Source organism: Anas acuta, chromosome 1, assembly GCF_963932015.1.
Source record: "Anas acuta chromosome 1, bAnaAcu1.1, whole genome shotgun sequence".
NCBI lineage: Eukaryota > Metazoa > Chordata > Aves > Anseriformes > Anatidae > Anas > Anas acuta.
This window is the reverse complement of record NC_088979.1, coordinates 100,945,106-101,017,194: the sequence shown is the minus strand read 5'-3', so window position 1 is coordinate 101,017,194 and position 72,089 is coordinate 100,945,106. Positions and strand designations below refer to the sequence as shown.

The 72,089-nt window shown below is 35.5% G+C and overlaps 2 long non-coding RNA genes across 2 annotated transcripts; one reads left to right on the top strand and one right to left on the bottom strand.

Annotated features, from left to right (window-relative positions):
- Positions 1-28,713: 28,713 nt before the first annotated feature.
- Positions 28,714-36,194, bottom strand: LOC137850200 (uncharacterized). The gene is made up of 3 exons (XR_011092349.1): positions 36,082-36,194; positions 30,658-30,739; positions 28,714-29,719 (listed from the first exon to the last, which is right to left on the bottom strand). It is a non-coding gene; the product is annotated as an uncharacterized lncRNA (long non-coding RNA).
- A 738-nt stretch (positions 36,195-36,932) lies between these two features.
- LOC137850199 (uncharacterized) lies at positions 36,933-55,649 on the top strand. The gene is made up of 4 exons (XR_011092348.1): positions 36,933-37,405; positions 52,199-52,284; positions 53,633-53,696; positions 54,130-55,649. It is a non-coding gene; the product is annotated as an uncharacterized lncRNA (long non-coding RNA).
- Positions 55,650-72,089: the final 16,440 nt, after the last annotated feature.

Below are 72,089 nucleotides of genomic sequence, written 5' to 3'. Positions count from 1 at the left end.
AATAAATAAAATCAGCCAAGAAATCACCACCTCTGCAGTTCCCCTTGGGTCTTTTCTTCATTTCAGTATGATGTCATTTATCATAATCTTTTTTGGCAGATCAGCACTTCCCCTTCACAGCAGACCAGGATTTGCATATAACTGATTCCTTCCTGCTCTGTGTTGCCTACAACCTCTACTTAATGTTAAGCAGCTATTCTTCTGCCAAAAGACTTTTCTTCCTTCCTGAAGTCTTATCAGCCATGAATATCCTGGTCATGTGGTATGTGCTTTCTACCTAAATGGCTCCTGAATCTGTAGGAATCTCCGTACATATTTCTGAAGAAGATTGCTAGTTGGCACGTTTACCTAGGTTAGTTCATTGCTTAACTACATCAAGAGAAACTTTCTTCACTCAATTTTCCTACTAGAAATACAGCTCATACTTGTCGTCAACAGCAACTATATATTCTATATCAACTTGCAGAAGAAATATAAACATTCTGCCCTAAAGGGAATGAAATGATGCGTTGGAAGAAAAAGGAAGGTATACATGTAGTGTAAACAGCTAGATGAGTTTCAGGAGCTCTTGGGAAATAGTGACCTTAAGAACTGGTATTGCGCCTGGAGTCAGTGGATGAAAGCATACCATAAACATGCTGAGAAGGGACTGCTAACATCCTGACTAGGGGCAAAAACTTCCTCCAACTGTGAGAGTCAGTGCATGGCAATGGATGGCAACATCCCAGCCCAAAATTTGAAAACCAACAACTGAGAGTCGCTTTATGACTGCTAATGGCAGTCCACAGTCAGAATAAATACTTCAAGAGAGAGCTCTTAGCTCACACTTTACAAAGTAGCAATGAATATGTTTGAGTTAATTGCTGTGTTACAGCCTAAGAATAAGACAGATGCCTTGCCTCTGGAATTCCTTTCTTAGCACACACAAGCTAGGAACTACCAAACCACATTACCTAGAAGAATGAAAGGTGTCTTCACAGAATCACAGAATTGTAGGGGTTGGAAGAGACCTCAAGAGATCATTGGGTCTTTCTCCCCTGCCAAAGCAGGTTACCCAGGTAGGCGTCCAGATGGGCCTTGAATACCCAAGATGGGCCCTTGAATACCCTTGAAGGAAATTCAACGACCTCTCTGGGCAGCCTGTTCCAGTGCTCCATCACCCTCACCGTGAAGAAGTTCACATGTTGGTGTGGAACTTCCTGTGCTCCATTTTTTGGCCATCACCTTTTTGCTGTCCCCACAAACAACTGTAAAGAGGTTGGCCAAATCCCTCTGTCTCCCACATTTAAGATATTTAAGAACATTGATTCCCCCCTCAATCTTCTCAAAGTTGGAGAGACCCAGGTCTCTCAGTCTTTCCTCATAGAGAAGATGCTCCAGGTCCCGTATCATCTGTTTAACATTTATCTTAATATATTTTACCTTTCATAATATCTAAATATCATATTATCAATCATAATATCTAAATGGTTACAGAGAACTATTTTTTTTGTGAGTCAGGAGTTCAACAGTAACATGTTTTCTGAAGAATTCTGTTTAAGAAGCCCAATTTTTGTAATTGTCTTATTCGAAAATGAATAGCTTCTTTAAGTGTAACCTAAATAACCTTATCTACTAGATATTTTACAGATATTTTCTAAAGGATGACACAATAATTAAACTCTAAAACAACTGTTACCAAGCTGTTTTTGAAGAACACCGGACGTGTGAGACAAAAACACAACTTCAGTGTGAAACTTTACATAGCAAACAGTATCTCTGATTTTTAATAAAGTGTTCATTTGCTTGGAAGTTTATTCTTATAGATTTAAAAAATAATAAAAAAATAAAATAAAATAACAGGTTAATTTATTTAGTTATTTCAAGAGAAATGACAATTTTAGCTATATTTTATTTGTTATAATCTACATATAAAGAGAGAAATTTTCTTATGCTCTGTCCACTGAAACTCAACACATCAGTAATTTGGGTGCTGTTTTACTCCAGAGGAGTTATTAAAAGTTAATAATAATAAAAAATCCAATACTAAGCTATAAGGACTGATTCTTCCATCATAATCCAGCAAAGACATGGATAACTTTAATGGGAATGGGACTTTTTGTTACACCAAAAATCCTGCTTGCCTGGTCAGGTACAGGTTGCTAATATTCCAACAATTCAGTAATTTGTTACTGAATTACATGGAGCGGAGGGCGAATACGGAGGTGTAGCAATTCATTCACACAGAACAGGATTATGGAGAGGGGTGAGTGTGTGTCGTTGATTTTATATACCTATATTTAAAATCTGATGTCTTTTTGTTATAGAATCATAGAATCATAGAATGGTTTGGGTTGGAAGACACCTTAAAGACCATCCAGTTCCAATCCCCCTGCTGTGAGCAGGGACACCTCCCACTAGACCACATTGTTCAAAGCCCCATCCAATCTTGCCTTGAACACTTCCAGGGATGAGGCATCCACAGCTTTTCTTGGCAACCTGTTCCAGTGCCTCACCAGCCTGAGTGAAGAATTTCTTCCTAATGCCTAATCTAAACCTACCCTTCTTTAATTTGAAACCATTACTTGTCCTTTCACTACACTCCCTAATAAACAGCCTCTCCCATCTTTCTTGTAGTCCCCCTCTAAGTACTGGAAGGCTGCAATGAGATCTTCCTGGAGCCTTCTCCAGGCTGAACATTTCCAGCTCTCTCAGCCTGTCTTCATAAGAGAGGTACTCCAACCCTCTGATCATTTTCATGGCTCTCCTCCGGACTCAGTCTCCAACAGGTCCATGTCTTTCCTGGGCTTGCAGCCCCAGAGCTGAACACAGTATTCCAGGTGGGGTCTCATGACAGCAGAGCAGAAGAGAAGAATCTCCTCCTATGGCCATGCTTCTTTTTATGCAGTCCAAGATATGATTGGCTTTCTGGGCTGCAAATGCACATTACTAGTTAATGTTCAATTTTTCGTCCATCAACAGCACCAGGCTCTTCTTCTCAGGGCTGCTCTCAATCCACTCATCACCCAGTCTGTAACTGTTTGGGATTGCCCCAGCCCAGATGCAGAACCTTGTACTTGGTCTTGTTGAATTTCATTAGGTTTGCATGGAATCAGCTCTCAAGGCTGTCAAGACCACTCCAGATGGCATCCCTTCCCTCCAGTGTGTCAACTTCACCACTCAGTTTAGTGTCTTCATAGAATCATGAAGGTTGGAAAAGACCTCCAAGATCATCTGATTTAACCATCCACCTACCACCAATATCACCCACTAAACCATGTCTCTAAGCGCCACGTCTGACCCTTCCTTAAACAACCCCAGATATGGTGACTCCACCACCTCCCTGGGCAACCTGTTCCAATGCCTAACCACTCTTTCTAGAAGAAATGTACTCTAATTTCTAACCTAAACCTCCCATGGTGAAACTTGAGGCTATTCCCTCTAATCCTGTTGATGGTTACCTGTGAGAAGAGGCCGACCCCAAGCTTCCCATCACTTCCTTTCAGGTAGTTGTAGAGAGCAATAAGGTCTTCCCTGAGCCTCCTCTTCTCCAGACTAAACAACCCCAGTTTCCTCAGCCACTCCTCATAGGACTTGTGCTCCAAGCCCTTCACCAGCTTAGTAGCCCTTCTCTGGACATGCTCAATGGCCTCGATGTCCCTCTTGTAGTGAGAGGCCCAAAACTGAACACAGTACTTGAGATAAGGTTTCACCAGAGCTGAGTACAGGGGGACAATCACCTCCCCGGTCCTCATACAAGTCAGTATTCCTCATACAAGTCAGGATGCCGTTGTCCTTCTTGGTCACCTGGGCACACTGTTGGCTTGTGTTCAGGCATGTATCAACCAACACCTCTAAATCCTTTTCCTCTGCACAGCTTTTGAGCCACTCTGCCCCAAGCCTGTACCATCGCATAGGGTTGTGGTGACCAAAGTGCAGGACTAGGCACTTAACCATGCTGAAACTCATCCCATTGGCCTCTGCCCATAAATCCAACTTGTCCCCCTCTGCAGGGCCTTACTACACTCCAAGAGATCGACCTTCCCCCCCCCCCCTCCCCCAACTTTGTGTTGTCTGCCAGTTCACTGAGGGTGCATTCAATTCTCTCATCCAAATCATCAATAAAGTTATTAAAGATGGGCTCCAACACCAACTCCTCAGGAATACCACTAGTGACCAGTCACCAACTGGATTTCACTCATTCACCACCGCTCTCTGGGCCTGGCTGTCAAGCCAGTTTTTAACCCAGCAAAGAGTGTACCTGTCCAAGGCATGGGCTGTCAGCTTCTCCAGGAGAATATCATGAGAAACTGTTTCAAAGGCTTTGCTGAAGTCTAGGTAGACTATTTCAACAGCCTTTCCCTCATCCACCAGGCAGGTTATCTGGTCATAGAAGGAGATGAGGTGGTCAGGCAGGACCTGCCTTTAGGTTTAGATATATAGCTTAGTGATATGGTTTAGTGGAGGACTTGTTAGTGTTAGGTCAGAGGTTGGACTCGATGATCTTGGAGGTCTCTTCCAACCTAGATGATTTTGTGATTCTGTGAACCCATGCTGTCTGGGTCTGATCCTCTGATTGTCTTTCACATGCTTTGTGATTGCACTCAAGATGATCTGTTCCATAAACTTCGCTGGCACCGGGGTCAGTCTGACCGTAGTTTCCCACATCTTTCTTTAAGCCCCTTCTTGTAGACTGGTGTTATATTAGCAAGTCTCCAGCCATCTGGGACATCTATGGTTGACCATAACTGCTGATAGATGATGGAAAGCGGCTTGACAGTCACGTCTGCCAGCTCCCTCAGCACCCTTGGGTAGATCCCATCTGGCCCCATGTCAAATTTTGTCAACAAGTTCTTAATTTTATAGCATTAATAAATTGAAAACAGTTTGAAAATATCAGCTCAAATTCTGTATTGCTACACTAGAAAATCGCCTAGAGCTTAAAAAGAAAGGATTTTAAAGATTGTATCGGTACCAAAGATATTAAAACATACTTCCTGCAACATGGTAAGTAGATGTTCTCTCTTAAAAGCAAGACAGTTCTGGTTCTTACTGACCTGCTCTCAACATATTCACATGAATTTCAAAAAATTAAGTTTATTCTAAGTGCAGCTGGTTGAGCTGTATTAAACATTAGGGGAACAATCTAAGGGAAATGGCATAGTATAGTGACATGAAAATTAAAGACAAATCAGATGATCAGATAAGCCCAAGAGGCAATGAAATAGGCCTGGTTAATAAGCATCTGCCCAAATTGTGGTAAAGTTGGGGAAGAGAGATGCAGATGTATGTCAACAGCTACAGTAATCAGATAAAGAAACTGGTGAACAGGCTTGACATAACTGCTAAGAGTTTCTCCAAGGGTAGAATCTCTAACATGTTCTTTTCAGTTGAAAACTGTGAGATTGTAGTGAAGGCATCAACATCTCTACCCTGCTGAGAGCACAACTGTGTAAGCCTTCACATACATGTAGCAATACATAAATAAATAAATAAAACAAAATGATGTAGCAATAAATAAATAAATAAATAAAACAAAAAACTTATCCTGGTTCTTGACTAAATTCCCTTTACTGTACATTTACTTTAATGGCTACCATTGGTCTACAAGGAAGTTGTCACAGTCCTTGACATATGCTCTTGAAAGACAAAATGATTTAAAGTCAAATAAAGAGCAAAACAGCTTCTCTCAACTATCAAAATGACTTTAGGTCACTGTAGTAAATAAAAATGTGTCTTCAAGTAATATCCAGACTTGAGATTAATAAACATTTCAGCTACATGATCTATAAGACTTCAGTTGTTTTTTGATCTACTAGATCTGGTGTCCTTTCTGATACCTTCTTTTAAACAGCTTTCTCTTCACTTTACTAAATGTAATTTTTCAAAGGTAAATACAAGTTGTTGAAATCTTATTTAGGCATCTTGGGCAAATATCCAACAGCATTTCTATACGGTGAGCTTAAATTATATATAAATAGAATGAACATTTCCTAATTATTGCAATTTATACTTTGCTACTATAGTTTTCTTTAAATATGGTGTTCTCTATAAATAAGTATCCGCCCTACAGGAAGACATATTTCTACTCTTTTTATTCCTCTCACTTCTCTTAGTCTAAAGAATATACAATAACCTGTGAAAAGTGGTATAAAAACACTTCAGGAAAAAAAAGAAAAAAAAAAAAAAAAGCAAAGAGTAAAAACTATATTCTGACCTTTTTTTTTTTTTTAATGTAAATGCAGTAATATTGTAGGCTTATTAAACTATGTGACTTGCAAAGGTCAAAGGCTCTGTGAAATTATTCTAGCTGAGACCAACGAGATTTAAACTGACTGCAAATTGAGCTCTGTATACATCATGTTATTTTTGAATAAATTAATCTGGTTTAAACAATAGAATCAAATCCCAGTTTACACAAATAATAATACCAAATCCAAATTCTTATATTAAGTGGATCAAACCCAGAAAAATATGTCATCTTATTTAATCTAATCTAGTTTGCTGTTTTAATGTAACAGAAACTCCACACCTCTTTAAACACATCTAAAAGAGATTATGAAAAAAGGAGATTTAAAACATTACATTAATAGTCTTGAACAGATGGAAGAAACTACTATTTGTTCTCATGAGCTGATGAGGGACCAAAAAAAAAAAAAGTACTGCCAAGAAATGTATTTTTAACTCTATTTCTAACTTTCCAGAACTCATTTAAACTGTGCAGATTGATAAACATACAGACAGGTTTCTTTGTAAGTGGTATTCATCTCAGAATACCATAGAAAAAAATGTAAATTTTGAAGAACTCAGTTCCTCTTTCTTCTCTCCAGTCAAACTATTTTTATGTATCAGCATGAGAGAAAATGATACTTATACAATGCTTTTTACAACGATTTTTCTGAAGTAAAAAAATGATACACATTTTATTATCAATCCCACCTAAACTAACCTACAAAATTACATGGAGCCCACATCTCACCACAGTCCTGATTTTGCAGACTTTGATGGACTGCAAAGATAAGAATGAGGATAAACTGCAGGATTTTGCAGGAAACTGTAACATGTTGTTTGGGAAGAACAGTATGAAGATGAGAGCACAGTGCACATTCTGCATCAACGTATGCGCCAGGAGACATACCCCAGACTAAACTCCCTTTTCTTCATACTTTTTCCATCCGTGTATTTGTGATCAATTCACCACTATGGACCTTTTCCTGAAAGACAGCATCATCAGAGGCACATTTGTCTCCTGTTTGACACTTTCATGCATGAGACCTGTGTATATCTAATTTATTTTTTTCTGTTTCAATTTCAGTCTCCAATCTCTTGTCCTAAGCAGAGTCAGCTATAAGATTAGACACCAGGGCTTTCTCTAGTCAGGTCTAGAAAGCATCAAAGGGTAGAGATGCATATCTATGCAAGCTTTTCCTCAAAGCCTCTCTCTGTCTTTTTCCCCTACTTCTGCCTCTCGTTATCCTACTATGCATCCTTGAAGCTGTTTCTAACATCAGTGATCCATCCTGTTGGTACAGACAGGCAGCCTTCCTCCAAAGTTCTCCAGACTGAACATGCTTCATTCCCTCAGCTATCTTCGTTCCCCAACCTCCCTCCAGCTGATCAATGTTTTTCTGTTATTTTGAACCCAAGCTGGACCCAATATCTAGATATGGTTAAATGAGCATCCATTTCATCATTCTACTGGCTGTGCTCCTTTTGCTACATCCCAAGACACTGCTGGCAGTCTCTGCCACTAGAGTAGGCTGCTGGCTCTTCCTTGGCTTGCTGTCAGCCCAAGCTCCCCACCCTGTCAGAAGAGCTGCTCCCAAATCTGCACTGTTGCCAGCGCCACTACCTGCATAAGGGAATGAGTTAAAAACTGTCTTTGATGAATTTTATGAGATGACAGCCAATTCCTCCAGCCTGCCTAGAACCCCCTGAATGGCAGGTCTACCCTCCAGAACATTGACTGGTCGTCTCAATTCATTGTCATCTGCATATCTGATGAGCATACACATCATTGTTGGTTTGGTTTACAGTAAGAGCTTTTTATTTTTCTGGCAGCATTATTTAAAACATGCATGTACATATGTGAAGCTGGAGAATTACTACATTTCTACTTGTATGGGCTAGTGTGGATCAGGTACATAAACACCATGGGCCTGCCCTTTGCATTGTTGCATGTGGGGTCAATCACAAGCAAAGGCTACAGAGGAATAAGGTACAAAAGCAGTGTGAAACACTAAACAGGAGTTCAAGCTTGGCCAGGTGAAATTTGAACTGTCTCAGAATGAAAAAGACAAGGATGACTCCTAAAGACCACTAACTAAGATTTAGACACTTTGGGTCCATCAAGCCTTGAATCTGCATAATGCGAACTCTTCTTCTTTCAGACCCATAGATAGAGTGGAAATTTTCTTCTGTACTTGGCAAATAAGGCAATTTGGTCTCATTGTATTGTAGCTGCAATGTAGCCTGAGCAACTGACTTGCAATTTGGACTCTTTTACTGCAACAAATGGATTTATTTTTTTTTTTTAATTTGAAGAGTACTTCAAATTAAAGTACAAGAATAAGTTTCTTGACCATCACCACCTACTGCACTTTGGTTCACTTTGCAGAGCAGCCTTCAAGAGTGCCAATGGGATTCTTTTTAGAAGAAATACAGATGAAAATGAGCACACTACCTGTTTATGGATATTCATGCCATAAGACCACATCAGAGCTTGCACGAAGTTGAAACTCTTCAAAATTCAGCACCATTTCTTCTTGAGAAAATTGTTCCTGTAGGCCCTGAGGACTAACTTGTATATACATACTTCCTTCTTTCAAAGCTTGGTATTTAGCATTGCAAGTGGCAAAGAACTTAAAAATCAAGGGCTTGGAAGAGACTGGGATCTTTTTGGAGCAAGAAAATTCATTGGTATCACAGTAACAAAAGTTCATGGTCTTACGAATATAGCTTTTTATTTTTGTAGTGAAAAAATAATTGTTAAATAATTATTTCAGTGCTCAAATTTTTCTCTTCTGTAGGTGGAAGCAATCAAAGGTAGTAAAGTGTTATTAATATTCTGCTGGTACGAATGCTAGAAAACCTAGTAATTTGAAATATTACACTGTTAACAAATGTTGAAAGGTATACTGCAGAATGAAATGTAAAGCCCATAGATCGTGTTTTACATCTACTGTTTTAAGATGCTCCATTTCTCTCCCTAAACCCTCGCCACTCTAGGAGACACAGAATTGACCTGTTATGAACTTTTTCATATTGTCATCCCTCTGCTCTGGGGGAAGATAGATGTTTTCCTTAAGTCAACTGCAGAACTTCAGAGAAGAATAAATTATTTTAATTGTTAGTGTTTGGAAAGACACAAATCTCAGATAACTGTTGTTGTTGTACCTGTATAAAACATAACTTAAAAGTGAAGATTAAGGAATCATATTTATTTAGCTTCAAGTCGTGACACGGAGGGAGGAACATGATAACTCTACACAAAGATTTTAAGTGCAGTAATATGAGAGAAAGGAAGAGCTAGTCACACTGGACTTTAGTTATAAAATAAAAAATAATAAAAAAAAAGACTAATAAACTGAGTTAGAAGGATAAATTTGCTCTGGTTATTACAAGAACTTCCTAGCAATAAGGACAATCAGAGAACAGAAAGACTTGAGAAATAGTTTTTGCACAACCTTTACATTACATTTACATTAATTTACAACATTAAAGGCAAGACTTAAAAAGTTGTCTGTAAAATATTGCGAGTTTACAGATACTAAAGTGGAGGACCAGTAACATCCTTTCAAATTAAATATTTCACAATAGTATGGAAAAAATGAGTTGGATTCTTTAAAGCATCCAGAGGTGGAGAATCACAGAGAATCACAGAATTTCTAGTTTGGAAGAGACATCAAGATCATCGAGTGCAACCTCTGACATAATACTAACAGTCCTCCACTAAACCATATCCCTAAGCTCTACATCTAAACGTCTTTTAAAGACCTCCAGGGATGGTGACTCCACCACTTCCCTGGGCAGCCTGTTCCAATGCCTAACAACCCTTTCGGTAAAGAAGTTCTTCCTAAGATCCAACCTAAAACTCCCCTGGTGCAACTTTAGCCCATTCCCCCTTGTCCTGTCACCAGGCACGTGGGAGAACAGGCCAACCCCCACCTCACTACAGCCTCCTTTAAGGTATCTGTAGAGAGCAATAAGGTCACCCCTGAGCCCCCTTTTCTCCAGGCTGAACAAGCCCAGCTCCCTCAGCCGCTCCTTGTAGGACTTGTTCTCCAGACCCCTCACCAGCTTCGTCGCCCTTCTCTGGACCCGCTCAAGCACCTTGATGTCCTTCTTGTAGCGAGGGGCCCAAAACTGAACACAGTACTCGAGGTGCGGCCTCACCAGAGCCGAGTACAGGGGGACAATCACTTCCCTAGCCCTGCTGGTCACACTGCTTCTTATACAAGCCAGGATGCCGTTGGCCTTCTTGGCCACCTGAGCACACTGCCAGCTCTTATTCAGCCAGCTATCAACCAATACTTCCACGTCCTTCTCCGCCAGGCAGCTTTCCAACCATTCCTCTCCCAGTCTGTAGTTCTGCTTGGGGTTATTGCACTCCAGGTGCAGGACCCGGCACTTGGCCTTGTTGATCTTCATGTAGTTGACCTCAGCCCATTGGAGAAGAACCCATTGACCTCCTCCCTTTGGAGAAGCACCAAAACAAACTAACAAACTACTACTATCTGAGGTAGTTTTCCTTTGAAGCAAAATTTGCTTAGAGGATAGATTTTGCTAAACAACTACATAATAAGAAACCTTACAGAGTTTTTTTGTTGTTGTTGTTTGTTTTGTTTTTAATCACTAGAAATACAGAAAGGACATTCAAGAGTTGTTCAAATTTGTGCTATAGAAATTTTAGCAAAATTACTCATGTTTTCAATCGAATGAATGAATTATGAAATGGATGTATTTTTTGTCCCCCAAGCAATTCTACATAACAGATAACTGTTCTGAGAGAATAACAGCAAGTAGAAAAGCTAAACGGGGGATTTTGCATTAATGTAAGATTAAGAGTGCAAAATTAGCAACTGGAGATATAGACATAGAGGTTTTGTCTCATAAGTCAAGACAGACACAGACAGCACTACAGAAAGCTGACTCACACTTTGCTGAAGCTGTGACTGCCAAAAAGTTACTGTTTATTTTTAATTGTAACAGTGATGCTGGAAAGATTATTTCCTGAGTAAACCTGCAGATTGCACATATAGGCTAGATTTTCCAGCTCTGTTGTTTGTCTTTGATAGGTCTTAAAGCAAGCCAAAGAAGTGATAGAAAGGTATGTATTTCACTATCAGTATTTCTGTCCTTTTCACAGTATGTACAGCTATTATATGAGTAAAGCAGATAGCTTAAAGATAATAAAAATAATAATAAAAAAAAGGTTTTTTTTTTTTTTTTTTTTTTTTTTTTTAATTACTAAAAGTATCGTATTTATCTAGTAAAATGATCATGATCTCTCTCACACTATATTCATTAGTTAGAAGCAACATGTTTTGCTGAGTAAATCTAAATTTATCCTTCCTGAAAATTTACTGTGTATTATGCGGTATTGATATTTAGAAGTTGTTACATTTGGGCTTGTATTCTACTTCTTCATGTATGTTTTACAATACTCCTGTAAGTAGTTCTGCACTGCTAGAAGACATGTGCTTTCTGACCTGTCATTTTGAACACATTTCTTGCTTGAATTCAGCTGCTGTTTAATCCAACCAATAAAGTATGTTCTATTTCTAATGTATTTGTATTCTACCATTTATTCTAAAAGATACTTAGGTAATCAGATACTTAATATGATATTCACAAAAAATCCAACCTCCTCCCCACCCCCACATGCAGAGAACTTTTAGTTGTGTTTTTTCTTTGCTTAATTTTAATAATAAATAAATTTTAATTAATTAATTGAAATTGTTTTTAATTAAATTTTAATTTAATTAATTTAAAAAGCTAGGGAATTAAAGTAAGACTTGAGTATGATTTAGTAAGACTAAAATCAAGTATGAGGGAAGAATAGCAATGACCAATATATCTGAAGTATTATTTCAGACATGTAGATTCTACCTTAAATACTTCAGATAACCTAATTTATGTTGTTTACATGCCAGGGACACCTACATCCTCTAATTAACATTTTCATCCTGTCCAGAATCACTGAGATAAACTCAATTGTTTACCTCACCATTTCTGAGAGACCAGATCAACCATAATATCTTCAGTACTTATTTTCTCAAAGAGATGATGGTTGCATTTTCTCTAACTACAGTTATATATGGAGTTTCTCTTTTCCATTTTATTCTGTACCTTAGTAGATAAAAACACTCCTACTAAATGCAGGTTATTTCTCCCTTCTTATCTTCATTTAAATTCAAATATTTAAATTCAAACAAAGACCTGTAACCTTGTTGAAGTGCTCTAATTGTCATATTTTTAGTTTTTTAGGGAAAACACTTGCACAAGGAAGAAACCCTTTTCTCCTAATCAAGTTTATTGTGAAGTAAGTTATTCAAGATCATTCATTGGATTTAAATAACGCATGACACCCCTAATAGCAATTCTTGCTTAGAGTTAGGTTTTGTATCCCAAAGAAGCAAGGCAATCATGCAAACAGTCAGAGGGAATGTTCATATTTTTAAAGCAAACATACCTGCTGACTCAGTCTTACTGAATATCAGTTACATCACCAGTTTTGATGCATTTTATTCATTCTTGCTATTTAAGTGAGTTTCTTATAGGAACAAAGTATAAAAAGTAATTAGAAAATCACAGGAGAGACAAGAAAGTTAAAGGAAAAAAACAAAACAAAACAAAACAAAAAACACAAAACAAAACAAAAAACAACCAACAAACCAACCAAAAAAAAAAAAAAACCCACAAAAAAAAACCACGTTTACAAAGTCTCCAAAGAAGCAGGATGAATGCTTATTTCAGTTGTTTCCTAGGTTAAATAATAGATCTTTCACCTATAGTTGAGACTGTAAAATTTTAAAGTAGTATGTCTTCATGATACAAAAAGTACAGCTAATATGAGTAAGTGAAATGTGACTTATCTTGTTTTATTTTTAGCTCCTAATCTACATGTTTATTAGGAATTTTTAATGAAAGATTTAAAGAACAACTTAAATATTAAACATACTTGTTTAGAATGAAAGCATTCTAAGCAATTAATCAATGGAAAAGTTTATTATGCTGTGTCAAACTAAAAGAAAACTACAGAATGTTTCCTCTTAAAAGGTAGTTACTTACAAACATTTTAAAATACGCTTTCTTTATCCCAAGCACACAATAATATATGCTACTTGTAATTGTACAAGTATAGTAAAAAAACATATAACACAACAGCATAATATTACACACTTAAAACTATTTACTTTTCACTTATAACATACACTACACACAATAAATTATAATAATAATAAAATCACATAGAGAATTTATTTAGTACCTAAGCTTGTATCCGCACCTGTCTATCTCCAACATTTTTCTCCTCACAGCAGGACTGCTATTTCAATAACAAGAGTACACAGGTGTTGCTTTATTAACGGTCCCAAGGTATTTAAAAGAAGAGTTTGACCCACCTATAACAAATAACTATTAGGAAGAGTTATTTAACTTCTGTAGAAGAGTTTTTCCTGTATTTATTTTCACAAAACTTTGAAGGCCAGTATTTGTGTTTTTAAATTAAAACAATTCATTGTGAAGTCTAAAGGATGGCTAGAAAGTCAGAAAGTCACATTGCAGTCATATAAGTATCTCTTCCTCAAGGGTTAAAAGTTACATAGTCTTTAAACAATGTTATCTAACCCATACATTCAGACTACTTGACTGTTACTTTAATGAAAAAAAAGCAAACATTTACAATTCAGAAATTCTGTTTTTATTTTACACTTTCTGTGCAGGTAAATACACTAATGAGAGTAAGCTATAGTCTGATTTCAAGATTAATTTATTCATGATGTCATTAAATTCAGTTGTACTAGTACTTATCCAGGGTTCACTGAAAACAAAACGTAAAATGTGACTTCCTCTACTTTGTTTAACTAGGAGTACTGGAGGACAAATAAATAAATAAATAAATAACATAATCATTTCAAAAACAGCTTCCACAATTAATACTTAACACTGACATATATTTGCTTTGGATGGAACAACAAGTTCAGTATATGCAGTTGGCTATTCGAAAGAAGACTGTACAAGTACTATATGTTGATTTTTGTCATGTTTATAAACAAAAATAGCACATAAACCCACCTTAAATGAAATATATACTTTTTTACCACTATTGTCTCCTTCCCTCTCCTCCTCCTCCTCTCCCCGCTCTTGAAGGCTTCATTATCCCTTATGCTGGCTTTTACTTTTAAATCTTGGTTAATTAGCCCTTCCTATATTTGCCATACATCAGCAATCACATAGGGCAAAATTTCAAATATTTGTTCCTAGGGAGACTGAACCCTGCATACTACCCATTGTCACAATTATATATATATTATATTCTATATTATATCACAATGCCATGGAGAAAGACACAAATATATGTGTACATTTTATTTTGTACCCTCATGCTGGGAATAGATATTTTAGGTCCTCCCCTATCATTGTTGTGCTTAACCTTATAGGAAATGTAATCAATGTTTATTTGATTTCTCACAGAAATTTCATCCCAGGACACACTGCTGTCTCAGCACCAAGTCCAGAGCATGGGGAGAGGCATATAATCAGTCTTTAAAAAAAAAAAAAAAAGACAAAAAAAAAAACAAAACCAAAAACAAACAAACAAACAAACAAACAAAAAACAGCGTGAACATCATACCCAGAGGTTTGGTGTAAGTGTGAGTTCATTGTGAAATTGTGGCATGCAGGAACTGTACTGTCAGTCCAGATCCACATATGCCAAAGTGCTGGAAGTTGGTATCCTTTTGCCCTGGCTCACAACTGGACTGTAGAGTTCTAGATCAGTTTATGTGTTCTGCACACTGTGTGGGAATGTGCCATAAAATAGAAACCATACAATAGAAATCACCTCGTCCCTGCCTTGCTTATTTATTTATTTACTTATTTATTTGTCAGTTAGTGGTTTAATTGTCTAGTTCTGAATCTAGTTCTTGGAATCATAGAATATCTTGAGTTGGAAGGGATTCACAAGGATCAAGTCCAACTCCTGGCAACACACACAGATTTCTCGTCTCTAAATTTCCTTGTGGCAGCTACAGATACATTATTTTAATTATTTTTTTCCCCAGTACTTTGCTGGTGATAATATTCTGCCAAACCTGTTTCTAAAAATGTCTACTATTTTGTATAATCATCTGTAGTCTTTCATAACCTTAGCTGGCATATTGTGGCGTCCGGTATGATGATGTTCTTTACAAGTATTCTTAGAAGTCATGTATTTGCTTATGCACTCCAGCTGTTTTGCATTCACTGCCTATGGTGCTTCTTTACACTTCAGCTGATTTCATTAATATTCTCTGCTATAATTGTTAATTTTGTCACAAAGTGCTTTCATTCTTTGATTGGATTTACTCGTCTTCAGAATTTTACTTAGTTAATGGTATCAATCCCTTTGAGTCTTAGTTTCATGGTTTAATTCCTGAAGTACTTTATGACTTCTGATTGAGGAATGAAGATGAGTGGAGTTTGATTCTTTTTTTTTTCTTTTTCTTTTTTCCTTTTAAATATATATCCATATTATACTATTAGAAGCTTTCTTTAAAATGGAGGAGGACTAATCTCAAATTTGAAAATGAAATCGCTTTGTATACATGGATACAAAAATACAGCTTGATAGCATACTATTTTCTAGCATGTACTCTTGCTGTGAACCTTCTAGCTGAACTTCATTGAGCATTTTATACAAAAATTTGTTTATTACAAGCAGCAACAAAAAATGCTTCTCAAAAGTTCATACCGCTTGACAATACTAGAACTTTGATTAAAACGAAACTTCGTATTACATGATATGGCTGACAGCAGACAATTTATTAGGGGTGAAAATTCACTTTTTTAATGACATAGGACTAAGATAAGTATCACATAAGCTGTGAACAAACTTTGCATAGGAGGTACCTGAGCCACCTCAGTTGCTTGCACATGGACCTACAATGATTCCTTACTGCCTGCTTGAGCTGAACCCCATATGAATTCCTTTAATGTATTAGTTTGACCTTTAATCATGCTATTTTGCAAGCATTTTTGCATAATTGTCCCATCTGCATGTATAAATTGGGTGATTGGTGTTTTGCCATGTTACCAACCATCTGATAAGCAACTGACTATTTCACATCTGGGCTTCTAATAGTGCAGCCTCTCAAGCTAAGAGGTCACAATTTCTTTTTATTTATTTTACTAGATTTTATGATATTTTGGTTTTGAAATATGAGACAAATTAAAATGTGAAGGCAGATAAAACCATGATCTGCACTGTTTATTCTCAGTTCTTCCCCCAGCACTGTTGTTCTTGTAGGCAATACAGTATTTATTTTCTGGATGTTCAACAATTTATTTTTCTGTTTTTATCCTCCTTCCCTCCCTTCCTCCCTTTTCTTTTCTTTTCTTTTCTTTTCTTTTCTTTTCTTTTCTTTTCTTTTCTTTTCTTTTCTTTTCTTTTCTTTTCTTTTCTTTTCTTTTCTTTTCTTTTCTTTTCTTTTCTTTTCTTTTCTTTTCTTTTCTTTTCTTTTCTTTTCTTTTCTTTTCTTTTCTTTTCTTTTTTCTTTCCTTTCCTTTCCTTTCCTTTCCTTTCCTTTCCTTTCCTTTCCTTTCCTTTCCTTTCCTTTCCTTTCCTTTCCTTTCCTTTCCTTTCCTTTCCTTTCCTTTCCTTTCCTTTCCTTTCCTTTCCTTTCCTTTCCTTTCCTTTCCTTTCCTTTCCTTTCCTTTCCTTTCCTTTCCTTTCCTTTCCTTTCCTTTCCTTTCCTTTCCTTTCCTTTCCTTTCCTTTCCTTTCCTTTCCTTTCCTTTCTTTTTTTTTTTTTTCTGACTGAAAAGTCATAAAATCAATGTTTTTGGAGTAAGTAAGTGTTAGTTATGAATGCACATCTTCTTAAAAAGTCATAGGTCCAAGAACTTCAAATTAAGATGCTTCAGGACCCCAGGTTGGATCTGCCTGACAAATATGTATCAATCTATGTTCTTTCTTTAAAGACCATGCCCCAAAACAATTTGAATCTCAAAATCTAGTGTTATCTGAGCAGAAACTAAAGGACTAGTCTTCATAAAATAAAGAAAATGACTAATTAAAATGGATAGAAAAAAAAGGAAGATAAACTTCCCTATGCTCTCTCTTTTTCCTCAACCTTCTACTGTTAGCAACATTATGATTTTCCAAGTTAAAAAAACTTTCAAAGATAATGAAAGTCTTTTTCTCTTTCTGCCTAAAGCCTAGTTGTGCGTCTGTTCTTTTTTACACTGAGAAATTTCATCTATTTGAAGACGTCTTACTTGCAGGGGGCATGCCAGAATAGCTCTTACGCAAGCTTAATTGCACCTAGGGAAGCAGTTCTGTGTCTGAAGGTTGCAGCTGACTCAAAGGGCAGCAACTAGAAAATGAACAGCAAGTAACACTTCTACCTTTTATCCAAGCAGTATATCTCCTTAGAAAATGTGGAAGTCACAAGTTTGTTACACAAAAAGTAATGCTCAATGTAATGATGTTGGGAAGCTTTATTTAGGAAAAAACAAACAAACAAACAAACAAACAAACAAACAAAAACACTTGACTACTTTGGACCTGTGCAAAAACTTCTACTTGACTAGACTCTTCACGAATCCTGGATGCCATAACACCATGTAACTCAGGCTGGCTCAAGCTGGATCAATTTGAGGAACTTTGAAATGCTGAACAATAGGCACTTTAGGGTCTTTCCAGTTCAACATGGAAAATTCTAGTCAAATTAACAAGGTATCTTGATATAACAACCCCTGAACTCTGTATTATTTCCGTAATTTAAAACTGAATGAGAAGGAGATGTTAGGAAAATTTTGAACTTGAATGATATGTATACTCAAAGGGATATAGCAGAACAGAACTTTAATTTCAATGGTTAATTTCAGTTATGTTTGAGCTTTAGATGTCTGATTCCACAAAATATTACATTCTTTTAGAATAAGTGTTGTTGTTTTTTATGTCTTGGTAGTTAAGAGAATGTGCATATACAGGTTTGTGCTAAAATAATGTAAGCCCTTTTGTTGATGATACAACTTTTCTTGGAACCTTCAGATTTTAGGAAAGATGCATAATTGCCTATTATATTTAGATATTATGGATTACATTTAGTCCTATTTAACATACTTTCAGTATATTGTCATTCATTATCAGGTTTATTATGCTGTTTTGATAAGATCTAGTGATGCACTATGAATTGCTTTCCAGAATTATATTTCTTTATAGTTTCTTGACATATGATTATTCAGGATACTTGAAATAAAATATTTGTACAAAAATATTTAACTTCTGAGCAAATATGCTAACTATGTCAGAGTAGAAGGTAATCCTGTTTGTGGTAGCAACATTCCAAACTGAGAGCAAAGGATGCATGAATTTCTTTCAAAAATGTATGGAAGCATATTTAACATACATGTTAATCCATTTTTTTTATAAGGATCTTAATTTTTTGCTGTTCAGAAAAATGAAATGTGATCATTAGAGATACTCAGATGTTTTTCTTAATCACTGTCTGTCTGCAGTGATTAACTGTCAGGCTGAGCGAGCAAGGCTGGGAATGTGGCAGAGTTCTGCTGAGCAAGCAGAAATTTTTGTCATTTTAAAATCACATATTCCAGAACTCACAGAGCATACTGTGCTTGCTTTTTCCTTCTCTGTTTGGTACTATAACCAGCTTATTTGAAATTGGAAAGTATAAGACTGCAAACCCATAAGGATTATAGAGTATACATAATTAGCTCTTCATTCTACACAGATGCCAGAGACAGATTTTGAGTCTTTAACACTAAGTGACTCAAATGACAGTAGTAGGCATACAAAAAGAAATCGCATTTGCCAATAAAGGCCATTAGCAGGGTTATTTTAACTTGAGCAGCCATAGGAGGCCACTTAAAGATATTAAGAGGAATCAGATATTGCCTTCAAACAGTTTACATGTATGTGGAAAAACCTTAGGACAGGCATTACAGAAAGAGATATTCTTAGGAAGTAAAGGATCAGAGTGAGATTTGCAAAATAAATGTATTGAACACTGGCTCTTTTTCCTACTGAGGGGATATATGTGTCAGTAAAGCTTAGAATGATATCTCCAGAACTCCAGTCACATTCTTGAAAACTTTTTGAATTCATGTAAATTAACAATTATCTGTCATAAAAGGTTTTCCCAGTAGAGAATGGCCTTGATATGACGATTCTGCTGCATTATGTAGTTGTAGACCATGAAGACTGACAACACAGTGAAATAGTGTTAGACTCAGGGGTCACTTCACAGATGCTGATCTATGTTTTCAGGGGCTTTTTCATCATAGTTTTAGCTATCTTGTCTTAATGAGGAATTTTCTAAATTGGGGGAATTGCCAGCAAGATGACATAATGCACAAAACATTAATTATTTTGAATCATTTTGAACATGGGTCTAATTTTGGCAGACATAGTAGATGAACTAATAGATCAGCCCTTAGAAACTGAAAATCTCACCAGCTGGAAGAAGGTGCTTTAATTTGCTGTATAAGAATTTAGAGTGCATAAGTACTGATTCAAGTGGACTTGCCATCAGCTTGGATGGACTAGGTTATGTCACAAAAATTTTAAGGTGCTAGTAAAAGTTGCACCTTTTGTGAACACAGATACAGATTCCAATGTCTGTCTTTAAAATCCATTGTGTATATATATGAAGGTTCTGCTGGAAACAGATGCCTCATCCTTAACAGAATTGAGCAATTCCAACTATCACAGGCACAGCCTCATACACAATCCAGAAACTGGGTTCCCTCCACTTTTATAACCTGGCAGGCTTATTACAGTTAACAGTAACAGAGCACTTTGCAGGACTGAACTAAAAATACAATACAATACAATACAATACAATACAATAAAATAAAATAAAAATTAACTACTATAGTATTCTTCTTTCAGGTTCTGACCAGAGGCAAAAAAAAAAACAAAAAAAAACAAACAAACAAAAAAAAACATTTGTTGTTTTGTTTTGGTTTTAGCTAAAGTGTTCATATGAGGTATGATCTCAGCCTACTAGGAACATATATGTTTTAGTTCTCAGAAGTATTCTAAATCATCAAAATATAGGTTGTTGTGGTGTTACTTTCTACAGTATATATTTAAGCTGCCACACTGTACAGATGAAGAGATGATTACACAGTCACTTTTTTTGGTCAGAGGGAAAGACATTTCTTGTCCTTCCTGTCATGACTATTATGAATTTCATTCATTAACTAGACATGAAGTAAAAGAAAAGAGTGACTTCTGATTTAACATTTAAAGAAATAAAAGAATCTATAGGGGACAGATCTCTACAGATATGCATTCAGTTTACTGTTAATTTGAGAACAATCTTTCTTTTCCTGAATGTTACAAGTGGAAGATGGCTTATACTAGCCATCTAGTATAAGCTGCCATTTTCCCTTTCAGGAAGCAGAAACATAAACGTTTTATGTCAGCATCACTTAGCTCAAGTTTCTTCTTTGATTTGGAGTAAGTGATCTTGTGAAAATATAGTAAATTGCACCACCTTCAACCATTAGAGGGTCTCTGCTTTTGCATCTTTTTCTGAAAGAGCAGAGTAGCCACTAGGCAATTTTTATTAGAGGATTTTGAAGAGAAGACTCTGAGATACCTGACGTAAAACAGGCTCTGACAGATTTTTTTTTTGAACGACTTTTTGAAAGACTTTTTTTGAAAGATACACTGAAGTATCAACACTGGAGAACTTTTGTCATGGTTATTTTGGAATTAGACTGAAAATCTTTCTCTACCTTTTTATCACCTCAGAAGGTACATTAAAAAATGAACAAACACAAACAAACAGAGTTAAAGCCCTGTTGGGTAAATCTATGATCTTGACTTCTGAGCACTCTGAAAACATGTGCATGGGGAGAATCATCCCCGTCTTTGCCTTTCTTGTTTTGCTTTAGAATTTTATATCTATTTTGGAAACAGTACATAGAGCAAAAAGATTATCTGCCTGCTTTAGGTATAAGCTAGTTCTCTGCTTGTTAGGGCTAAAGCAGGAATTGCATTTTTAAATTGCCTAACACAAGCAGTTCTACAATGCTTGATTTCTCAAGGATTGTGACAGAGCTATATAGGCAATTCTGTTGTTTTCTGCTCAGTGCGTAACTTCCTGAGGTATTAGAAATTCATTTTCTCAGAGATATTGCAAATACCTTTGTCCAGCATACTCTCCTTGAAATGTAGATTATATAATTATTTGCTGTCCTTCTTTATCTCACATTTCCCCATTGGCTAACTCAGTCTATTTTTTTGGCATATTTTGATTCCTATTGCTAAATCAGGAGACAGCTATCACTTCCATTGTCAAATCAGCATTCAGTCCCTTCTCTCTAATAGTATTTGGAAAGTGTAGTTTGACACATTTTTCAAAATTAAAAACAAAAACTTTTTCATAAAATACCTGCTGTTTTTGTTTTTTGTTTTTTTTTTTTTTTTTCTAGTAATTTTATATTACTAGCATAGAAGATAGAAGCATAGAACATAGAAGCATAGAAGCATAGAGCATAGAAGTTTATTTTTATTTATTTATTTATTTATTTTGATTTTTATTATGATCAATGTTTAATATTAAAAAGCAATTATTCTCTGAAGAAAACTAGTTGAATTTCCTACAGTTAGCTCCATGACCAGAAAAAAATAATACCATGTTTTGAATCATTCCAGATTTAAAGAAAGTATGTAAGGAGATTTCTGTTTTGTGTGTTGAGAATTGGTATTTAAATTCCATCATAACAACTCCAATATAGATATTATATAATATATACATATAATATATATATATATATTATATATATATAAAATATATATCCAATATATAAATTTATAGATATTCTACATCTGTATGTGATGAGCCCACTGAATTAACCAGGCTAATGTTTTTTGTTTGTTTGTTTGCTTGTTTTTTTTAAGGGTCAGAAGAGCAGAGGGAAAATGTTCCACCGCCAGACACCTTGTAATTTAAGACTGTACAGGCTACATTTAGTCATTAAAATTGTCCTCATTGTGTTAAGCCTCAAGCATCAAATATTCCAGGGTGAAGAAACCAGATGTGTGCTTCCCATCAAAGGTTCTCAACTGAGCACAGCTTCCAGCAGAAATATCCTTTCTGGTGCGGAGAGTGCTGTTCTTCAGTGGCTCTGTGCTACATCCCTTGCATAACTATCATATATAGCATGTTAAAACAAGCATGCAGTGAGCTAGTGAGTAGGTAACTGAACACAATGCAGGATGAGACCACAATTACCAGTTCTGTCACTGACTGCTTTCATGACCATAGGCAAGTCAATTAACTTTTTTGGATCCCCCATCTGTAAAAATTTCGTATCTCACAGCAGTGTTGTGAGAACACATTTATTTCATATAATACGGTTTCCCACCATGTCTCTTTTCCCAAAATCTATGGGGTATCCTCGTGCTTTTGCTGTTTTACACTTCCTCTCAGAGATATAGCAGCAGCAGCACCTTTATCATTAGCGTTTCTGTTCTGTTCAATAAGGTTGAAAGTGTAGCCATCAGTGTTATTTGTCAGGAAAGACTTGGCTGTGCTATACCCACCTCATTAGCAGTCTGAGTATCCTCAGTGACAGAAAAAGGCTCTATACCAAGGAATAAATCAGATGTTCAAAACCTTTCCTGCTTATGCAGGATATTTCTCATGATATCTCCTTAAAGAAAAATCTCTAACATTTTGTTTGGGATCCAGGTTTAAATTGCCCTTTATTGGTTCCTTCAGGTTGGTATCAGTGCCCTTAGCTATATTTAATTACCAAGTTTCTTTATTTTTTTAGAGCCTGATTTTCAAAGTTGCCAGGTAACTGGTATTCTATACTGCTTCAAGTGTAGATAAGTGCCCAGCATTTCTGCATCATCATATTCTTAACCTTATTTTTTTCATTTGCTACCTTTACCTTGAACTACCCAAAATTCAATACAGTTCCCTTCACAGAGTGTTGAGTAGTTTGGAGATTGTTTTTAAAAGATGTTCATTTTCTTCTCTTACTGTTATTTCTGAGTGATTGTTCAGTGTGGCTGTTAATATACTTTTCAGCATTTCACACTCCAGATTTTTGCTTTAGATCCTACAGAAACAGGTTGCCCAGAGTGTTTGTGGTCTTGAAAAAGATCTTCAGAAGCTGCTTGGACATGGTCCTAGGCAGCCTGCTCTGGGTGGCAATACTTGAGCAGGGTGGGTTGGTCAGATGACCTCCAGAGGTCCCTTCCAACCTCAACCATTCTGTTATTCTGGGATAGCTTTTTAAAATGTATTTAATAGTATTTGGTTTTTATCAAATAAATTTCATTTCATTGTATTTTAATTGTATTCTACACCTTTTTGGCTCTTGCACCCACAATCTGTAGACAAAGGCTCAGAGATGTTCTTTTCTTTGATTACAAATGGGACAGCCTGTGGTTTAGGAAATAAGGTTCATACGAGTCTCTGTCATATATAAGAATTTTTGTGAGAATGTATGTCTTAATGAATCAAGTTAAGTCTGTTCAGTGGTCAATGAATTTCATTCCAAGTCTCCCTCCCTCCTCCTTAGTTAGGAGGTTAGCTGTCACATTTCTGGGTAGATCTCATTCAGCACCAGTATTATAATGGTCATATGCATCATATGCATAACTGTACATCCTGCCTCCCACCACCTTATGGAAGTTGGTTGCCTGGGCTCAGACCAACTTAGAGGCAGCACAGCTAGTGGCCTTGGAAAAGAATGTTAAAAAAGCCTGAGCAAAGAAAGCCTTTCCTTTCCCTGGTACATCCCATTGGGCTGAAGCTCTTGCCTTCAGTCCATGTCACTCCCCTTCAGCTGCCTGCTTTTGCTGCTCCCTGGCAAACAAGCTGTTTAAGTAGTAGCAGCATGTTTGAGCCATTGTCCACCAATACTACCTCAGACAGGATGTAGCAAACCAAGCAGATGGCTCTTGTCTCTGCACATCAGAGAAAGGGATTGACATCTGTGGAACTTAACAGACCAGTATTTCAGTGTCTTCTTCCGTGCAGCTGTGGTCCAAGCTGGACTGATGGATTTTGGGGTAGTGGAACTGTGGATTATATAGTACAAGACTTGTCTTCATAATCTAGAAGCAGTTTATGCACAGAAAATATTTCCTGAATAAAAGTTATGATCTAACACAGAAATTTTGTCACATAAGTGTCATCCTTCAATGTGCTGCAAGAGTCAATGTGGCCTTAGTATACATTGACACAGACGTTAACTTATTTCCTTCTTCAAATTCTCTATCAAGTAGCACAGAAGGGACTGCAAAGTCACCTTTGCTTATGTAAAAATGTCAGTAGCCATCTTGTTACCTCACTAAATTTACTGCTTCACTCTTCCCTGTTCTTGAGAGATGTTGCTGTTACCGCCTTACATTTCAGATATGAAAACCTGGGACAGGTATCTTTTATAGTCTTCCTATGTGGACTGTGGTCTGTGTGAAATATAATAGATTATTATCTGAAAAGAAAATCTGTTTTCATAAAAATATATTTAATATTTACTTGTACTTGTCTTTTTATTATGAAAAAAAACAACAAGAAAATAAAAGTCATTTAAATCAGTTCTAAAAATATTATGTGACTAGAAAAAAAAAGATTCTGCAATTACTGCATTAGAGGAGTAGTTTCAACATATTATTCTCGTTGATATTCTCTTGCATACTTTAAATAAAAATGTGGCATAGAGCTAAAAGGTTGGTAAAAGGTAATATTGTTCCTACAAATTCAGAGGGTTCATTCAGAGGGTTCATTCTTTATGAACCTTTCCCTGGAATGTCCTGAAACCTTAAAAAAGATATGTAGTTTTTTGGAAGTTCAGTATTACTAAGGCTCCAAGATTGGTGAGTAATTACAGAATATTTATAACAGATAGCATATTGCTGTGGAGAGATTTGCATTACATTCCATTAAAATTAACAACTCACATACAGTAAGTTCGATTGCACTGTTAGTAAGACATCAGTTCCAAAATACAAGCGTGTTTTTAACTATTCAATCATTTTTATGGGCGAGCATTAACTTGTGCTGTTACATAACCACGTGGTGGCACTGTTGATTAAATTTGGATTCAGAAAATGTCATTCCAGAGCTCTGTATTAAGGTTGCTGTATCTGTATGTGAGTTTTCTTGCTACCACTTATGTGGGGATGAGTGCCTGAGTGCAGAGGTAGATGATGGTAGTTACTTCAGAAACAGGTTCGCTGATAGAGAAACTTGTGATAAAGTAAATGCAGTCCAGACCAATTTAGCAATCCATAACACAGCTCAATATGAAGTGCATAGTGTGATGTCACTGATTATTTTGTCTTCCCCCACTCCCTCCTCCTCCCCCCCGCCCCTCCCGCCCTTAGAAATAATTCTAATAACAAGTAATATTGCTTGCTATATCCTCTCTGTTCAAAGTATATGATCATTTAATTTTGAATTGAGATAAACAAAATACCCTGGACAGAGAAGTATGTTCATCGTCTAACATGAAAGGAATAAAATTTAGTCTAGTGGGAGAAATACTTTTGGTACTTTATTCATTTAGAATAGCTTAGGCATTTTTTCCTCTTAGTATTTCTCTATTTAAATTACTGTTTAGGTTTAGCATGTGTCTGGTTTATGTTTAAAGCTATCTATTTCAGGAAGACTACAAAGAAACCTAAAGCACCCAGAAGACATTCACAATTTGCTGAATAATGATTGAGCCCTCTGGCTGAAGGTACCAGCTTCAAGTCTCTATGGGTTTGTATGACTCGTGTCTATTCTTCGTAGTAATAAAAGGTGATATCAGAATCAGTTTGCATAGTCTGACTCCTTTCAGTATATTGGTTTGATGTATATTTGTAAGATAGAACATGGAAGAACTCTCATAAAGCAGACAAAGGAAGCAAAGATAGAAATTTATGTGCAAACACAGCATGGTATGACATTACCAATGGACTCCTATGCCTGCAGCCAGAAATCTTTGTCTTGGGTCACTAAAATCTAAAATCTTCCTGTCCATTTGTCTTCTGCCAGATCAAATGCCTCTGAGACATTTAGCGTATTGCTGCAGACAATTCTTTTACTTATTTCATTTCATTTCATTTCATTTCATTTCATTTCATTTCATTTCATTTCATTTCATTTCATTTCATTTTTTAATTTTAAAAATGTGGTAACGTTTTCAGTGCAGTTATATGAAAACAATGATATTGCTGTGTATTTTACTTGCCATCCTATATTGATCTCTGGATTTATATTTATGTATGTCAGACTTCTATTTCCCATAAAATTGTAAATTCAAAGCATTAGCTATACTTTTGTTAGACAGTTCAGACAGTAGAATTAAGAACAGATGAGGTTACAATTTGACATGATAAGTAATTGTATATCAGGTGCTCTACACATAAAACAAACAAACAAACAATTACTGTCTCTAAATTTGATATTCTGTATTAGTATCTGAGCTTAAATCTCGTCACTGTTGTGGTTTGTATACTTTAGCCTTCATCCTGATACCAGTCATTGGGGTGCCATTTGTCTTTCTGGTATTGTTTTAGTTTCATGTTAACATAACATGAGCTCACTTACCCTATTTGTCATTGTAGAACAATGCACAGCTAATTTATTAGCAGTTCAAGACATAATATCCCAAACAAACTAATTCCTAGGAATTTGAAAGCCCGTGCATTCTTCTACATGTCATGCTGTTCCCTTAAAGAAGGCTAACTTATTTTCCTATTAATAGGTTTACTCCTGTGAGAGCATTTCAGTTCTTTTTACAGAATAAAAGCCATGGAGAGGTAAACAGTGTAAGTGCATATTACATGCAGAATGAACTTTGATATATGTTAGTTGAAATGTTGTATATGAACCAATTTATACCTAAATCTAGTTTATAGCATAAAACCAGTGCACATCATTGCTCAGTGCCTTTGGTATTGCTGTTGCAGGCTGTGCCAGGCCCTGGGAGTGGTCATGCTGCCCTGGGCCTGCTCGGGGCTGAGCTGTTTCCCCAGTACCCCGTGAACCAGTGCCCATTGCCCGGCCTGACTGAGCTTCAGCTCTCTGAGTGCCCCAGGGGAAAGGGGCTGACAGCCCCAGGCTGTCTCTGCAGGGCACACAGCCCTGGGGACACGGGAAGGGGAGGAGGGGGGACGCGGAGGGGGAGCTGGGAGGGGCTGCAGGGAGGGCAGCAGACTGGGATGCGAAAGTGTATGAACAGAAAGCCAAGGGGACCTTTCTTCCTCACTGAGGAAGAAAGAGACCCCACGACAAGTATCAGCTACTCTTGATGAAAACATCAGGGTGTTGGTGACTTCTCACTACTCTCTTCCTTTCCATTCTTCTTGAGGACAACTTCAGTGTTTTCTACAAGATCCTGAGAAATACTGAAAAGGTGATCCAAACATTACAGCAAAGGGATTGGTACTAGGAAGGGACAGGTTTTTTGTGTAAGTTTAAAGTGTATTATCTAGGTATTTTGCCTCAGTTAAAGGCATTCAGCACATTAGACTTTCATGCAACATGAGGAGGGAAGAATTAAAATTTTCCAGCACAACTGAAACTAAAGGATTTATTCTAAGAGACCATAGTGATCCAATCTTACTCAGTATGGCATTGTTTTTTGATGCGTAAGGTAAGGTTGGTTCCCCAGGATGCTCCCAACAAAGAAAGAGAATAATTTACTTTTAGTAGTGATGAGGCTGTTGTGATTCTCTCTCCAGGTATGAATTTCTATTTCCAAATATGTGCTACTCCCCTTACCTTCTATGCACCAGGAAAAACAAACAGAATTTGTCAGGCTTGAAGAGCCCCTTCCCTTCCCTTCCCTTCCCTTCCCTTCCCTTCCCTTCCCTTCCCTTCCCTTCCCTTCCCTTCCCTTCCCTTCCCTTCCCTTCCCTTCCCTTCCCTTCCCTTCCCTTCCCTTCCCTTCCCTTCCCTTCCCTTCCCTTCCCTTCCCTTCCCTTCCCTTCCCTTCCCTTCCCTTCCCTTCCCTTCCCTTCCCTTCCCTTCCCTTCCCTTCCCTTCCCTTCCCTTCCCTTCCCTTCCCTTCCCTTCCCTTCCCTTCCCTTCCCTTCCCTTCCCTTCCCTGTCAAATTCATTTCAAATTAATTAGGTATGTATTTAAACTTCTGTATTGTTGCTTTGATTTGTTAATTTTTGAATTGTCTTGCCAGTATTCCATGAACACACAATGTTGAAAGGAGCACCAACAAAAATGACTTGTAGTTAACAATATGTAGTATCTTCAGTGCAATAGAGCAAAAGGGGGGTAAAGAGAGCAGGAGATGAGACCAAATGTTCTCTGATTTGCATTTTTACATAAACTACATACTGAAATAGGAGAGTGCTCTTTTTGTAAGTCCGTGATAACCTGTGTCTGTGCTCATTGCTGAGAAGTAGAAAATGAGCTGATTAAATGAAACTCTGAGAGCATCAATAGAAGGATGGCAAGATGGTTTATGGAGAAAGATTAAAAGTAAAATATGACTGTTTAACTTAGACCGAGGTGACAAGAAAGAGGAAAGTTAAACTGTGTAAATTAATCATTTATTTATCCTCAAGGGAGAATTTCAGTAAGTATTTGAAATGTATGGACATTTGAAAACAACAATAGATGTACAATAAATAAATAAATAAATAAAATCACTCATTACAGCACAATCCTTTAAAATTATGAACACAATTCCTGTCATCCTCACTAGTATGTCAACACCCCGGGAAATGTGACACTTAATAACCACCAGTTTGGGAAACAGCAAAAAGTTTTTAATTCTTCTTGACAAGGAACAAGTTGATAACAGAAACTGAGCCATCTCAGCCGAGTCTCAAAAAATCACCCAAAGCTTCTGTCTCTGTCAACATTTATAAGTATTTTCCTTTTCTCACAAACATCTTCCTCCTGTACATGGCACCTTTCTGTGTAGTGTAATTCCTGTAGTTCTTCCCCTCATCCAAATATTCATAGGATTTATGTGTGGTTATTTTGAAGACCTTTCCCTTTCCATGTTTTTCTTTATAAAATGCTACTCTGGTTTAAGTGGGTCTCAACTTTTCTATTTTCTATTTAAATTCTCTGTCCGCAATCGGAGTCTTTCTATTAGTTTCAGTGGACTTCGGGTTAGATACTAGAAAATTCCTGGTGTCTCGAAAGTGACAGTAATGTTAACAGATACAAAAAGTTTTTGTTGTTGTTAGTCATTAGGATTAAATAAACACATTACTATTTAAGACTGACCATTTTTGTATTGCGGGCTGCATTTGAGACCTTAAAAAGAAACTGAAGGTACAGCAAAAGTAAACATGGAAGCATTCTCAGAAGCAGTCAGCTCACATATGGTATCTCTCTACTGTCTTTCACAGTCTGACATCAAAAACAGTTGCAGTTCAACATTTCCTCTTCAATTTTAAGTAGCCTTTGAGGATGTGTGCACCTTGTGCACTTCTCTTTCATAACAGCAATCAATTAGGAAAAACAGGTGTTCAGAAAAAAAGTTTAGAAATGGAAGAGCTGAATTATCAGTGCCCATTTCCCTGTAAGTGGAAATTGATCGTGTCAGATACATTCAGTTAAACATAACAGATTATTTTTCCAGTGCCATAGAAGAATGCAAACATATAAGCTCACCACAACTTCACTGGCAAATTCGGTGATTAATACCTGTTTGTATATTGGTGATGAAGGGTAAAAGAATAAGCTACATCTCCACCAAAATGGGTGATGTCTTCAGTTAGTGAGATATTGTTATATTCACTTACGCTATCAGATATAATGGAAATAGATCAATTTATAAAAGTTGGCTAAGAACCAGGATAAAGTCATGCAATCATTTTTGTCATTACCCATTCAGTGTCAGGACCCGCAGGGCATTTTCAGCCCCTGCCCCACTGAGGCCACAGAAGGGCTGGGGTCTAGCTTCCCATAGCCTGCTCAGCCATGGCCCTTGTCCTGCTGGACCCATGGACCCACAGCCTGGCACAGTCTTAACCGGGCCTTGGCACCTGGGGCTGAGGCTGGCCTGGTGCCCCCAGCTACCCTGTTTCTGGCTGGGGTGGTGGGATGGGACCTGGCTGCAGGCCCTACCCATCTGCCCTGGGGGGCCCCCAGTGCCCCAGCACATGGGGAGCAGTCATCCCTTGCTGCTCCCTGACAGAAATAATTGATTTTAAAAATATATATCAATACAGGGTTAGTTTTTTTTTTTTTTTTTTTTTTTTCCTAATAATATGGAAAGAAGTTTTGTATAGAATATACAATTTTTTTTTAACTTATTTTCTGTTTGTATCTCTGCAAGTTAGTCCCCATGCCTTTTTTTTTTTTTTTTTTTTCTGTATTTGAGAATACAATGACCAAGAGGTTTTGAATCCTGCTTCTGATACTGCATAATATCTTTAATCATCCTGAAGGACAAAGAAGATTTTAAACCAGAAATGATTATCTTGTTGTTGTCTTGCTTTAAACCAAAACCTACAGTTTTGTGGTTTAACTCTTGCAGGCAGATCAGCCCCATGAAAACACTCGCTCACTCCCCTCAGTGCAATCTGGGAGACAATCTGAAATGAAAAAGTGAGAAAACTTGTTGTGTTGAGATAAAGAAAGTTTACAAGATAAAGAAAAGCAAAATAAGGAATTCATCAACTACTTTCCATTATCAGGCAGATAATTAGTAATGTGCAATGCTTGGTTGTTTAGAGAAGACCTTGATCCTGTGTAAGCACTGTTCAGCAATAGCTAATACATTGGTATGTTATCTAAACTGCTTTGGCCACAAATCTAAAACAGAACACCATGTGAGCTGTTATGAAGAAAATTAAGTCCACCCCAGCCAAAGCCAGTACATATAGTTATTAATAAAACCGAGTTTTCTATCAGTCCTAGAAAAAATATTATACTTCATTCCAGTTTCAATATGTGTTGTACAATGCACAAGGTTATTTTATTGAAATCCAGGGAAGGCATATTCCTTGTTGAAATAAAACAAAACTCCTCAGAACTATATAACCATTAGTAATCTAAGAAATCAGGGAAGAAAAAAACTGGCAGCTGCTCAGTTTTGTGTGTCTATGACGTATAAATAACCCAAATTTTATAATAGGAGTTTTTTTAAAGTGTTCAAGAGGACAAAATCTGACTAATAGGGAATAACTTTAAAGTGACAGTACAAAACAGTTTATGTATTTTAATGTTTGTACAGATCACACAAACAAAAGCTTGCAAAACACATCCACACATTTACAGTATAAGGGGTTAACTTGCAGGACATTCTGTATACCTCTGGCTTCCACAAAATTACAAGGCGTAGGAAGTGTTTAACTTTAATTGTTAATTGTGTCCTCAAAGTACAAGTTAAGCAGGCTACATATTGACACCCATACTTCTAAGTGGCATTTTATTTAAAAAAATAAAATAAAAATAACATAGATCACGGTGAATGAAACAGGTAAAAGTTGTAGTTCGTATTAATCAACTTATTCCAGCTGTAAGGACTTTTCTATGTAATGCTGTAAAAGTATGCAGAAAGAGAATGAACAAGCCTGACAGGGTGATAAAGCTGAAATATAGACTTGACCTAGTAAGTCATAATCAAATACATGACAGTTTCTTTAAAATCCTCCAGTATGTCAAATCAATAAAAATAAAAAGAAATTACATAGTATACAAAGTAGCAACCAAAAACTGGCAATGTACTTACTACCCAATGCATGAAGCCTTACAGAAACCTCGGGGAAGCTCTTGGAAGGTTCTTTCACAAATTGGCAGTTTATTCCAGCAGTTTTGTGTCTCCTGGACTTTGTTTATTTGATCAAGACAAGTTATTTTGTGGATGCAATCAATATTCATAAAGATAGCCTTATTCTCTTGCATACTTAATAGCTAAGCCCTAGTCTCCATGATTAAATGAATATATATATAGCTACTATCTTCCACTGTTCTTAGCTGTAGCAGAGCTAGATTTTAATGAAAGAAGCAATATTATAAGTATTTATAGTACTTATAGCTCCTGGAAGTATGCTGGAAGGAGAAAATAGCTGTAGAAAACTGGCAAGTTTTTCTTGGTAAATAATCCTGTGGATGATCCTTAGTCAGTCAATGGTGCAGTTATCTTTCTCTGCTTGCTCATTAGCTAACTTGCCATTGGACTCACTTCTATCTTATGTTTTCCACTGGAAGAATATCACAAGAGACAGGTCATTTTCTTCTTTTTGAGCCCCTAAGTTTTATCATGTTATATCATGATAACTTTTTGTTTAGTTTGTTTCTCTTTTATTTATTTTCTCCTTTTTCACATACATAGAAGGGGACAGGAAAAGGAAACAATTTATGTTTATATTCTAATATCACTGGATTTGTAATCAGTTTTTACTGTACTGTTTATGTCCCTCATCAAAGCTGCAGCTCTTGAATTTTCAGTAAAAGTAAAGCTTTTGTTTGTTCATCCGTTCATTCATTCATTTATCTTGGCCTCCTTTCTATCCTCTAGTTATTTTATTTTATGGAAGTCTCTTGTCTACATTACAAATATGAGTTTCTACTTCACTCTTTTGGTATATCATAGCATTCATGTTACCAAACATCTAGTTCAAAGATCCAAAAATACATTAATGGAATCCTGAAGATACCATATATCTCATACAAAAACTAGGTCGGGCAGAAATGACTATGAACTAAATGGACACAGATTTTTGAGATTAGTATTATAGCATTTACTCTTAGTGATTCCCTTTGTGCTTGTATTTGTATTACCAGCAATCAGTACAGGAATTTCTCTGAATTTATGTTTGCCACATAGTGGTTACTTTCAATATATTTCTCAAGATGCCTTTTAGTGGCAGGGTTTTGGTTTTGCATTTCAAATAGCTGGCAGAATATTCTTCTCCTAGGAAACTTTATGGCATTTGTTTTCCCAATATATAGACAAACCTTTCTGTTTTTAATAGAAGGACTATAGATTCAGAACCTGCTCCTCTGAGAATGATTAGCTTGAGATCACTTTTCAGTACCCGTCATGAAACAAAAAGAAAATAAGCAACATCACAATCTTTCCTTAGTTTTTACAGGTGTTTATATATCTAAGACTCTTTCCATTCCAAAGAACAACAAATGTCATCTTTGACTGATTGTTTTAGAAGCTATGCAAAAATCTAAATAAACCTGTCAAAGGGAAGCTCCGCTTGCTCAGAAGTTATAGTTTATGGGCAAGAATAAAAGCCTCAATGTGTTCTTTCAAGAAGCTCTTATTCACTACACACACCATTATTTTTCAGTAGGTAAAAAATACCATTCTCCAAATCCAGTTAGTATTATGAAAGCTGCAGAGAAAGATCTCTCTGCAGTAGGAGAATAGTTGTGAAACAATAGCAAGAAAAATTATGCATTGAGCCAAGACAGTGGCCATTTTTCTTTCTTTATAAATAAATCGTTTTTATTCATAATATGGTTCTCTTACCTTTAATTGAAACATCCAGTATTTCACCAAATAACCAATTATGCTGACAAGATAAATGCAAAACTGAAGTGTTTAAGTATCCCACTAGGGACAAGGTTATACAAAGCTACCCACCCATTAAAACCCTTTTCTTTCCTTCAGGTAAACGAAGCCTTCATTTTATATTAACTCTGTAAAATCTTTTCTATAAATTCTTAGTCTTGCAATCAAATAGCCTTATTTTTGAGAGTTTTGGTGATGATCCTTATCTATATAGGATTATGAAGAACATCTAATTTCTAATGCTAACAAATTATTTTCTAAATGATCTTGTTCTGATTAATGCGGTACGTCTAAGTAAGAAGCTAATCAAGATTCAAGTGATTATATAGTCAAAACCAACAAATTATTTTTATTACATAGCAGTTAAAGTTTAATTCATTTATTAATCCATTTATTTATCACATGTTTGTATTTTCCAGAAATCAGAAACATAACTGTAGCTGTAACACTACTATGCTTATTGTCTCTCTGACAATAACTTAATAAAAGCCTAATAAGCTTCCAGGTAATTCTGCCATTTTGCCTTCTTTACCTCAAGTTTGTTATTTGAAAGTTCTGCACCTGAACAGCTCTCATATGAATTACAAGTTCAGGACCTCTTGGTGTCTCACTGCAAATGAAGGAAATACTGTCTGGAAAAATCTCTATGATCCCTATTTAACACTTGATAATAATTTTCAAACTGCACTAACAGCCTGCAAAAATCTCTCACGTTTTCTAACTGGTAACATAACTAGCAATAATTTAGAAATCATGAGCGTTCCTGGTTATTTCCATTTTTGGAGTGCCTAAACATCAAAACAACAATGTCCCATAGGTAGAACATGCTCTGTTTTAAAATATAGATGCTAGTTCCTGACACCAAACTAACAAGCTCATAATCACTGCTTACTCTGGATAGTTAAGATAGTTAAGTCCTCTATCACAGTCATTCTGTGTAGAGAATAGTGCAATTCGACGTTAGAGATATTGCAGTCCTCTTAGAGGAAAGAAATATTTATCCTGACAATTCCTAGATATAATTAAGCCATTAGATATTGCAGAAATGAATTTCCTATGGAATTTAGCTAACAAATTCAATAGACTTGCATTTATGAATATATGACATATGACATATATGACATAATATGACTTATTCCATATATGTTTTAAATTGGATTGTATTTCTATTAAGCTTTTTGTATTACAACAATGTATACCGAAATGTTTGAAAATAAGAGACACTGAGGGAAAAAGGTTATAAATCCCAGTTATCATGTGGAAGCAAATACTCTTATAAAGTCATTTAGGAAGATAAAAAGTCAAATCTTTTAAAAGTAAAAGAAATAGCACAACACTTTACTGTGAGTGCCATCCATCACGTCTCTCTTTCTCTTTTTTTTTTTAAAAAAAAAAAAACAAAAAACAAAAAACACAGAACCTTTAAGCAATCTATGGGGAATGAAATATAGCTTATTCTTGGCATGTCTGAGCTTTATAGAATCATAAAGGTATCATCTGCACCATGCTCAGAAATTGACTGGATAAAAACATCCACATGAGTAAAGTAGGTAAAAAGGATCTGTCAGACAGTAGGGAACTTTGCTAATGGAAAGGTGAAATGATCAAGAAAAAAAGACTTTGTAAAAAAAAATAAAAATATGGTTTTAAAATTGATCAAATCACTGTATACATGTATTAGTATGGATATGTGAGTATGTGTGTACAGGTTGATATTCACACACAAAATGCAATGTCTGTTCGCTTCAAATTAAATTGTATGAAAATAGATAACAAAAAAAGTGAAGATGACTAGGCCATATTCCCAAGACAAAAATGCAGCTTCTTTTGTTGCAGTGAAGTTCAGGAGGAATTTAAATTAAATCCCCCCATCTTGAACATATATTTAGTCATTTCTTGTGACTATGCATCCATCTATGTAGTGACTGATATTGTAAGATCGGTAAGATATTACCGTTCACTTTTACTTACATTCACGGACTAAATTTACTAATGATGGCATAAGTCTAATTAAAGGAAAATAGGTCTACTATTACTAAATGGCCCTGATTTGTTTTATATAATTTTGCAGTGCATTATGAAAAAAACACGCATGAGAAAGTAAGACTTAAAAATCTCTTGAAGTGCTTTAAAACCTATTCAGTTTTAAGACACATATAATCCTTTTGAGTGGCCACAGAACTGTCAGAAGAGCATGTGTTGTAGGTCAACCCTGGCAGTCAGCTGAGCCCCACACAGCCTCCTCTGACTTCACACAGTCATTGTGTGGAAGAGAATTGGAACATAAAACTAAGAAAACTTGTAGGCTGAGGTAAAATCTATGTAATAGGTGAAACATAAACTGTGTGCAAGTAAAGCAAAATAAAGCATTTGCTCAATACTTCCCATCAGCAGACATATTTTTACCCATTTCCAGGAAAGAAGGGCTTCATCATGCGTTTTTTGGCGGGAGAAAATGCCATAACGAAGAACATCCTCCCTTCCTCCTTCTTTCTTCACAGTTTTTATTGCTGATCACAGTATCACAAGGTGTGGCATATCCTTTGGTTGAGGTCAGGTGTCCTGGCTGTGTACCCTCCCACCTTCTGGTGCACCTCCAGCCTACTTGCTGGCAGGGCAGCATGAGAAACAGGGAAGACCTTGATGCTGTGTAAGTAAGCACTGTTCAACAACAACTACAGCATCAATTATCAACACTGTTTTGATCACAAATTTAAAACATAGCACCATGTGAACTGTTACGAAGAAATTAACTCCATCCCAGGCAAAACCAATACAGAATGATATCAGTAAAAAATCAACCAGTACCATCAAAGTTGATTTCAATTTCTATTTTATAGTCTCATCGGTTAAAGCACTGAATGATACAGAAGTTACTTGGATTTATCTCCAACTTTAGAAAGCCATATGCTACAAGAATCTCATACTGTGAACTACTTTTTAAGATCTCATAAGCTGAAACATGATGGTTCTTCAGTGTTCTAAATGAAGTGAAATCAAGTCACATATGGGATCTATACAAGTATCTCCATGAAAAAAATTATATCCAAGAGTATTCAAACAATTGGTTGAGGGTAGTAAAATTAAGAAATGAGATGGTAAGGAAGAAAAAGAAGAAAATAATTGTCAGGGCCCTAAACTAGCAAGTTACAATGGCCCTAATCAGCCCCAGCTGGGGCCTCCAACCGCCTCTATAGGCCAGGGAAAGCTATATAAGCTCGACTTGGGAAGATGCTTTCAGTCCTTGCTTGATCTATGTTAGAGGAGAGCTTTGTTTTAATCCCAGCTACTGCTGTGATTTAGAAATAATAGTGAGGATAGCTAACATAACTTGCCTAGATATTTAATTAGCTAAGACTTTTTGAAAGGCACTTACAGATAATTCAGAAACAACTTCCACAGTAATAGAAATTGTGGTGGGAGGAAGGCTGATAGTATTGTTTTCATGTCTACGTTAGATACAAAATAACCTACTCTTCACTTTAAGGGCTCTGAGGTTCCCCTCTCCCAAGAAGTTCAGGTGTTTTGGCTTAGGGTCTTTTAGAGACAGGACAACTGAGAGCAGTCCTCTTCCTCTGGTGATTGTGGAGTGGCCTCTGTGCTGATTTTACTGAAAGAAATACCTAAAACAGGAACTATCTTTGTAACTAATAACCCCCTAAATATATATTAGAAAGGAAACTGTATTTATAAAGTTTAGTCTCCTGAGCACTTGGATATGCTTCTTGTGGTAAGTAAGACTGTTGAATTTCATACTTTATAAAATTATAATATCTGTGATATATGGTATTCATAACAAAAACATTAGGGCTGTAAAAGGCTTATGTCACTTCTGGTTTTGTAGTTTTTATTTATTTATTTATTTATTTATTCCAAGGTTATCTCTGTGAAGGATACATTGAGTAATTTTAGCTGAGCACTTGTTCTTTGTTGCACATTTTTTTGAAATGAATTTTCTGTGGGGTTGTCTGGTTGGCTGTTGTTTTTTGTTTCGCTTTTTTCCTGAAGCGAGCCCTCTGACTTTGACAGACCCTGTAGTTTTGTTGCAAGCCTCTGGTTTCAAGATCTTTGTGGACAGGGAAAGAACTTCATGAAAATCATAACAGAACATGTCTTACAACCTGGTAGACCAACTGTCTGCCTAAGGTGGTAGATTTTTATAATGCTATGAGCATTTGGAGTTTCTAACAAAATCCATCAAATTGTTATCCTGACAAGATGATCACACTTACTTTGGAAGCATTTCATGTTCTGATAGTTTATTCTAATGATATTGTTTATGTATAAGTTTATCAATTAAATATCTGATCCATCATTGTTTACCCACTTCTTTGAAGACATTTTATTTGACAATTCTATTAAAAAAAAAAAAAAAAAGTTGGCAGAATATTCTCTGAAAGTTTCCATATCTGTTCTGCAGCTTAAAAGTTATCTTATGAAAATGTCATGTAACTTCAACCATGTCTCTTAAAATTCAGGCTTCAATAAAGTGTCGATTCCAAGATAAATTTTTAATGAGCACTATTGTTTCTCTCTTCTAACCAGCTTGGGCACTCATCCTCAGCAGTTAATCTCTACAGTCTATAATCAGATGGGAAAATAAGTACTATTAAGTACACTTAAATAATGCTCCTTCTTTGTACTCATAGTTACAGATATGATATTTTCTTCTAAAGGAATAGTGTGTAGGAATTGCTAACTGACATTAGTCCCTGAAGTTGGAATAAACAGTATAATCCATTTAGTGAGAACACAGTCCTATCTTTCCTATCACTGACCTCCACTTTTGAAAAAGCTAAAATTCATTATTATTAAGACAGTAATGTTTTATTTTAAAAAACATTTCAAGGAAACCTTAGAAAACCAAAGAAAATCAAACCCTTTTTAGTAGCAGTGTTTAATTTTAATTTAGCAGAATTGTTTAAAGAAAGGCATTTATCTCATTTGTGCTTAGCTTAGAGAAAAACAAGCTCTTTGAAGCTATTCATTCAACATTTGAGATTGAGCAAGAGTATGTTATGAACTTAATTTTGCTTTAACATTGCAAAGAAAGTTTAGAAATGTAGCTTGCAAAGGGTAATTGTTCTATATTTAGACAAAAATAGAATGAGCAGAGTTAGGAAATACTATTGTTGGCAATTTTGTTGAAAAGACTAATTTTTGTTGAAAATAGCAACCTCAGCAAAGTTGGACTTAAGGTAATTTATGATCATGCAGTCTTGTGGGGAACATAAAGGCTTCATTTTCCTATACTTCAGTAAAGATGATAGGAGAAAAATAGAACTATATAGCAGTAGTTGAAAATAATGGTTTTGATTTATGCTGGGGTTTGTGCCAAATTCTATTATCATAGACCTACTAGCAGAGGGAGTTCATGTGGTCAGCAAGCTTGTCATTCCTATCGTGCCAGCTGTGGCTGCTGAAAAGTTAGTATCAGTAGTTGAAACACCACAGGATAGAGATGTATTTATCACAGGCAAATTTTACTAGCAGATATTACCTATACTTCACCATTAAGGAGCTCTGCAAACAACTTCCCTCCTCCAAGGCTGCATATCTTCTAGCGTAGATAGTGCATAGTTCAGAGATAGAGACTCCAGCAGAAGACCTATTATGTGGACAAGCAGGTGTTCTTCACCATGCTACTTTCTCATCTTTATGGTTGGATTGCAGGAACTTCTGTAAATGCTTTGCTATAGCAAAGACTGAAAACTGACAGTATTTTATAAAAGAGACAGGATCAAACTAATAGGACTTCCTGATTTGGATCAGTTTATTGTTATTAATAGTGGACCATCAATAAATTTGAAATTCAACTTTGAGGAACCAGTTTACAACTTCACTGTAACATTCACTGTAGTAAGTTAGTAGAATAATACATTTCAAACTTTAGTTTTAGTTGCTTTAGATTTAGCATTGTCTGATACTTAATCTGTAGCAAAGATTTGCAGCCAAAATATAAACTTCTATCTTGCAGAGACAGTATCAATAATATTTTCAAATACTTTACTCAAGCTTATGCAAATGTACTAGTGGTCTTGTTCTCATTCATAATAGTAATAATAATAAAAAGTTTTCTCTGAAGTGTTCTACTGAATGATGTGTAAAACTACTGTATGTAATGATATGTAAAACTACTGTATGTAAAAAAAACTACATATGTAAAACTTGGGAGAAAAAAAATATCCAAGGAGATAAACAGAAATTAGAACTTTATTCTAGAAAAAAAGTAAATAAGTTGTCCCATCCACTTTGCCCCTTCTCCCCCCCTCCCCCCCCCAAAAAAGGGGGGGGGGCTACAATGCTAAATTATCATACTCTTCTGCAACAAATAATGTAGCTAGAAGTGCATCTCCTACAGGCAAAATAATAATAATAATGTCTTAATAGTCAAAATCTGGAATTGATAGAAGAGACAACTTTGATTTAGGAATCAAATCATCTTTTGCCTTATTTTTGAAAAATACAGGATTTATGTTCTTCCTTTAAAGCAAATGTAGGTAATGTACATCAGTTTTAATGACGTGTTTTTACTCTCTGAATCCAAGAAAGGCTCAATATCTTTCAAAACATATTTCACGTTTAGCATGAATTACCTTAAAGACAATGAAGCAAACCTTATAGTATTTTCAATGATTATTCCTCACTGATTCACCCTATTTTATTAGGATAACAGCTTAAAACATTTTTTTTCCAGTTACTTTATTGTTTTCTGTGAAATGTAGCTTTTTGGCTCAGTGAGGAAGATTCTGAAAGTACATAAGTACTTTTTTTTTTTTTTCTTGAAATGGATTCTGTACTACTTGAACTGACTTGGAGGCTTGAATTTATAAAATGAGAATGGAAACCCCACAGTGCAAATAGAACTTCCTTTTTCAAATGTGTGCTTTCAAAATCTTTGAGCCAAATGCATCCCTGGTGTAAATCAATTTCTGTAGCATTACACCAGGGAAGAATTCAGATTTCTTCTCTGTACCAGTGACCCACAGGTAATATCAATTTATCTGCCATGCTACTTTCAATTTTATTCCCCTTGCGTTAACAGAATTAGTTACAATTTCTGGTAGAAAGTAGTAAGACAGCTTTTTTCAAAAGCTTCAGGAGTGGATGTAGCTAGTGAATTGTAGCTTTTATTTATTATTTTTTCTCAAGATAGATGGAGCAGGTGTATAGGAATTAATGAAGCAACTGTGAAATTGTAAGGGTCATTGGTGTGTAGAAAGCTGTAAATTAGCAGGTTCTTATGGGAAATTGCCTTCCACCTTTAAGGTGTTACCACTTATAAATTCTTGTTTAACTTCTGGGAAATGGCAATGTGGGAGTCCAGAAAAGAAAATGTTGAAATCCTTCTATTTGTAGATTTTTCAGCAAAACAGGTCCGAAATAGCTTGCAATATACATCTTTCATTGAATCTTTATGATTATAACCCTAAATTTCTTTTTCCATTTAGAAAAGTAGTCTGAAATAAACATACTAAAATCCATTTTTTGGAAAAAAAAAAGGTTAAATCTGTAGTCCTTGCAGATCACCTTTCTATCTGAAGTATCTACTAAATCATAATACTTCTTGCAGGACTCCTTTCAAGACACTTTCTTTAAATAAGTAGCTACAAAGATGGGCACCACGTTGATAATGCAAAGTTACCATTCAATACAGAAGCCTTTCTCTTCCTATAGTTTCTGTTGAGGAACTTTTCAGCATGAATTAAGAAATCTTAATCATGGTTATATGAACTACTAAATGTTATCAGCTTTTTTATATTCCCATCCCTGAAATATTTAGGTTCTTTTAGGATAATATTCTAATCTTCCACTGTGTTGATGCTCATGACTCTGTGCCTTCAACAGGTTTCATGATCAAGCTGCTTCCATTTTCCTTTGTCAATAAATTCAATTATGTTCTCTAGCATGATCTTCAGTTAACAGGTTTATCAAACATGGGTCCCTGGTTCTATCCCATTTTATCCCACTTTCTCTATGCCTAATTTATTAAACTTCTAAGGAATATTTACTTAGAATATTATCTAAAGCCATGAGCATAATCATGGCATTTCAGGCTAGGCTGCAATAGATAGTATCTTATCTGTAGTCACCAGTATTTCTAAATGAATATTTCTTTGATTGTTTTGCTGTCACTTTAATAATTCTGAAAGAACAGTGAATAGTGGGGCAGTAAAAATAGTTTGTAATCATGGCAGATACAGTATTCTTTAAACAGGGTGAGTGACACTCCATCAGCTCAAAAAAGGGGATCCAGCTACTGAATGTATCATTTGATGTCCACATTTCTGCATAGAGCAGGGTCCATATATCAGTATCCTGAGGAATTAGGCTAAGAAAAAGTGTCATATTTTGTCAAAGATGTGGAACATACATAATGCAATTCTAACTAGCCTACAGATGAATATACATGCACACAAGTTCATGGTCCTTTTTAAATGAATCAGATACAGCTTTATACTTTTTTCTTTTGGAATTCTCTGATTAATGGCTGTTTCACTCAGTTTCTCTTGTCGCTTCCATTCTTATATGTTCTGTTCAGAATGACAAATCAGTCATGCTATATATCATGTAATGGGATGTTTTGTCTTGCTCTGCAAGGTTATGTTAAGCTACATCTGAATCATTTACTGAGACTTTTCACTGTGACATAGTAAGTATAGTAAAAGCAAATAACATGGCCGTCTGTGAATGTTAACTAAGATAATTCTGATCTCAATTAAACTTAGTGAGAACTCATCCATCTTGCATATGGTTAGATGCATTATCTAAGAAAGTGTATGAGGTACCTCCCTGAGTCTTTCTTCTGGACCAGGCCTGTATTGTGATTTATTCCAGCCAGCTAATTAGATAGCTATATGGAATAGATCAGATGAATATGATTTTGAACATCTTAGTTTTACATTCCCAGCACACTAGAAAGATTCTTTTTTTTTTTTTTTCTCCTTCATGGAGCCAGGGCTTAGTGTTGGACATTTAATCAACCATAACTTCACCTATCACTTGCTTTGTCTTGATGTTCCCACTTTCACAAATCAGCATTTTGCTCAACAATTCAAATATGGGTCACAATACATGCAAGTTATTTCAGCATACTCATTAGAGCAATGAAGTGTCTAAAGACAAAGACATAAGTTGCTAGTGTAACTTCAGGCATGGCCCTGAGCACATGACAACAAATGTATTGCTCCAGGAATTGCTTTCATGTGGTGTTCCTCACTCATTGTCCCTATTTCCTTTGCTGTTCTTTTCAAGATTTATTCATTCCCTGTGGAAAGAGTAAATTACTGATGGGGATAATACAATAAATCTTTCAAATTTGCTATTATGTAGATTCAAGAGACTATTTTCCACTTGCAATGGGGAGAGAGTAAATCAATGATTAGGTTGAGTAATGATTAGGTTAAGTTCTGAGCACCCAGATCCAAGGGTTGAAGAAGGCCAGGTGAACTTAAAAGGATTTCTTTCTTTCTTTTGCTGGCATATACTGAAAATTACAAACTTTAATTTACAGTTTAGAGGGTGAGTGTCTTTGTACAAAGGTAGCCACTCAGGTGTCCTACCTCTCTGTGATTTGATGCACAATTACAGTAAATCTGAGACACTTGCATGTATTATAGATAAATTATGAATTGGATAATTCATCAGAAGCTGCTTATCTGGTATGGACCAGTGTCAGGTATTTTTTCTTATGTAGCAAGATACCTCTTCAGAAAGAAACTGGTAGACTTTTAATGATTCATTTTTGGCCAGATTTGAAATAGCTCTTTTTTTCCACGTTACCATCAACATCTCTGTATATCAACCAAACCTGTGAACTGAGATTTTGTCAAAATGAAAAAAAAAAAATCACAAGGAGACTTCTTAGTTTGTAGAGTTCATTTTAAAATTTACAAAAATTTAGTTTCACAGTGGTATCTTTTTCTGGGTTTTTATTACAGTCAATTCTACATCAAACTTGGTTCTGGTGTTCTAAGTTCTTTATAATACACTAGCTGATATGGAGCTGGAGGGCAATTAGACTTTTTCCATGGTTGTTACTCCATGTCTTTTCCAACTATAGCGAACCCATGCCAAATTCTTAGGTAGCATATAGTTTTTTTTATCCTTTCTCAATATAAATCCATTACTAAGAGTATAATGTGAAAGATGACTCAAAATTCAGATCAGTGAAGGTTGGTAATTGTCATGTGAGTTTTCCAGAAGCAATTTTAAAAAAGCATGAGGAAAACCAAGTGAAAAGATTTATTATAGACAGGCTTTAAATAACATCTAACAGTAAATGTTACTTTAAACCAGATATTTATGTTGTGCTAGGAGATCTGAAGATACTGTTCATGTGCCAGTCACTGGCATTTATTCTGACACTTTAATAAAGTCAACATGAACTGGATGGGTGGTAGTACATGAAGGTACTTTAAAACCTAGGGTAATGAGTATCTACAGTGACTAAGAAATTTCTTTTCATGTTTTGAGCTACCTCACTGCCTGCTTTTGTGGGAGGGTGGTTTGCCTAAGAATCAAAGATCTTTTTTTAATTATCCAGAAAAAGTTTACGGAAAGGTGAAAAGTAACAATTCTAAGACAATGCATTAATGTTAAGGGAAATTATGGTTTTCAACTAGTGTATTGCACAGATTATTCACTTTATTGTCAGAATCCAGATTCAGAGATTCTGAACACTGAGATTTAATGTGGAAAGCAATTGCCATATTCCCTAAAGACTCTGTCTTGCATCTAGAAGAATTTACATCTCATGAATCCCTGCAATACATCTTTGATATGTAACCTAACAAATAGGAAGAACTTAAGGATCCTACTCCAGCTTCTCAAATAACACTGAGTACAGAAAGTAACAGCTGCTGCCCATTTCTTCTTTGCTTCCTGGGCTTCCCTTTAAGAACTTAAGTGTACTACCTGGTCTTAGGTTGCTCCTAGAGACAAAATGACCTTAACAAGCTATTTGAAGTAAAACATTCAAGTCTTCAAAGAACAAATACATTTTTTCTTTTGAGGGGACTTTCAAAGTGACTGCATATGTACCTGATCTCACAGGTTTGTATACACCCTATCTGTAGCATGTTTTCTTTATCTGATAAAAAAAGGAATGACAAAATTCTTCTACTGCATTGTGTTTCATTGTATTCTTGATTCATCTGTTAATTTCTTTAAGAACAGAAGTTTCATGATGCAGAATTCTTTTTCAAATATCTAGATTTTCAGTGTGATTAGAAATTGCTTCTTAGGACAAAGAAATGCTTATATAGTCAGTTAAAAGGCTCTTGACTTAAATACTGGATTTTTTCCATGTTTTTTTTTTTTTGAGAAATTTGTTTTGAGTTGTAGTTTCAGCAAATACACTGTAGTGCTGATCGTATTACATTTGTAATAAAATGAAACTGCAAATATAATACCTATAGATACTCCTGTAGGGATGTTTTGCTAAAAAGCTATTATTTACACTGAATCTGTTCTTTTGTTCAGCAAGCAAAAACTGCCAAATAAAATCTACTTAACTGTGCTGGTCTTGGATGTTAAAAATAACACCAGCTAATGTGGAGTGATTAATCCCTAAACTATGCTTATTGCTTCTGGATTGACTCATAATAGATACTTGATTATAAAAGTATAACACTATAGCTTCCTAGTTTTGTTGAGGCCAGTTTCCAAGAAAGACTTTGATTGGCACCATTTATTCTGGTTCTGTTAACAAAACACAGAGAAATAGATATCGTTAAGTGTCATTACAACAATCAGACTTTTCCATTGAAGAAAGTAGCTCTTTGAGTTGCATCACTTTATCTGTAAATCTAATGACTTCTGAAGCTGTTTTGGGATCAGTGACTAACAGGGCAGAAAATGAAAATGCAGAGCAGGAACAATATAAACCTCATGTATTGCTTATCTTTGAGAGAGATGCACAGTATGTCAGTGACGCCAAGAAGCTCAGCGGTTGTTAATTGTGCATGTGCAAGGGATACATTGTGAGATGTTCTCAGTAAATACATATGTATAATCACAAAAACACAATCAGCAATCAAAATGCCAAGAGGTGTATTTGGCCTACTTAACTGAACTGTCATTTTTGCCTTACCTAACAAGTTATTTTTTCTTGTTTGCTAGTAACTAAACAGACATCTAAAATGTTCAATAAAATGTTCAAGTTTTCTTATAGTGCACTGCAGTATATGTTGCTGCATGTAAGTGTAACTATATGCACAACAATGTGACATTTCTTTTTTTAGAACTTACTGAATGTACAGAATTTTATATAAATTCTAAACAGTTCTAGCTTTATCTAGAAATGATTTTTCACATCAAGCAAAGTAGACAACTTCAAATAACAAATGGCCTGGAATCAAGAGAATATTTAGAATGTGGCTACAGTAGTTCAGATCAAGAGTGGTCTTTTGAGCTGAATATCCCTGTCATCCATTAACTGTGGTTTGGCACAGACAGTATAATGATCTTAGAGTAAGTGAAGTGGATTCTTTTCAAACAGAACTAAACAGAAATGTGCACTCTGAAAAGTGCACCTGAATATCCTCCTGGACACTCAGATTACAGGTCAAAATGATGGTCGAAATCCTGCCAAGTTCTGTAGTGTGTACTATGGGTGTTAATTCCTCAGATTCAATTGCTTCTTCTGCACACTTAATCCAATTGCAGTGTGTGGCCTAAATTGGTAGTGTAGTATATTGTCTACTTGCTGATATTGAAATAGTCTTTTTAAAATTATATGAAAGGTAGATGGGGTTCCATGATGTTACAGAAAAGCACACTTACTTCACACCTTAAAACAGTGGGAGAAGAGAACATGGAATTATTGTTCTGCAGAACAAAAAGCCAAACTCTGTAAGCATTTAAGGGATGAGATGAGTAACAGATGCATTGGACTTGTCAGGAGCAAATTATAACAAATCAACTTCCTTCTATGAGTATGAACTGATATGGGAGTAAAGCGAAATATGATCTTTAAGGATTTTACCTCATGCCGAATTCTGATAAATGAAAAGAGCTTCATTAAGCTGTTATTAGGTGATTTCCTAACTGCTTAGAAGACCAACTCCACAGATAACAGAAGATTCATGGATAACATTATCTAAAGTAAAGTGGAAAACTCAGTGTAGGGATGATGAGATAGACCCCATCTAGAGGTGCCAATAAGTATTATCTGCTCATTAGTTTAAACTAATATTCTGAAGTAATATTAAAGCTGAAATATATTAAAGTCATTATCCAGGATACAGAATTAAAAAACAGTTAAATTTCATTTCAATTTCTTGAAATGCAATTTTTTTTCCTTAGTAAGTCAGTATAGTAAAGCTCCTAAGGTTAAACCAACATTCAGCATAATGTTTTATACTTACTGTCAGATGCTTATGAGCATTTTCCATCTGTTCACCACAACTTGAAAAAAAAAATATGTAAGCACTTATTTTTCTAGCTAATAACTATAGCAGTGGTATTAGGCTATGCATATAGAAGCATCCAGAGTCTAAATATTGAAGTTACTTTAAATTTTACCAGTTGCAGTAACATTTTTTTCCCTGTACCAAAAGTACTCCCTAGTGTATTTTATAGCACCTTAGTGTGACAAGTAGTCTAGCACTACTCTGCTGAACTGTTTGCATGGCATCTCTGAGGCTGTAATTGTAAAAAGAGGTTATCATTACTATTGCTTTCCTAAAGCCTCTGAGATATACATAACTTGTTTTCATAGAATGGCTTCAGTTGGAAGGGACCTTAAAGATGACCTGGCTCTACTATCCCCCTGACATAGACACCTCCCACTAGAAGTCCCATCCAGCCTGGCGTTGAACCTTTCCAGGGATGGGGCATCCACATCTTCCCTGGGCAACCTGTTCCAGTGTCTTACCATCCTCTAAATGAAGAATTTCCTCCTAACATCTAATCTAAAACTACCTTTTTTTTTTTTTTTAAGTTTAAAACAGTTTTCCTTGTCCTATTGTTATCTGTACATGCACATTTCCTATGTATCTTTTCCATAACTACACATAGCAATCTCAGCATAGATTAAGCTATTTTCCACCTGCCAGCTGTGCAAATTAAACTTGAAAATCTGAAATTTTCTCAAACTCAGAGTTTTCCTTAAATAAGACACTACCAAGATGATAAGATTCAGCAGGCTAACTTCTGGCCTCACTTATACTTGTATGTTTGCCTTCAAATGATCTACTTTGACATTCATATGATCCTGTTGCTTTAAGATTTCATAGGAGCACCTAATTAGAAACTTTTAAACAGCCCTGTTGAGAATGCACAAGATGTGACAGAATAGAGTTCTGTCAGTAAAGCAAGCAGATAATGCATAAATATATTTAAAGAGTGGTGGGTTTGAATAAGTCTTTGATTTTTACTCAGTCACTATTCAGAATATATTGCTAGGATGCTGTCAGAACATTGTTCAGGTTTTGAATCAAGTTCTACCTGTCTCACTAGAATAGACATTCCCTTCAGCTGTGTGCATACCACATCTTTATCATCTGTGAATCTGAATACCTAAGTAAAGCTGAGAGGCCACAAATAGCATGAATATTATCAAAATATACTGTAATCAACCCAGATAGTTTGACAACTATTCATTTGGCATTGTGAATACCTTTTTGAACGCCAAAGTCCAAATCTGTGTGTTTTATATAATGGTGGAGTATAATGCTAGTTTTCCAAAGTCATAAGCAAAAAAATATATAGTTAAATAATTAACTGCTGCCCTATTGAATAGTTACTTTAAGATAATTTTCAGATTTTGGATTTCCATGTAAAAGTGTGAACTGAACAAATTCTTGTGAACTGAATTTGAAAATCAGAATAAATAGCTTGAGCATATTTTAAGAATCTTTGTAATGTGTGAAATGAATCATCTAACAATGAACTAAGAATTAAGGAATTTAACTTTACATCATTGTAGTTTTAATAATTTTTATCCTATATTAACTTCTCAAATGCATATTTCATTATTATCCATGTTATTTCCTTCCTTGTGCCAAAGCAGTAGCATATTGGTGAGAGAATCATGTCCTGGTTCTTTCTCATCTGTGGTAGAACATTTTCACAACAGTGGCTGGGTACTGGATACTACCCTTCCTTTGCCAAAATGAAGTGCTATCAAGCAGGTTGTCTTCTTCAGAATACAGACTATTTGCATCCCACAAAACAGAATTCTAAAAAGCTTCTTACTGTTTTACAGACACAAACTATTTATGAAAATGTGGCAATCTCTTAATGCATATCAAATTCCTGTGCCTGGATTATAACAAGAGTTGAATTTATACAGTGAACAGAAATTTTATGAAACCGTATGTACATAAATACAAAATTCTATATCTAAGTCCTTTGAATTGTCTCAATATATTGTCTGTCAGCTTCTGAATCACAATTTCAATATGAGTTGTCCTGGGATAAGATATTTATATTCTGCTGGGGTTTTGCTATTTAAAACAACAACAACAACAAAAAAAAACCTTAATACTCCAGGATAGCAAGATATAATCACTGTCACTTCACTCTTAGTTTTAACTTCCATGGCAAACAATAAAACGTACAGCTGGTGATAACAGCAGTACATCGCATCTTCAGCTTCTTTTCTGCCCCTTTTGTTCATTTTCAAAGGAACAAAACTCACATTCAAGTTTGTATAAAAGCAGTTTTGTACTATTCATAATTTACAACTTTTGTTCTTGGGTTTTAACTATGATTGTTTGCTATGCCCTTTATTCCTTGATTTCATGGACATTTTCTTAAATCAGCAGTTATACAGAAGAAACTTGCTAAAAGTTAACACTTAACAGAAACACTTGCATAACATTGAGGTAGAAAGTAATCCTTCATGTTTTTTTTTTAAAGGATTTGTTTTTCTTCTTTTTTTTTCCCCCATATGCTTGTATACATCATTGCAAATTATAGTTTGTAATGACTGCAGTTCCAAGCCACTGCTGAGTGCTGTGCTTCAATGGTGTTCATCTTAAACTAACTTTGCTCATGACTGTATGTAACTATAGTCATTTCTGTGTATGGCTTTTATTTCCCTTTTTGAATTAGATTTTGCTATTCACACATACTGATATTGCTTAATACCATAACCTGTAAGAACTCCTAGTAATGGAATTATTTCAGAATAGACACCATTTCCTGTTTTAGGATATAAATTGAAATAAAAACTGCTGCTCATCTGAAGTTTGCTAAGCCCCTGATCAGCCTGTAACTGAGACACATGTTTATGTGGTATAATGTATTGCTAATGATGGAGTTGTATAGATGTCCTTCCTTGCATTGTTCTGAAGGAGAAAGTATGGAAATATTGGGTATACTCTTACAAAAGAGAGATTTGTAAGAGAAAAGCGGTGTTACACTAAAAATGATTGTCTCTACATTTATTTGAGACACATTTTCTTCTCTCAGTTGGCAATGCCCCAATCATGAAAATGAGGAAAAACTGGATGTATAAGTAAACTATTTTGAAGACTTACTTCTATAAACTAATAATCATTTTTCATATTTACATGTAGGAATTCATTACTTTATCTCTTAATTTAATCTGCAATATTACTTAATTTTGACTTCTAAAACCTGGTATTTTTATACAAATAATTTCAATAAAACATCTCAAGGTATTTTGGAATGTGGTATAGTATTAGGACTTTTAAATACCAAATTAACATATCTACTCTGAAAATAATATGTAAGTAAATAATTGAGAGAATATTGAGATACTGAGTTTCTGAATGTGAAATAGTGATATTTCCTTTTCATTAACAGAAAAATAAGGAAACATTAAATATTTGTAATTCTTACATTTACTTGTAATTCAGGAAAGTGTACATGCAGTTTTATGAAAACTTGGCTGTTTTTAATTTTTATAACACAAAGTATACAATTAAACATGGCTTTATTCTCATGATTTGTATGCTGACCTAGCTATTTTGTACCCAAAAGCATATGTTTGTATCTTCTTTATAAAACACAATGAAATCATAAATAAAGAGAATCAGTTAATGTGATCAACAAAATCAAAAATGAAATAAATTTAAATGTGAAGTTTGGAAATGGCCTACTTGAAATTCAAGAAAAATCTAAATATGATTTGGGCTATTTTATGTGTGTATGGTGGGTGAAGTAATAAGTTCCTACATGCCTCATATGTCTACAAAGTATCTGGAAGTTCCTGGGCATACTATGTGTGCAAAGAGTTTCTAAACATGTTCATCAAAATCATATGTAAGAACTGTTTTCTTAGATTTATGGCAACTATCTTGCCAAGAAAGAGCAGGATTTCTTATTACAGTCTTATTGTCACAACCCATAGCCTCCTCCATTTCCAATTTTCCAGCTTTGATTCCAGGAAGGTCAAGTTTATTTTGGCTTTCTGTTGCAGAGATCCTTAATAGTTTGACATTATGCTGTATTTGTAAGTCTTTACAGTTACTGTGTTGCTTATTGTCAATGCCTGTATCTTTTTAATCTTCCTTCTGTTGAGTGAAATTAAAAAGAAAGAACAGACAGTTAAAGATGTTTTCATCTTTTGGCAATATGTATCTATATTGTTCAGGAGGTGACACACTTACTGCTTGCAGAGAAGTATTTTATAAACTGTGTTTATCTGGTTCTATGGAATACCAGCTACATGACTTTTAGGAAAACAACAACAAAACAACTAAAACTGTTCCAATAGTATGGTAAAAAATACATACCCACTCCAACTCTTGACACTGCCAAGGCAGTCCCTAAATTCCTAAATACTTTTTTTATGTTTTGTACAGACATTTCAACAGCCTTTTCCCATAAAATACATGTGTTCAAATTTTCTGACCATTCAATAATGCCATGTGTCGTGTCAAAGCAACGTGACTGGAGCAAAGTGATGTGACTCATTAACTGCTAGAGATTTCAGCAGCAGACATCAAAACCCAATTCTCAGTGACTTCTTAAAGTAATTGCTTTTTATTCTTGATGTTTCCCAACCTGTTTTCATAAAGGCAGATTGTTTTCAAATGGTCTTGGCACAGAATGAGTGGCTCTGTCTTGTTTTTGTTTTGAAATGCTCAGCACATCTCTAACTGCATGAAAACATTATTTAAATGTTTGAATCTACAACTTTACAGTAGAAGCTTTAATAACTTTTGATGGTGGAAAAGAAATTAAAACATAAATGTTCCCATGTTAATAAGGAAGAAAAGCTTCTCATCTCAAACGGATTTGTTTGTTTTTTGACTAGGAGCACTATTAGAAGAAACAGAAGCAAACAGCAGAAAGAATGAATCTAAAGCATTGCATATAATTTACCTTGTACTAAACTGATTTAAAAAATCCAGATGAACAAATTGCTTTAAAATTATTCATTTACAAAAATGTTGGTGTTATTATAACCTATATACTAACATGTTTTAATATAATGTATAAAATGAAGTAGTTTGACTTTTTAGTTAATACTTTGAACTAGAACTTAAGAGTCTCAGTTTATCAAATTTCCTTTATTATAGCTGCAGTCTGTTTTTTTTTCCAGGCACAGCTGAATCCATTGAAAAGGCTACTCAGCTACTCCTTGGTACCTTCTGTCTGAAAGCTACCTTCCCTCCTCTCAGCCTTCAGGTATAGACATTCCTATTTCACCTCTGTTAAAGTGATCCAATTAAAAAAAAAAAAGTGGTAGTTGAAATTGGCTGGAGATGTATAGTAGTATGCCTCTTTCCAGTACCTTTTAAGATCTTCTATCTTAATTTAACATTTTTTTTCTGAAGCTTTTATTTTTATATTCATTCCTGGCTGCTTATTATTTCAATGTCAATAATGCTAATAAAATTGTAGAGGCTTGTCCTTTGCTGTATTCCTGTGTGGTAATATGTCATCCAGGGGCCTTACAGAAGAGTATCAGCATGTAGCCATCATGGATCTAAGACCTCAGGTAGCCTGTCCAAAATTCTTGTAAGCATTATCTAGGTGTGTGGAGAGTAAGTCCTAAAACATTTTTTTCCAGTCATTAGACATATTTTTCCGATGCTCTGGAAGCAGGAAAAAGTCAATCTGATAGATAACTTTTCTTAGAAAAGCAAGCATGAACCATATTGTTGATGTGTTATAATACAGTTCCATACTCTTTCATTTTATTCAACATGATTCAGTTGTGAAAAGTTCAAATTTTCACAGTTTGAAAACAGAAAACGTGTCTTTCCTGTCTCTAAAGCAGTTAAAATTGAGTTGCTCCTAAACTATGCTGAGCTTAAGTAATTCAAGAATCATTGATACGCAAGTCCTGTAATGACCTGCCTTAGGAACATTGGAACAATATCTGCAGTGACAAATTTTGCCCTTAGGAATCAGAACATATTTTCCCAAACTACCTAATAGATGGGGGAAATGTTTTCCTGTTGTTTGTTCATTTGTTTTCAGCATGAATCTGTCAGATGATGCCAAAGGTTCTAGAAACAAATAAAACCTTTCAACTACCTCTTGACCAGAATATGATCACAAAAAAACAGTGAGACAGCACAGGTACTCTAGCTGTGCCAGCTGTTTAGTGCGTTATACTAAGCAGAACTGTGGGACATAGAATAGAATAGAAGTTTGTTCCTTTGTTTATTTTCACTTGTAAATGTTGGTCTTATGAAGCACAGTAAACAGTTCTGATTGAAGGACTAGGATTCCAGTTTGTCATTTCTATTTGGTACACCTATTGATGTATAAGTAACAGAAATTTGGATATGTTCTTGATGGTAACAGAAATAGTAACAAACAAAAACAGAATCTGTCTAGTCAATTCTCAAAAAAAAAAAGTTTAATATTATATTACTTCTTTGACTTTAGAGGTCATCTGAAGCATAAATAGTAATGTTATAGTCCTTAAGAACATTGTTGTAGGTAATGTACATTTAAAAATATAAAAGTAAAAGCAGAGTGTTATTTTCTCGTGATATGTTTTTTTTTTTCCCCCATATTACAGAGAAAGGAGATTTCTCAGAAGTAATACATGAGATCCAAGAGATTAAAAACAGGATGCTGAAGTGGTAGGAAGAATTCTTTTTGTTAGTTTTAATTTTGAAAACTACAGAACATACTAACATTTCACATTTTTATTCCATGTTGTTTAATGGTAACATACTTTCAATATTAAAACTTATTAACGAACATATAAAGATCTGACATCCAGGAATTTCATATCTAAATGTGAAATGACTGAAAAACCCTGCAATAGTGAGGCATTTTCACAAGTTCCTCATTTCAGAAAATGGGCCTTCAGGATATCTAGAGGGTAACAATTTTTTTTACCATATTTTACCAGCAGCTTAGGCCAACGTTCAAAGCAGGTTTCAAAAAAGCTTGGAGAGAAAGAAACACTCTCCAAAGGGTTGTCATTACAGCAATAAGAAAATGTGAAGTATATCTAATCTGTGTAAGAATTTCTGATGTTGCATAAGGCTTTGTTATTATTTTTAATAGCCTGATGTGGAACATCTGAAGTAAAGGAAGTCATGATTTTTACTGCTTTCAGTAACATCAACAGCTCTGTGAAGAACGTACCTGCCCTAACCACAACACAGATAGGATCAAATTTCTTAAACTTGTGCTTCACGGAATCTAGTATGTAATCCAGTAGTAATCCGTTGGATTCCATTCTGTTCCATGGAATCTAGAGTTTCATGGAATCTCAGGTGTTTTTGAATGATTCCTGGCAGTAAGGCCCTCTTGCAACACGAACATATTCTCTCTTAATATAAATAAACATTATTTGCAAAGGGTGAGGTATGATCATATACAGTTACCGCTGTTCAAGTAGACACCCCATGTTCCTGGAATTCAGTGGCAAATAATAGGATATTCTAGCATAATAGTAGATAAGGTAAATTAGTGGTTTCTTCTATGACTGTACTTACCTGGGTAATCCTCTTTGGATTCACAGCTGACCCTTGTGGTTGCTGCCTTTCCAAAGGAGTTAGTCATTCTTTTTCCAGTAAGGATAGATTATTTTCTGACATCACTCAATGTTGTGGTACAAAAAAAAAAGCCTTTGCTCATGCAGAATTTTGCAGCTCTGATAAGTTCTGAGATGTTATAAAGATATTGTTTCATGCCCCCTGTCACTGCTTGAAAGCAGTGTCTGAAAATGCTTGAACATGGTCCCAGGAGTTCAATTAAAGTAAACGGTCTTGTCATTGGGCTCCATGTCCATAAAATGTGGACACTGGAGATTTACTGCATGATAGGAATACTGCAGATACTCTTCTAACTTGCAGTCCGTTGACTTCTGTCTGTAGTTTCCCTTCAGAAGTGTCGTGGCATTTAGAAATTGCTAGCATGGGAAGCTAAAAATTATAATGGATAACTACAAATGCGGTTTGCTTCCTCTTGGATTTTTGCAAAGTCTCCTGACCCAAAGCATATTTCAAGTAATACACAGCCCTACACACAAGTGTACACAGTAAGTAGCATATAATAAAGTGTAAGGTTTGCAGAGACCAGGTGCAAATGCAGTGTTACAACTTACACTATAGTAATCACGTCTGATATGAGAGACACTAATTTTCATCCACTTGCATGAGAAAAAACTTTTCCTGAATTTATCCATTTATTGATCTTAAAAGAAAGATTTTTTTTAAACTTGAGTAAAGAGAAAAATATACAACCTTTGTTCAACTTCTTGAAACACGTGCTTATTCAAGCAAAAACTGCAGTGTAAGATGTAAAAAATTCAGTTCCCAGTGTTCTTCCAGCTGTTTCTACTCTCCAGATTTTTCTTTCACCCTCTCTAATTCAAGTCTATAATCTAAAGTTCAACTTTGAATCATTTGCTTTTTCAAGTCTACATCTGATTCTGAATTCTACCAATTCTTGTAAGATATCTGGATTTCCTGAGTGTTAACACGAGCCAGCATTTTTCCTCACTTTTTCCTTAAAATGTTGCTTGGCATATTCTTACAAAAAAAAAAAAAGACAAAAAAAGAAAAAAAGACAAAAGTCGTTCTAGGAACAAAATATTGAATTATTGTGGTTTTTTTTTGTGTTCTTGCCCTATTAAACTTGGCTGGGCATTAATGCAATACTTCAGTTGTTAGTTCTAGAATTAAATCTACGTGACAAAGCTAAATCTATTTTGCCACTCATTCATGCGTTAACAAAGTTGTAGTGAAAAATGTGATTAAAATGATTGCTCATATTCATGAAGAAGAATGATAAGATTTCCTTAGGCTTTTGACAATGCCAATTTGCCCTAAAATAGGCTTCATTATGGACATATATTTAATGCATCTTTACTTACATTCTCTCAGGAGTGCTCATTAGCTCATACACAGTACTGCACCAGTGCAGTTATTGAAATCAAATTTACAATTACCCTACATAATACACAGACAGAATTCACTTGTATCATATTCTGCATTACTAGTTTTTAGGTGTCTTAGAGTGCAGTTCTTGTGATATATGGCATAATAATTCATGTCAAGAAGATGGTTGATGTTAATAAAGAAGGGGGAGATTTGGGAGTGTGGCCATGGGGGTCGGAAAGCCCTGTGGTTGATGATAACATTAGACTCTTAACGATGAGGCCATCAGAAATGTAAAAGAGTTGAGAGGGAACAAAGAAGGGTGATTCAGGAGACTCCATGCAGTCTTGGGTTGCTTGTTCTCCAGCCATTAAGGCATGGAAGTTGCTGGGTGTTTGCTGTTATACGCAAAGTTGTTTGACCAATGAAAAGTCACTTTTGAAAAGGACTGCTGTGGGGAGAAGGGTATAAGAGGGGAGCCTGTCCTCAAGATAAAAAAAAAAAAAAAAAGGCAACACGATGTGATGAAGTTATGTCATCAATAAAGAAGTAGAAAGAAGGAATGAAAAGGAACAGGCTAGCAGAGCAGGGACCAGGACAGGAACAGAGACATTGATTGCCTCATGAAGATAGGTTTGGACAAACTCAGCAAACTGCTCAAAGAAGCTCGTACAGAAAGTCACTGGAAATAGGTGCACCGGAGCTGGAAAGAAGCTCAAGATGAGAGAAGCAGACCCTCACTGGTAAGCAGTTGCGCATTATGGGGAATCATACGTCCTTAGGAACAAAGGCTGTCCTGGTAACCTTACAGCTTATTCTCCTTATTAACAATCAGACAGTTCATGAGCCTGAAATATGGGACCAAACTGAAGTCAAGGTGTGGGACTCTGCTCCTAAAAAAAGACAAGGTTGCAGCGGGATTGCTTGGCACCTGGCGAGCAATCTCTGAGGCCTTAAAGAGCCATGTGGGACCACAGTCAGAAACATGTGGTTTACCAGACAGCGGGGGAGCTGTGGGCTCGTTTACTGATCCACCTGCATGTGCCATTGCCCCCCAGCTCCCACCACTACTGCCATTGCAGGCCTTTGCTGTTATGCCCTGTGGTGACCTGAACGTGCCTTTTGATCCAGGCCCTGTTGGCCCTAAAAAGGAGCCGGATCTGTTTCCCTTTGATCTGGGAGGACTAAGATACCTAAGGCCTGAAGGCTGAGTTGCTTAACAACTTAAAGTGAGACATATTGTTCCCACGGCTAGCCCTGGAACTCTCTGGTGTTTGTAATCAAGAAAAGCAATGGAAAATGGAGACTGTTATAAGTCATAGAAGATATGGGAGCACTTCAACCAGGCCAACTATGCTCCCCCAGTCATGGACATTGATAGTAATAGACTTAAAGGATTGTTTGTTACCTTTCCTGATTGTGCATATGTATAGGCATACTCAGGTTTAGTATGTAAAAGCAATTTTCTGTATATTTAGAATGCTTGATGTTCATGTGCGCATGTTGGTAGAGTGTAGACTACCCGCACACGCAGCACTATTTACTTGCCTTTTATAAATATTACTTTTATAAACATTATTAAATTCAGATTGAGTTGAGACTTCATTTATAAGAGTTCTGAAACAAACGAGATTAGTTTTCCCATTCAGTTCCCAGGAAAAATGAAAGATCTCTGAGTAAGAATACAAAAAGCCTGAACAGCAGGAAATGTCGGAATCATGACAAATCTACAGAAATGTATGACTAACTTTTCTGTCTCTGGGTACTAACAGAATTTGAACTTATCTATCTGAATATTAACAGGGTTTGCCAGATGTTTTATCATCTTTCTCATTTGATAATATTGTAACGATGCAAAGTCACAGTAGTTCACAGGAGTGGTTTAAACAATAACAACAAAAGTAAGCTCCTCATTTTCTTCAACTTCAAAAGGTAACTACTTTGTGAAACATTTTTGACTGATTCTGTAGTTAGGCATTCTACAACTTTGGACAGTTACTTTTTAATCATGATTTTTTTTTCCCCTCTTTCTGATGGGATAAATGAAGAAAATCTCATACAATGTTGAATTTTCTCCTATCTGGTTTCTCCACCATCAACATTTTAAAGTTTTTCCAGATGTTAAGGAAAAGCTAAGTATACACTGTCCCATTTTTTTTAAACATAAACCTTTTATAAATCTGGAGGAAACACATGGTACAAAACTTTAGGTTCTGGCTAAGTCAGTTTGTAATCTAATTGCAAAACTGCTTTGTAAAGAGCACAACTTCAGCAGTGAAATTCCTGTAGTGTGCTTAATACATTTCCTACACCTCTGTGCTCATTTGATCAAGATGCTGTCTTCATCCCCTGCCTCCACTCTGGTTTCACTTAAGAACTGAAACCATCCATTGGTACGAAACTTAAATGTGTGTAAAGCTGTTTTCCTTTGGAACTATTTAAGTTGATACTCAGGTGTCAGAGCTGTTTAGCCCTTGCACTTTTCATAATGGGCTTTTAGCTGAGGAGGTCAGGAGGAGCACACCACCTCATTCAATTACATTCAGCCACCTTTCACGGGCTGTTGCTTCAACAGCAGCACTGTTAACTGAATGGAATAGGCTAGCCTGCTAAGTGAGACAAAAGCCAATGTTCTAATAGTACTAAGGAATTCAATAAATACAAGTTTGTTTTGTTTTTAGGATGTAATTAATATTAATTAATATAGCAGATAGATTTGGGTTAAAGATGAATGAAAAGCACTAAAAGTATTTTAAAGAGCTGCTAAATGAGACACTGAAATATTGATTACAACTCCACGTGTATAATTGTTAAATTCCTAGAGCATATTGTAGAATAAAAATAGCTTTTTAAAGTAGGCAAGTAAAATATTTTATAAAATGTTTTATTATTTTCAAAGCACTTACAATTTGTTTAGAACACTTGTTATAGGTATTAGATTTGTGCAAAATACTTAGCTGTTATTTCTGTATAATTTGAACAGAATAACTTAGATAAGTTCCAAAATATAACTTAAGTAGAGATGAATTATTTTTTGTTTGCTGCCTTTTTTTTCTCCCAAGTGTGATCCTGTATTTACTTCTAATAGAACCCTATTAGAAGGTGTTATTTGAAGGTGTTGAGGTATGAGTCCAATAAACGTTTTGGAAGAAAACTGAAGTTATTTATTTCTTTTCTGCAAATATCTTTACTCTTATCATTGAGGAATATATTTTATCTTAAGATCAAACATTAGAACAGCAAATATTGATGATTGTGGTTAATTATGAAAAATGTTTCACTTGTGAAATTAGGTTAAATATTCAATTTTTAAGAACATAACTCCAGGAAGAAAAAAACATTCTCAGTACAATAATGATGGAGAGAAGTAATGCTATATATTTGGCTATACATATTAGATTTGAGAAGTTTCTCTGCCATGCACTAAACAGGCTTTCTGCAAGTGGATTTTATAGAATAATATAGGAAGCAAATATTAGCTAGATATGGGAAGTGACAATCTATGTGGCTATGATATGAATATAATCATGTTATAAATGAAGTCTCATCTCAATCTGAATTGTGTAATATTTATAAAAAGCAAGTAAAAAGCAATATTTATAAAAGGCAAGTAAACAGCACTGGGTATGCGGGGAGTCTACGCTCCACCAACATGCACACACTAACATCAAACATTCTAAATATATAGAACATGGCTTTTGCATACTAAACCCGAGTATGCCTATACATATGTAAAATCAGGAAAGGTAATAAACAATCCCTTAAGTTCCATGACTTAACAGTCTCCATTCTCCATTCCTTTTCTTGACTACAAACAAGTCTCCATTTTCCATCCCTTTTGAACAATATGTCTTGCTTTAAGTTGTCAAGCAACTCGGCCTTCAGGCCTTATGTATCCAGTTCTTCCCGAATCGAAGAAAAGCATATCCATCTCCTTTTCAAGGCCAATAAGGCCTGGGTCAAAAGGCATGTCCAGGTCACCAAGGGGTGTAACAGCAAAAGCCTTCGATGGCTGTAGCAGCAGAGGGACCGATGGCGTCTCTTCGTGTAGAGAGACTTCAAGGGCTGAACTGCTTCAACTCCTTCAAAATTCAACAGTGCTTGATCATAGTCTAAAACTGCCTGTAGCAATAGAAAAATATATGATACTAGAGGGCCTTTTAATGTTTCAGTCAAAAGCAAAATAAAAGAAATAAAATGCTGGAAGCTAAAGGTTCTGCAAATTCAGGCTATTAAAATTTATTTTACTGTTAACCATTAAAACAACTTATTTATGGCTATGCAATTTACTTGAAACTTCTCAGTTACAGCTTGGAACACCTTTAACATTTGCATGCCCACGTAACCTACTCTCATAAAGGTATGTCCATTTAGGCAGGAAGAATCCTGTGACTTCCGGAAATTTTGAAAAAGTCTTCCAGTGGAGGAAATGTGCACCAGAATCCCACTTGCAAAAATTTGGTCATGGACAGTAGACACAACAAACAGAATAGTGAAATATATGATAAATAAATATATATTCACATATATATTTCTCTCACAGAGTGTAGGCAGCTGATAACCCAGATGGTAGCAGACTCAGCCCTTTTCTATGTCTTAGGCAGCTGGACTGCAATTAAAAGAAACCAATGTTTTAATGGACATTAGGAAAACTTCTATACTCCGATTACTCTGATTCCATTTTTGGTGTCCACATCTTTTATTCATTTTTCTCTTATGTTCTCTGAGGCCTTAAAGAGCCATGTGGGACCACAATCAGAAATGTGTGGTTTGCCAGAAAGTGAGGGAGCTGCAGGCTCCTTTACTGATCTGACTGCTACGCCATCAGTCCCTCTGCTGCTACAGCCATCGAAGGCTTTTGCTGTTACACCCCTTGGTGACCTGGACATGCCTTTTGACCCAGGCCTTATTGGCCTTGAAAAGGAGATGGATATGCTTTTCTTCGATTCAGGAAGAACTGGATACATAAGGCCTGAAGGCCGAGTTGCTTGACAACTTAAAGCAAGACATATTGTTCAAAAGGGATGGAAAATGGAGACTTGTTTGTAGTCAAGAAAAGGAATGGAGAATGGAGACTGTTAAGTCATGGAACTTAAGGGATTGTTTATTACCTTTCCTGATTTTACATATGTATAGGCATACTCGGGTTTAGTATGTAAAAGCCATGTTCTGTATATTTAGAATGTTTGACGTTCGTGTGTGCATGTTGGTGGAGCGTAGACTCCCCGCATACCCAGTGCTGTTTACTTGCCTTTTATACCTTTTATAAATATTCCTTTTTATAAATATTACACAATTCAGATTGAGATGAGACTTCATTTATAACACCCCTGTCCCCCAAAAAATAATAATAAAATAAAATATCAGGAATTATAATGATTCATTAACTTGCACAGTAAACATTTTTTATATTCTTCTCCTGCCTTCTTTGGATGTGCAGCTCTTCTAGCATATAACTTGCTCTCATTTACTTCAACTAAACTTTCAGCAAAATATTAACCTTCCGGAGGAATATATTCTCCTTTTCTCAGGAAGCAATGTGTACACCTAAGGATATAACTTTGTAATACATTGAAATTGTATATTATATAACCATATAAATTAGCAGCTTTGTATCAACGGGTTGTTAAAGAATCTGTCCTAATCATCTTGTGCTAGTAGCTCTTCACTGAGGCAAGGGATGGTGATAATGAGCCATCCCTTATTCAAGAGTTATCCTGAGAGTCATTTCTTTACCATCTGAAAATCCTAGTTTTAGGACCTTAACCTGTTTTAATCTCCCTTCTAAATTTTCTCTATTTTAAATTTAATCAAGTAATTTAATTGTTACTGTTTTCCAGCATAAATAACTTCACAGAGTAACCAGTTAGCATGATAAAATAGCCCTAGGCCTTCAGCTAGATTGAATAATTCCTTTGTCATCACTGACGGAAAATATTATTCTTATATTTTTCTCTTAGTAATGGAGCAAGACCAACTAATGCTATGTTTAATTCCTATAAAAGTAACATTTGGAAGTTTAGTGAAATTCACTGTTTAGTTATTGCTCAAAAAGAAAGTAAAGAACCAACCATATTTGAAGTATGTTTGATCCAAGTCACATGTGGGTTTTACACCAGACATAGACTTTTTGCAATGTATTTGTAATGTATATGTAATGAGAACAATAAAGATATTCAAAACTTTTTACTTAGAGGAAAGAGAGGAAAGAACATAATTGCAAAGCTTTAACATGCTATGTATTGCAGCTGCAACAGAAAGATGAGAACGTGAGAAATATATCATTATAATGATGCACACAAAGGTCATTTTCAGATTTTATTTTATTACTTACATATCTTAAAAAATACTGTAAAATGGGGGGGGGGGGGGGGGGGAGGGTGGAAGAGAGAGAGACTTTTATTTTACTATGAGAATGCAGCTTCCTAGTTGCGCATTGTGGTGGTTTTGCCCTGCTGGTCAGCTGAACATCACCACAACCTCTCTCTCGTTCCCCCCTCCTCCATGGGCCACAGCCTCCTCCAGGCCACATCCACCAGGGGCTCCTCCATGGGCTGCAGCATGGAGATCTGCTGGACCCATGGGCTGCATGGGGGACATAGGCTCCATGGGCTCCCATGGACTGCAGGGGGACAGCCTGCTCCACCAGGGGCCTCTCCACAGGCCACACGGGAACTGCTGCTGCCTGCCTGGAGCACCTCCTGCCCTCCTGCTGCAGTGACCTTGGGGGCTGCAGGGCTGCTTCGCACTTCTGTCTCCCAGCTGCTGTTGTACAAGGTGTGGTGTTTGTTGTTGTGTTTGTTTGTTTGTTTTTCCTTTCTATGCTCTATGGAGTACTATGCTCTCCTAGAGGCCAACCAGCATTGCTTACTGGCTTGGCTCTGGCCAGCAGCAGGTCCCTTTTGGAGATGGCTGGAGTTGGCTCTGATCTCACATGGGACAGCTGCTGGGCTCTGCTCACAAAGGCCATCCCCTGCTACCAAGCTTTTGCCATGTAAACACAATAAAGTAGATTTACATAGAGGTGGCCACTGTAAAGTAGCACATTTTAAGATTTCAGATTTCAGCATTGGTCCCAGACTTCACGCAATCAGAGCTCAGGTATATTTGGAATGTCTTGTTTGAGCCATTCTTTTTTGACCACTACCTTGGTATATTTTATTTTATTTTATTTTATTTTATTTTATTTTATTTTATTTTATTTTATTTTATTTTATTTTATTTTAAAGATATATCTCTTTTCTTATCATTATATCCTTACATTTTTTCTTTTTAAATCTTGAGCCATGCTGGTGTGCCTAAGATGACAGTACGATAGCCTATGATGATTTTTCATTGAGTCCAGACGTACATTCTTGTTCTGTTAAAAATCTTTTTAATGAGGTACAGAGAGATATTCAAAAAATTGGATCTAAAGTAAAAAGCAAATAACAAAATCTCGTTAACTACATGGCATATCAAGGGACATTATTTGCACACACAGATCAATGTGCAAATTAATATTGTAGCAGATCCAGGAATACTGAGAAACTGCATGGTTGTCACTGTTTTCTACAGTGTGGCCTTTCATAAATTTACCTTTTTGTTGTTGTAGTGAAGAAGAAGAAAGTGTGAAAGGTGAGAGATGAGATTGATTTTGCCTAGGTTACTCATTATATTTCTGTGAGCAAATTGTGTTCCTGATTTTTTTTTCCAATAAAACATTTTTCAGTGAACATGGTAAACAATAAAAATGGATCTAAACAGTTAAGAACTGTTTTGCTCTTCTACATTCAGCTCATTTCCTTTGTTATAATTCAATTATTCAGTAGTCAGAATGTGGGAGTTTGACAGAGGTTTGTTTCATTTTGTGAGTGAAACAGCATATTTTGCACCACTATGCAAAAAAAAAAAAAAAAAAAGTCTACTTCTTATGGAAAGGTTCTAAAAGTGTGTCTTCTCCAACCAAATAAGAATTAAGCAGTCAATTTTAAAGTAATAAATAACTATAAATACTTGTAGCAAAATTAATGAAAATTTTCTTTTTGCTTGAGATACTGCTTGTTAACGTGGTCTTAAAATATCCTTCCCTCTTGTAATATTCAGGAGACAGTAATCTCACTACTTCCAATGGTACCTAATGCTTGGGCTCACACTTAATCTGATATGTTTTTTGCACGTCTGTGAGGTTTGCTGGCAAAAAGGCTATATTAGTATCTTTCTTAATTCACTTCCTGAGGGTTTAAGGAAAATTCCTTGGGTTTAAGGGAAATGCAATTATTCCCTTGAGGATATGAATTTAGCTGGGCTGAAAAAATGGTATGATTCCAAATTAGCCATTTGTAGTGGCTAAATTGAATGTGATCATTATTTACTATTGAGAGACAATGTCATTTTCCTGTTTCTTTTTTTTTTTTTTTTTTTTTACAAAAAATGTGTCAGTCAAATCAACACAAATGCATTTTTAAAATATCGTTAAACAAAATGTTAAGATGCTACAAGGTAGAGGTTATTAGCATTAGCTGGAAATACAGCATAGCTGATACAAACAGTTCCAGAAGATTTCTAAAACACCTTAGTGATAACTTCTTGGCACAGGTAGTAAAGGAACTGGCTAGGAAAGGTGCCCTTCTAGATCTGTTGCCTGTGAACAGGGAGGGTCTCATGTGTGAAGTGACAATTGGTGGCCATCTTGGCCACCATAGTGACCATGAAGAAGTTGAGCTTAAAATATTTGGAGATAGAAAGAAAATTTCCAGCAAAGCTTCAAGCAAATGAGCCAATAAAATTATTGATTAAATTATTTATTATTGCCAAAAACTTGACACCTGTGTTTGTATGACTCATTTGTTTATTGGCTGCTCATACTGACAGCTAGATCATGCTGCTATGATTATGTGAATATGATGCTTGTTTGACTTCATTTTGCATCTTTAGCTCTTTTTATTGTTTCCAGTGCCTTTTAGCAACTCTACTGTTTTTCATTATTTTAAAATGTTGTGTTTATTATGAATGGAATTTTAGGAAAGGAAAAGAAAACTAAAATGAGAACATAAGTGTTATATAAAATCAAGCTCTATCACTGTTTTGAATGCTGAGTATAGCTTTGGTTCACCCATCTCAAAACTAAACCTGGAAATCTTCTGAGTGAGTGACAAGGATGATCAAAGGTTGGAATGGATTTTGTATGAAGCATGACAAAACAGGCTACAGCCTGAAAAAGAAAGAATGAAAGGAAGATTAGAGAAATTTCAAAAATTATCAATGGCAAACAGGAGGAAAACCAGGATCGTATTATTTTCCAGAAGAAGATTGAGCTGGTAGTTGGAAAATAAAATAAAATAAAATAAAATAAAATAAAATAAAATAAAATAAAATAAAACAAAAAGGAGAGGAGAGGAAAGTTTATATAAAGTAAGGTAGCTCTTCTGATATGTTGTAGTAAAATGTGCAGTTGGGTAGTATGTTGTGGACTTTAAATTCAAAAGGAGACAAATAGATGAAGAAAATCCACAGAGGTTCATTAAATATAAAAATGTCATTTCTAATTCAGAAAGCCTCAAGCTATTGAAAGCTGGGAGAGCGCTCTGAGTCAGTATCACCATATGATTTCTGTGTTCCTATACTCTTCCACAGGCATCCACCACTATCCACTACTGGAAATGGTGTACTGAGCAAAATGCATTTTTTAGCCTACCTTGTTGACTATTTCTGTGTAAAAAAAATGTTAGATATTTTGTCAGCAGGCAATTTGTCAAGGGCTAAACGGTTTCTTACAGCCTTTTTCCAGGTTACTTTATGTATTTGGTTTCTGCACTAATCTGTAATTAGATCTTAAATCAGAGATTGCTGTTACTCCAGAATTTGTATGATGGATTCTTCAACCTTAGTTCACTCAGTTCCACAGTTTTCACTTCTTATTTCTCTCTCTTGTTTAAAAGCATACCACTTCTAAGCTTTATATTTACATGGCATGCAATGCTCTTCAGTATAGATTAATTGTTAAGTTTTCTTTAGCTGAAATAACTGAAACCTATTGAACTGAAAACTAGGTTTCATGAGGTGTTTTAGAATTACCATCAAAATAAGGGCTAAGTTCTTGTTTATTGCAAAATGATCTACAGTATATATGTGTATATATATATATATATATATATATGTATATATATATTTTTTTTCTTACGGAAACTCAAACACATTTCACAAGAATTTTACTTGTTCTACTCTCACGTTTTGGGAAGAACAACCCCAGGTACCAGTATATTCTGGGGGCTACCCAGCTGGAAAGCAAGTCTGCAGAAAGTGACCTTGGAGTCCTGGCAGACATAAAGTTGAACATGAGTCAGAAATGTGTGCTTGCTGCTAAGAAGGTTAACAGTATTCTTGGCTGCACTAGGCAAAACGCTTCAAGAGATCCTTCCACTCTACTCAGCATTGATGAGGCCACACCTGGAGTACCGTTTCTAGTTCTGGGCTTCCCAGTACAAGGGAGACATGGACATAGTGAGGACATGGATGTTGAGAGGGCAGTTCTTTACTGTAAGGGTGTCAGAGCACTGGAACAGGTCACCCAGAGAGGCTGAGGAGCCTCCTTCAGAGATATTCTAAACCTGCCTGGATGCCATCCTGCAAAATGTGCTCTAGGTGATCCTACTTGGATTTGGATTAGATGATCTTCAGAGGTCCCTTCCGAACTCAAACCATTTTGTAATTCTGTGACAAGAGTCCAACCAAGGGCTATCAAGATGATCAAGGGATTGGAGCACCCCTTCTATCAGGAAAGGCTGAGAGAAGAGGAGGTCCAGGGGGATCATGTCTTTGATCTTATCGAAGTACCTGAAGGGAAGATGCAAATAAGAGCAAGACTTTTTTTTTTTTTTTTTTTCAGTGGTACCCAGTGCCAGGATAAAAGGCAATGGGCACAAACTGGAAAAAAAAAAAAAAAAAAAAAAAAAAAAAAAAAAAAAAAGGAGGTTCCATCTAAACATCATGTAACACTTCTAACACTTCTTTCCTGTGTGGATGATGGAGTACTGTTACAGGTTGCTCAGAGATGTTGTGGAGTTTCCCTCCATGGACAGCTTCAAAAGCCCAAAAGCCATCTGGACATGGTCTTAGGCAACATGTTCTAGTTATTGTCTGCTTGAGCAGGGCAGGTTGGACCAGTGGTCCTTTACAACCTTAACCATTCTGTTATTATGTGTTTCTGTGATTAAACTATTTTCTTTGTTTAATCTCACAAACAAACACTGTTAAGCTCTATTTCAAAATCAGTTTGAAATATGAAGCCTGTTACAAGCCTATTCTAATGCAGAAAGAAACGCAGCCATTGCATAGTACAAGTGGTTCCATCTTGGCGGAGCACTGCTCCCCATAAGTACATGAAACAGTCAACCTGTTGATAGTCAAGCTATCAATTGACTATGTTAATATTAATAAAGAAGGAGTCAGCATCACTGAACATTTTCTTATCTGGGTAAGAGAGATAAGGTATAGGTGTAATAAAAATACAATTTAAGATGAGGAACAGGATAATTTAATGTTAGGACATTTAATTGTCTAATCTGTTCAAAATCTCATTGCTTAGGCACCATTACAAGAATAGTTAAGTATTTAGGAACATTGTACATTAGTCAGAGTTCAGTTTAATGTTTTCATACATGTGCATACACACATATACACGTTTATCTGCCCATCTGTTTTTCTTTGCCCATTACTGATTACTGTCTTTTTTTTTTTCTTTTTTTCTTTTCTTTCCACTTTTCATACTCTATAGATTAATTCAGCCATCATTATAACAGTGGTGATGTGAAGAAAGGCATTGTTCCTTTCTAGGAACTATTCTTCATTTTATGTGAAACTAATAATAGTGTGGCACTTCTACTGCCTCTTGTATGATCATTTAAGAATTGAGAGCTTATTGTGATGACATATTTGTATATATTGACCAAGGTAACACATCAGAAGACAGCAATAAGAAAGCAATTCATGCAGGTCTGCACACATACAGACAACTCTGGAAAATGAAATCTAGATTTACAAAATTAGATTAATCTTTCAAAGATTTCATTTGCACAATACCGTATAAAAATGCTACTTATTACAAGGAGCAGTGTTTCAACAGCAAAGCTCTTAACTGCAGACATTGTAAATTGAACAAATTAACCTGGGAAGAACTCAGGAGTGAGTGATCTTTTCGTCAAAGAAAAAAAAAAGATATCATTTTTTTATTATTATTGTTATTATTTTACAGCTATAAAGTCTGTTCTTCTTCCTTATTTTTTTTTTCAGATTAGCAACATATTTTTTTCTAATGAGAGCAAAAGATAAACACTGAAGTTCCCCCTCATAGATTTTATTGAATAACTGACTTGCTGAAAGTAGTTGACATATTGCTTCAGTTTCAGAAGGTCTGTTTTATGTTTCAAGATTTGATGAGGCCCAATTCCTCTTCTGAAGTTTAAGGAGAGCAGGTGAGATATGGCAGTTTTCTCGTTATGCCTTTCCTCACACTGATTGCTGCTCATGTATTTTTCTCATCAAGACTGCCGTTAAACTGAGCTGTTAAAAGGAAAAAAAAAAAAAAAAAGGCAAAAAGGCTTTTCCTTTTCTAACATTTATTCTTGCACCTTTTTCAGAATATGTTCTTGTATCTCAAGAAAGTAAGCTTTCCTGAAGGAGACTTAATGTATCCCTGTATCCTGGGGTTAGAGAAGGGTTTAGGCCTACAGAAACTTTTAAAAAAATGCACTTGACCATCAGTTTCTTCTTTAAGTAGACTTTCTTAGAAATTGCAATTTAAAAAGCCCATACAAAAAAAAACACGTTACTTTCTTATAAATTGTCTAAATCCATATTCATGCCATTTCAACTAGATGTTTTTCTAGAGATACATTACCTTAAAAATTAAATTGCAAGGTGCATTCTTCTAAACCTTGGATCGAAGAATGGTTCTGGATTGTAGGAAAAAGTTACCAACACCTTGATCTAAATGTTCATAACTGACTTACAATTTCAGATGGTTCTTCTACTGATAATTTTTCTTAGATTATGAAAATTATTTTTACAATTTAATTAATATTTTATTACAAAGTGGAACGTTGAAGAAATTCTTAGCACTTTTTAGTTACATTGGTCTGTGTTGGGTCTGTCTGAGCCGGAGTCACCTTTTCCCTGCAGCAGCCCGCACAGTGCTGTGCTCTGCACTTGTAGCTGGAACAGCACTGATATCACTCCAGTGTTGTGCCTATTGCTGCATAGTGCTGACACAGCATCAGGACTCCTCCTGATCCCCCAAGAGCCAGCAGGCTGGGGGTGGGCAAGTGATGGGGAGGGGACATTGCTGGGGCAGCTGACCTAAACCAACCAAAGGGATATTCCATAACACCTGATGTCACACTCAGCAATAAAAGTGGGGGCTCTTGTGGGGGAGGGGGCTGTTCCTCCTGAACAACCACTATGCGTTTTGAGGCCCTGCTTCCCAGGACGTGGCCAAACATCGCTCGTTGATGGGAAGTAGAGAATAATTTTTTTCCCTCTCTCTGTGCTCCCGTGCGGACTTTTTTTTTTTTTTTTTTTCCCATTCCCTTTCGCTTTAATTAAACCTTTCTCATCTCAAACCTCGAGTTCTCTGTATTGTATTTTCTCCCCCTTCCTCTTTGAGGAAGGGGGGAGTGAGAGAGCGGTTGTGGTGGAACTTGGCTGCCCACCTGAGTAAAACCACCACATGGTCAAATAATGATCTCAAAGAATTTTGAATACTCAGAATGTTGAAAATTTGTTTTACTCTCAAATTAAGAATTCATACGAAACTGAGAGTTTGTATGTAGAATGACAGTGGGGTTGAATAAAAAACATGCAAAAAAGCAGAGAATGTCTGAGAAATAAAGGTATGTAATCTAGAACTATAGTTCCCATAATACACTGTAGGTATTTCAATACAGAGGAATTACAGTTAAATAAAGAAAAACATTTTTACTTCAGTATATATTTTGCTTACCTAAAAGGTCATTTCTGAAGAAAAGCTACTTTCCCAAAAATGTGTGACTTTTTTTTTTTTTTTTCAGTCTGTCACAGTTATGAAATACTGTGACTTTTTAGTGGCTGATTCTGAGAAAGTTTTTTTGTGTAATACTAAGAACACAAAATGAGTTAGGCCACAATAAAGGACTGGAAAAACAAACAAAAAAGTAAATTGCAAAGATAGCACAGGGTCAGTGAAGCTTGTTAAAGAGATGCTGTGGTATGCTGGGATCAGGCTATTTGCCCCTGCATGACAGGCAGAGCAGGATGAGCTACAGCTTACAGAAAAAGTCTGCATTTCTTCCCTGTTAACAGATACAATCTACAGTATTAGATACTTCTACTCCTAGAGTACACGATGACAGTAGCTGAAAAAGGGCTTGCAATTCCATAGTGATTTTTTCTTATTTAGGAGATAGAGAAAGCCCCAAATACTATTACATGAATCCCAGTTCCTCAAACCATAACATTCCTGAGGAATACATCGATTTCTTTGTCTATTTTTATAGCTTGCAGGTCCTACTTTACATTTGCAACTCAGTAGGATTGTGTTTAAAGACAGACAGTTAATTATATGTTTTTTATTTAATGATTTTAGATGGCAGTACATTATTAATTTTAGGACTATGTATTTTTAAGTTTTTTTATACATAAAGGAACATATTCTGAACAGTGCTTTTGTGCCATTTCACTAATGAGAGGGGTTGTAAATCACATGCATATATTTCTATAGACCTTTCCATTAACAATGATACTTTTTTGCCATCATTGATATCATAAATTATGTCTACTTTTTGTAAATTATGGTTTGAAAAGCCCTTTAAAGTTTGATACATGGTAGGAATATCAGTATTTTCCTTCAGGACAGGCAAGATAGGCAGTTGATTAAGTAACTTGTTCTTTTTAAAAACATAATTTATATTTTGTTATCCAATTAATGAACAGACATGTTTCATTTGTAGCATAGTTCACACATCATAGATGTTAAAAGAAATGAGTAATTGTTATTATTAACGTATCGTTTCACTCCTCTAGTTTCTATTAAGAAAATAATTCCAACAAATAATAAATTAGGTACCTTTTGTTTGTTTACCAAACCATCCCAGAGGTGTGAAATTTGAAATGTGTTGGTTACTCAGAATTGTCCTCAACATATTTAAAGAGAGTTTGTTCACCCATGAGTTGAGTTGTTGCTTTCGAGCTTCAAGATGAAATGTTAATATAAGCCACTACTTATTGTTAATTAATGGTTTAATCTATATTTATTGTATCAACTAAAAATCACTATCTTATCAGTGACGGTCTTGATTTTTTTTGTTAGAGTACCAACTCATTTTTTTCTGTTTCATTTTTTCAGAATTGTAATATATATATATTGAAATTTCAGGTGCTGAAGAAGTCATAGAGTACTATTATTTTTCTCTTGTTTGCATACTGTATATAACTGTATACCTGATACAAATTTTAGCATCAACAATATGAACAAACTGTGAGTTTCAATGGCTGTATGTATAACTGAGTGAAATTTTTGAAATATCAAAGATAATAACACTTGAATTATTGATTATTTATGGAAGGGATACAAGAAAAAAATCACTGTAGTCTGTTTGTAAAGTCTGAATGAATATTTCAATCTATTTAGTATTGGTAATATCATTCTTCAGTGTCTTTCACCCAGAATACTAAGCATTGTTCACTGATTGTTTCTGGTATTAAACCATTTAAAAGAGTTAATTTTTAGATAACTTGTTACTAACCTTCTGTGACAATTTTCAGTCTCTAGTTTGTCAAGAAACTATCAACCACAGATTTAGATATACATCTAGATAGAGTTATTAAAATAAAAGTTCCAAATAACAGGTTGTGAGAAATCTCCACTTTTCTTTATATAATTTTATTCATACTATTTATAGTATGAATTTTACCATTATTTGGCACATGAATTATGTACATATCAGCCAAAGAATTTATCTGTTGACCACTCAGATTATCAATGATAATGAAACGGCAACTGCATTAGAAAAATAAAAAAGTAGGTCATGCTAGTTTGATTGATTCAGTTTCCAAATATTTACACTTCTAATATTTCTTGATTTCGAGAATCACCAAGAAAAAAGGTAAGAGTAACTTTAATTGAAG